The following is a 67,794-nucleotide window of genomic DNA, read 5'->3' on the forward strand; positions in this document are numbered from 1 at the left end:
ACACACTCTTGGCTCTATACACAGACCCAGTTCTGTACACACTCTTGGCTCTATACACAGACCCAGTTCTGTACACACTCCTGGCTCTATACACAGACCCAGTTCTGTACACACTCCTGGCTCTATACACAGACCCAGCTCTGTACACACTCCTGGCTCTATACACAGACCCAGCTCTGTACACACTCCTGGCTCTATACACAGACCCAGCTCTGTACACACTGCTGGCTCTATACACAGACCCAGCTCTGTACACACTCCTGGCTCTATACACAGACCCAGTTCTGTACACGCTCCTGGCTCTACACAGAGACCCAGTTCCGTACACGCTCCTGGCTCTATACACAGACCCAGTTCCGTACACGCTCCTGGCTCTATACACAAACCCAGTTCCGTACACGCTCCTGGCTCTATACACACACCCAGTTCTGTACACACTCCTGGCTCTATACAAAGACCCAGTTCTGTACACACTCCTGGCTCTATACACAGACCCAGTTCCGTACACACTCCTGGCTCTATACACAGACCCAGTTCCGTACACACTCCTGGCTCTATACACAGACCCAGTTCTGTACACACTCCTGGCTCTATACACAGACCCAGTTCTGTACACACTCCTGGCTCTATACACAGACCCAGTTCTGTACACACTCCTGGCTCTATACACAGACCCAGTTCTGTACACACTCCTGGCTCTATACACAGACCCAGTTCTGTACACACTACTGGCTCTATACACAGACCCAGTTCTGTACACACTACTGGCTCTATACACAGACCCAGTTCTGTACACACTCCTGGCTCTATACACAGACCCAGTTCTGTACACACTCCTGGCTCTATACACAGACCCAGTTCTGTACACACTCCTGGCTCTATACACAGACCCAGTTCCGTACACACTCCTGGCTCTATACACAGACCCAGTTCCGTACACGCTCCTGGCTCTATACACAGACCCAGTTCCGTACACACTCCTGGCTCTATACACAGACCCAGTTCTGTACACACTCCTGGCTCCAAACACAGAGCCAGCTCAATACACGCTCCTGGCTCTGTACGCAGACCCAACTCCATACACACTCCTGGCTCTGTACGCAGACCCAGCTCTGTACATACTCCTGGCTCTGTACACAGACCCAGCTCCATACAGAGTCCTGGCTCTGTACACACTCCTGGCTCTATAGACAGACCAGCTCTGTACACACTCCAGGTTCTGTACACAGACCCAGCTCTGTACACACTCCTGGCTCTGTACACAGACCCAGCTCCATAAACACTCCTGGCTCTGTACACAGACCCAGCTCCATACACACTCCTGGCTCTGTACACAGACCCAGCTCCATACACACTCCTGGCTCTGTACGCAGACCTAACTCCATACACACTCCTGGCTCTGTACGCAGACCTAACTCCATACACACTCCTGGCTCTGTACGCAGACCTAACTCCATACACACTCCTGGCTCTGTACGCAGACCCAGCTCCATACAAACTCCTGGCTCTGTACGCAGACCCAACTCCAGACACACTCCTGGCTCTGTACGCAGACCCAACTCCAGACACACTCCTGGCTCTGTACGCAGACCCAACTCCAGACACACTCCTGGCTCTGTACGCAGACCCAACTCCAGACACACTGCTGGTTCTATACACAGACTCAGTTCCGTACACACTCCTGGCTCTATACACAGACTCAGTTCCGTACACACTCCTGGCTCTATACACAGACCCAGTTCCGTACACGCGCCTGGCTCTATACACAGACCCAGTTCCGTACACGCTCCTGGCTCTATACACAGACCCAGTTCCGTACACGCTCCTGGCTCTATACACAGTCCCAGTTCCGTACACGCTCCTGGCTCTATACACAGACCCAGTTCCGTACACGCTCCTGGCTCTATACACAGACCCAGTTCCGTACACACTCCTGGCTCTATACACAGCCCCAGTTCTGTACACACTCCTGGCTCTATACACAGCCCCAGTTCTGTACACACTCCTGGCTCTATACACAGCCCCAGTTCTGTACACACTCCTGGCTCTATACACAGCCCCAGTTCTGTACACACTCCTGGCTCTATACACAGCCCCAGTTCTGTACACACTCCTGGCTCTATACACAGACCCAGTTCTGTACACACTCCTGGCTCTATACACAGACCCAGTTCTGTACACACTCCTGGCTCTATACACAGACCCAGTTCTGTACACACTCCTGGCTCTATACACAGACCCAGTTCTGTACACACTCCTGGCTCTATACACAGACCCAGTTCTGTACACACTCCTGGCTCTATACACAGACCCAGTTCTGTACACACTCCTGGCTCTATACACAGACCCAGTTCTGTACACACTCCTGGCTCTATACACAGACCCAGTTCTGTACACACTCCTGGCTCTGTACGCAGACCCAGCTCCATACACACTCCTGGCTCTGTACGCAGACCCAACACAATACACACTCCTGGCTCTGTACGCAGACCCAACTCCATACACACTCCTGGCTCTGTACGCAGACCCAACTCCATACACACTCCTGGCTCTGTACGCAGACCCAACTCCATACACACTCCTGGCTCTGTACGCAGACCCAACTCCATACACACTCCTGGCTCTGTACGCAGACCCAACTCCATACACACTCCTGGCTCTGTACGCAGACCCAACTCCATACACACTCCTGGCTCTGTACGCAGACCCAACTCCATACACACTCCTGGCTCTGTACGCAGACCCAACTCCATACACACTCCTGGCTCTGTACGCAGACCCAACTCCATACACACTCCTGGCTCTGTACGCAGACCCAACTCCATACACACTCCTGGCTCTGTACGCAGACCCAACTCCATACACACTCCTGGCTCTGTACGCAGACCCAACTCCATACACACTCCTGGCTCTGTACGCAGACCCAACTCCATACACACTCCTGGCTCTGTACGCAGACCTAACTCCATACACACTCCTGGCTCTGTACACAGACCCAACTCCATACACACTGCTGTCTCTATACACAGACTCAGTTCTGTACACGCTCCTGGCTCTATACACAGACCCAGTTCTGTACACGCTCCTGGCTCTATACACAGACCCAGTTCTGTACACGCTCCTGGCTCTATACACAGACCCAGTTCTGTACACGCTCCTGGTCTATACACAGACCCAGTTCTGTACACGCTCCTGGCTCTATACACAGACCCAGTTCTGTGCACGCTCCTGGCTCTATACACAGACCCAGTTCTGTACACGCTCCTGGCTCTATACACAGACCCAGTTCCGTACACGCTCCTGGCTCTATACACAGACCCAGTTCCGTACACACTCCTGGCTCTATACACAGACCCAGTTCTGTACACACTCCTGGCTCTATACACAGACCCAGTTCTGTACACACTCCTGGCTCTATACACAGACCCAGTTCTGTACACACTCCTGGCTCTATACACAGACCCAGTTCTGTACACACTCCTGGCTCTATACACAGACCCAGTTCTGTACACACTCCTGGCTCTATACACAGACCCAGTTCTGTACACACTCCTGGCTCTATACACAGACCCAGTTCTGTACACACTCCTGGCTCTATACACAGACCCAGTTCTGTACACACTCCTGGCTCTATACACAGACCCAGTTCTGTACACACTCCTGGCTCTATACACAGACCCAGTTCTGTACACACTCCTGGCTCCGTACGCAGACCCAACTCCATACACACTCCTGGCTCTGTACGCAGACCCAGCTCCATACACACTCCTGGCTCTGTACGCAGACCCAACTCCATACACACTCCTGGCTCTGTACGCAGACCCAACTCCATACACACTCCTGGCTCTGTACGCAGACCTAACTCCATACACACTCCTGGCTCTGTACACAGACCCAACTCCATACACACTCCTGGCTCTATACACAGACTCAGTTCTGTACACGCTCCTGGCTCTATACACAGACCCAGTTCTGTACACGCTCCTGGCTCTATACACAGACCCAGTTCTGTACACGCTCCTGGCTCTATACAGAGACCCAGTTCTGTACACGCTCCTGGCTCTATACAGAGACCCAGTTCTGTACACGCTCCTGGCTCTATACAGAGACCCAGTTCTGTACACGCTCCTGGCTCTATACAGAGACCCAGTTCTGTACACGCTCCTGGCTCTATACAGAGACCCAGTTCCGTACACGCTCCTGGCTCTATACACAGACCCAGTTCCATACACGCTCCTGGCTCTATACACAGACCCAGTTCCGTACACAATCCTGGCTCTGTACGCAGACCCAGTTCTGTACACACTCCTGGCTCTGTACGCAGACCCAGTTCTGTACACACTCCTGGCTCTATACGCAGACCCAGTTCTGTACACACTCCTGGCTCTATACACAGACCCAGTTCTGTACACACTCCTGGCTCTATACACAGACCCAGTTCCGTACACACTCCTGGCTCTATACACAGACCCAGTTCCGTACACACTCCTGGCTCTATACACAGACCCAGTTCCGTACACACTCCTGGCTCTATACACAGACCCAGTTCTGTACACACTCCTGGCTCTATACACAGACCCAGTTCCGTACACACTCCTGGCTCTATACACAGACCCAGTTCCGTACACACTCCTGGCTCTATACACAGACCCAGTTCCGTACACACTCCTGGCTCTATACACAGACCCAGTTCTGTACACACTCCCGGCTCTGTACACAGACCCAGTTCTGTACACACACCCAGTTCTGTACACACTCCCGGCTCTATACACAGACCCAGTTCTGTACACACACCCAGTTCTGTACACACTCCCGGCTCTATACACAGACCCAGTTCTGTACACACTCCTGGCTCTATACGCAGACCCAGTTCTGTACACACTCCCGGCTCTATACACAGACCCAGTTCTGTACACACTCCCGGCTCTATACACAGACCCAGTTCTGTACACACTCCCGGCTCTGTACACAGACCCAGTTCTGTACACACTCCCGGCTCTGTACACAGACCCAGTTCTGTAGACACTCCTGGCTCTATACACAGACCCAGTTCTGTATACGCTCCTGGCTCTATACACAGACCCAGTTCTGTACACACTCCCGGCTCTGTACACCTACAAAGTTCTTTTAGTACCCTGGGGTCGGGAACCATCTCCTGTCAGTTGTCACTCTGTAGTGTCACTCACTCTGCATCGCTGTTATTTTGCTTACATTGATTTTGTTGAGTTCTCTCCCTCATTCAATATTAGTTTCACTGGGATCTCTGGCATGCTGACCTCTTCCTCTTGTGTAAATACAGACTCATCGTAATTATTCAACACCTCCGCTATTTCCTTATTTTTATTGATAGTATCACCGTTCTCAGTTTTCTGGTTGCTATTGGCCATCCTTATTTTCCTAATGGAATTGTCAAGATTTTTGTGTTATTCTGATGTCCTTTGCAAGTTTCTTTTATACTCCCTCCTTGTAGCTTTTATTATCTGTTTTGTCATCCTTTTACTGCTCTTTTTATCTTTCCTTTTCGCCAGCATCTGTGCTATTTTTTGCATTTTTGGACGATATTCCTTGTGGTTTTATATTGTGTCTGACGCCTTTTGTGTCTCTTTGACAAGTAGAGCTCTCGCCCTTTGGGAGTATAAACTGGTTCTGTATGACAATCTCCCACTGACATTCTGTCATTTTACCCATTAACAGATTGGCCCCGTGGACAATCTCTGTCCCTTATGTCTCAACACATTGAAGTCAACCTTACATAAATCTGGACACTGTACTCTACATGCCTGGCTTTATACACCCAACCAGCTCTACACACACCCAATTCTATACACGGGCCAGGCTCTATACACACTCTCAAGTCCATTTGGTACCTCTGGCCATTGTCACAGAAAGGGCTCTCCCCCTAATGACTGAATACCCCTCACGACCTCTTCTTCCTCACCCCTCAACCAGCACTTAAATCACTTTGATGTGGCCATTTTACAGCTCTGGACCAGTGTTCTTACCTGAATATACAACACGCAATATACAAGTACAACATTCTTACCTGAATATACAACACGCAACATACAATATTCTTACCTGAATATACAACACGCAACATACAACGTATAACATTCTTACCTGAATATACAACACGCAATATACAACGTACAACATTCTTACTTGAATATACAACACGCAATATACAACGCACAACATTCTTACTTGAATATACAACACGCAATATACAACGTACAACATTCTTACCTGAATATACAACACGCAATATACAACGTACAACATTCTTACTTGAATATACAACACGCAATATACAACGTACAACATTCTTACCTGAATATACAACACGCAATATACAACATACAACATTCTTACCTGAATATACTACACGCAATATACAACATACAACATTCTTACCTGAATATACAACACGCAATATACAACGTACAACATTCTTACCTGAATATACTACACGCAAAATACAACGCACAACATTCTTACTTGAATATACAACACGCAATATGCAACGTACAACATTCTTACCTGAATATACAACACACAATATACAACGTACAACATTCTTATCTGAATATACAACACGCAAAATACAACGTACAACATTCTTACCTGAATATATAACACGCAATATACAATGTACAACATTCTTACTTGAATATACAACACGCAATATACAACGTACAACATTCTTATCTGAATATACAACACGCAATATACAACGTACAATATTCTTATCTGAATATACATTGCACTTCCAAGATCCAACTTCGGATCCCGAGCAGCTTTGTCCAAAACTTCCTAAAATCTTACCCTCATCCCAAAGAGGGTCACCTTTCACCATTCGACCCTCTCCAGCTGTGGGGCTGCCAGCTCCTGAAATGTGGAGATTTCAGTTGCTCACGTTGTTTCTGGGGATCAATGATTCCACCCTGGAATTGCTTCTGACATTGGAAAATAATTGCTACTAGAAGCTCCGCACTGAAGTTCTGGTCCAATTATTCACCACTGGATTCAACCAAACCCTCCCTCATCATGGGGTCAATCACACTGAAGGCTGAATCTCACAGCTGAGGTAACTCAGCATTGAGCAAGACTTGCTTTTAATTTTACTGAGGATTTCCAACATTTTCTGTTGTTATTTGGATCTGTGATATTATTTCAGGTTTCCAGCAGGCACAGTATTGTGTTTTCTTTTAGTTCTGTTAATTGTCCTTTTTTTGATGAAGAATTTGAGTTCACTTTATCGTCCATAAAAAAATTCAGTTTGGGTACATTGCTTGTCCACAAAAAAAACAAACCCCTCCAAACCACTCACCATCCTGACTTGGAAATATATCGCCTTTCCTTCACTGTCACTGCGTCAAAATCCTGGATCTCCCTCCCTAACAGCACTGTGGGTGTACCTACACCACATGGACTGCAGCAGTTCAAGGCAGCAGCTCACCACCACCTTCTCAAGGGCAATTAGGGATGGGCAATAACTGCTGGCCTAGCCAGCGACGCCCACATCCCGTGAATGAATAAAAAATATTTAAATGAATAACAAGCATAAAAAACAGAAAATCACCTTTTCCCAGAGGTCTAACTCTAATTCAAATATGTACTAAAAACTATTCCAATGCATTAATCAGTCGATGAGTCCCACCATGAGTATATATCCTCATCCATACATCAACCTCCTGTTACAAGATTTTATAAAGACAGAAAAGGTTCAGCAAGCGAGGTGTCCAGCCTCTGAGATTGTAACCTTTCTCCTGGACACATCCAGCAGTAACACCGAGACACGGGGGTGATTCTCGTGGTTCACTACACCCTTTACTTTCATCCAAATTCTTCGAGAGCAGATTTTCATCCAGAAAAATCTGCTCATTAAATATCCTTACACTGTTTAAAAATAAGGGGGGTCTCCCAATTTGAGAGGGAGGTGAGGAGATTCTCTCTCTCTCTCTGGGACGGTTGTGAGTCTGTGGAATTCTCTTCCCCAGGGAGCGGTGGGGGCTGCAGGTCATTGAATGATTTTAAGGCTGAGTTGGATAGATCCTTGATTGACAAGAGAGTTACAGACAGGGGAGCAGAGCTAAGGCCACAGTCAGATCAGCGATTATCTTACCAAATGGTAGAGCAAGCTCTAAAGGGCCGAATGGCCTCCTCCTGCTCCTAAGTTGCATGTTCCTGGGGATCTCTTTAACGAAAGCTTACCATAGTTTGTTAATGATTTTTACCCTAGAGAAAATCTAAGATTTGCAGCCTCTAATCAGCCCTTTGCCCGTTTGTGAAATAGGCAGATCATGGGCTGGAGAGACACAATGGTCAGCTGGCCGGACCCTTCTCCAGCCTCCAGCTGCTCACTACACTGCCCCTTCCACCTGATGGGTTTTCACTCCCTTCCCTTCAGCGGAACTCGGAGAACCTCCAGCTCCTCCACTGTCCCGGCATGCTCCACCGCCCAGCTCGGAGGACCTCCAGCTTCTCCACGGTCCCGGCATGCTTCACCGCCCAGATCGGAGGACCTCCAGCTTCTCCACGGTCCCGGCATGCTTCATCGTTCCATTATGGCTGCGCTCATAGAGAGCGAGTCAAGTCGGCAGAGACCGCAGTTCGGGAATCGGTACCTGACCGATCCTGGCCGGGTTTTTCAGCATAATGCCTGGTGAGAATATGCGCGACAGGCAGGCAGATCCCCTCCCAAGAGAGAGAGAGAGGCCCTGCCCTGAGACCTTATAAACTCTGTCTTATAGTCAATTCTCCCATAAAAACACCCCAGCACATTTTACGCTGCAGCTGTCGTTCATAAACCTTTCCATATCTAAGCACTAGAATGTTCTGAGCTTTTTATTTCTCCACCTGCTTTATTGCTTTTCCCTAACGGGTGGGTGAATATTCATCATCCTGCTCACGTGAATAACGCTCCACTTTTCCAACTTAAACACGAAAAGTTAACTAACGTTTCATTTTCATGACATTCACAGACTTTTTTAGACTGATGACTGAATTAATCGTCCACTAACGTTACAAGGATGATTAGACTTCTATCGATATGCACTCGGAGGGTGTTATGTGGTAACCATGTAATGTTGACCAGAGTTACATGAGGGTCATGTAAAAGTGGCAGGCCCCCATCCCTGAAGGAATTAGTTGGGTTTTTACAGCAATCCAAAAGTTTTAGTCTAACGTTTCTTCCATCAGGCAGGTGTACTGAGGCTTTCCTTTACTCCTTTCACACAGGGATAATGTGGAATGGTCTCAAGAACAAGAGGCTGCAGCCAGAAAAAAAGTTGAAGAAAATTGTACCCAGCTTGTATCTTCAGAGAAACAAGGTGAGCGAATCAACAGCTTTCCTTTCTATCCACAAGTTAGCACCAGCTCAAGGCAAGACCTGCCGTAAGTTTTAATCCATGAAAGAGACATACTTTATGTCCCAAGTATGATTTGTATTTTAACACTCCATTTTTAACCATTGCAAATGAACACACACTTTCTTGGATGTTTGCACAAACTATCGGTATCTTATTCATCATGTCATAGTCCTTCAACAGTGCAATACTCAGGATCCAAACCACAAGGGAATACCTGGTGCAGACTGCAGGATTGATTTATTGATTAAGTACAAATTATCACTTACAATGAAGCCTCATTAAGAAACCAAACCAGTGAATTGATCCCAGAATCAGATTATACATCCAACTAACAAACAGGCAGTGCCTAAAGTACAAAGAAATGAATATTAATGCAGAGTGGATGATTTTACACAACTCCCATAGGAAATTTTAAACCCATCTCTCAAGTGATTGAAGTTGTGCAGTTAGTGCACAGAATCCTCACATTCCACTCCGGAGAGTACTAGAAATAACCTGTGATCTCACAGGCCTCTGCCCATGTCTTTCCTGCTGCGCATGTCTCTCTCTCTCTCTCTCTCTCTTCATTCACCTTTCTCTATTTTATCAGCGGTCAGTGTTCCTCCTAAGCTATTGTGTTTTCATTAAGACCTAGCAGCTTGTCTCCCAATCAACCTTGTTCTTTCTCAGGATCTGAAAGCTGTGGAAGTCTCCTCATTTCCCTAAGTCTTTCAGTGTCAGCCTAAACAACTTTATTATTTGAAATTGGTACCTCTTTTTCAAGTGATGTTACAAATGCAGCACTTGTAACCTCAAATTGTCTATGTTAGCAGCATGGTGCAGTGTGCTGCTGTAACACAATTGGCTGTAGTAAAAATTATTTTAGTATTCTTTTGAAATGTGTCTTGCTTTTCAAACAGTGGAATACGAGCTCAAGGCCAACAGCTATTGGAATGACTTCTACAAAATCCACGAGAATAGATTTTTCAAAGATCGTCACTGGCTTTTCACAGAGTTTCCTGAATTGGTTCCCAATTGTAAGTCCTTTCTATTGGATAAATCCAAGCCTACTGCAGCAACATCTGACCAAACCAACGCTGACCCCCACACCTGCCTTGACCAGACTTTTGAAAATGGCTCCCACCTGCCCCAGATGTGTGCAGAAGAGGCAGCTGTTTGTATGCAAGAGCAGAATAATTTGAAAGTTGATACTGACAGTGTGCAGGATGGTCGGAGAACAGATAGACTTGCGGACTTGTCTTCGGTGGGTACTTCCCAGATGCGCACAAAGCCAAGTGAGACAGAACTATTGGATACAGACTACTCAGGAGCGTCGGCACCATTCCGTATACTTGAGGTAATGTGAGATGTTTCACAATGTTTTACAGGTAGACACATAGGATTAACGGCACAGAAACAGGCCATTCAGCCTAACCAGTCCATACTGAGTTTTATGCTCCACTCAAGCTTCCTCCCATGTTTTCTCATCTAAATCTACCTGTTCCCTTATCCCTTATATGGTTGTCTAGCTTCCCCTTAAATGCATCTATGATATTTATTTCAACCACTTCCTGTGGTCATGAGTTTCACATTCTCAGCACACTTTGGGTAAAGCTATTTCTTCCAAGTTCCCTATTGGATTTCTTGGTGGTGGTTTTTGATAAAAATGACAACTAAATTACTCCAATTACTTACTGGATGACTGCAGCAGCATTTAATACTCCACAAAGCAACCAAGAGGGCCCAGATGGCATCACTGCTCTGTGAGTTCAGACACTTAGAGCTATGTGAATTAAAAATTCACTTTGCATTTTAAGAGTCCTTTTGTTTACCAGGGAAATGACTAGTAGGGAAACCTGTTCTAGCTACAACACCGGCATCTATCAGGTAATATGAAAAATTGCCCAGGGGTGTCCAGTACACAAAAAGCAGGACAAATCCAACACGGCCAATTACCGCCTACTCTCGACCATCAATAAAGTGATGGAAGGGGTCATCAACAGTGCTATCAAATGGCACTTGCTTAGCAATAACCTGCTCACTGATGCTCAGTTTGAGTGCTGCCAGGGTCACTCAGCTTCTGACCTCATTACAGCCTTGGTTCAAACATGGACAAAAGAGCTGAACTCCAGAGGTGAGGTGAGAATGACTGTCCTTGACATCAAGGCAGCATTTGACCGAGTGTGACATCAAGGAGCCCGAGCAAAATTGGAGTCAATGGGAATCAGGGAGAAAACTCTCCGCTAGTTGGAGTCATGCCTAGCACAAAGTAAGATGGAAGTTGGAGGTCAGTCATCTCAGCTGCAGGACATCACTGCAGGAGTTCCTCAGGGTAGTGTCCTCGGCCCAACAATCTTCAGCTGCTTCATCAATGACCTTCCTTCCATGTTAAGGTCAGAAGTGGGGATGTTCGCTGACGATTGCACAATGTTCAGCACCATTCATGATCCCTTAGATACTGAAGCAGTCCATGTCCAAATGCAGCAAGACTTGGAAAATATCTAGGCTTGGGCTGACAAGTGGCAAGTAACATTCGCGCCACACAAGTGCTTGGCAATGACCATCTCCAACAAGAGAGAATCTAACCAGAGTCCCTTGACATTCAATGGCATTACCATTGCTGAATCCCACACTATCAACATCCTGGGGGTTACCATTAACTAGAAACTAATCTGGACTAGCCATATAAATACTGTGGCTACAAGAGCAGGTCAGAGGCTAGGAATCCTGTGGCAAGTAACTCACCTCCTGAAAACCTGTCCACCATCTACAAGGCACAAGTCAGGAGTATGATGGAATACTCCCCACTTACCTGGATGAGTGCAGTTCCAACAACATTCAAGAAGCTTGACACCATCCAGGAGAAAGCAGCCCGCTTGATTGGCACCCTTTCCGCAAACATTCACTCCCTCCACCACCAACAGACAGTGACAGCAGTGTGTACCATCTACAAGATGCACTGCAGAAACTCACCAAGGCTTCTTAGGCAGCATCTTCCAAACCCACGGCAGCTACAGTCTAGAAGGGCAAGGGCAGCAGATAGATGGAAACACCACCACCTGGAAGTTCCCCTTCAAACCACTCACCATCCTGACTTGGAAATATATCGCCGTTCCTTCACGGATGCGGGGTCAAAATCCCAGAACTCCCTAACAGCACTGTGGATGTCTCTACACCACAGGGACTGCAGTGATTCAAGAAGGCAGTTCACCATCACTTTCTCAAGGGCAATTAGGGGTGGGTAATAAATGCTGGCCCAGCCAATGAAGCCCACATCCTGTAAATGAATTTTTTTTTAAAAAACTCTTTCTGAGAGAGACAAGCTCCCTTTCCTTCCCAAACTCAATTGAGGATCAGAACTCGGCTAGTTGCAACAACAAAGTCAGATTCTTTGCTGTGTCAGTTAGCTAGTATTTAGTGCCAAGCTCATTGGTTGGATATATTTAGTGGCTGGGTATTTCTTTCAAATATTTATACCAGTTTTTAGGCTGAAGGAACTGGACACTTTCATTGCCTCATGTAGCTGACCCATCACTATTGACATCATGACATGAAAAGCATTTTTTTAATGTAAATGTGCTGCTGACGTTACTCAAACTATAGTTTTCATTTCTGAAATTAAGATTTGAACTAAGTGTGGTGAGGAGGAATCGCAGCTCAACAAAGTAGCAAAATGCACCTGGAACTCTGGAAAAGACTGTTCCCTACAAAAGTCTTACAGCACATCAGTTTGTGCAAGAATTATATTGAAGAAGATATTTTAAACTCCTAAGTAAACTTACTGAGGGAGTGCTGCACTGTTGGGGATGCCATCTTTCAGAAGAGATGTTAAGCCAAGGCCCCATCTGTGCCCACATCAGGTGGATGTGAAAGGTCACATGACACAATTTGAAGATGAGTACAAGAGTTATCCCTGGAGTCCTGACCAATAGTTATCCCTCAATCAAATCAACATCACTAAAGTAGATTATCTGGTCATTATCATGTGGCTGTTTGTGGGAGCTTGCTATGTGCAAGTGTGTTTCCTACATTGTAACAGTAACTACGCTTCAGAAGTACTTAATTGGCTGCAAAGCGCTTTGGGACATCCTGAGGTTGTGAAAGACACTATGTAAATGCAAGTCTTTCTTTCTTGAAGTATTCAAGAGGTGAAAGAGCTTAACAAGGTAAACAAGGTTTAACATAGTCACTGATTTCACAACATACGCGCACAATTTAAACGTTAGAGTGAAAAGTAACTAACTTTTATGCAGAGTGTAGTGAGCAGGCTGATTGTATGAGGCGACTGAAGAGAGCTGGATAAGTTGGAGAAAGATTTTATCGGTGTCAGATATCGCACAGTACATTTCCCAAAGAGGACTGCGAGATGAGCTGTGATGCTGTTCTCCAGCCCTGCTGACTCTTTGTTCCAGTGCAGTTAACAAGTCAGAGCTAGAGTGACAGTTTGGATGCTACACTTACTGATCTCTGACCTTGTCTTGGGTAAGGGGGAATTAGTCCAGGTTCTTGCCCTTCAATATCAATAACCTCTGCTATGGGGTGTGTGGGGATAAAATGAGGACAGGATATTATCCAGCTAGGGTCCCAAGCAAGGTGAAACAGCTCATCAGACACTCTCTGCCCTTTGTGTGTGAGACTGATGGAGTTGCTTCGTGCCTATAACTTCACACCGCAACATACAGCCTTCAAGAGGAGTGATTAAAACATCACAGGATTGGAGCTGGTGCCATGATGAGCAACATTGGACGTCAACTTCACAGCTTGTGATTTGATTAGGGATCAAAAGATTTCATTCCTGTCCATCAAATGAGTCCCAAAGTCTGAAAATTATCATTCAGCACCATAACCTCTCAAACCATCATGCTCCCCTCCTTCACAAAGTATCCGACCTTTTTTGACTCTCCTCCAATTTCTGCTGAACTGTCCCTCTTTTGTATGAGTCAGTAACTTATCCTGTCTGTGAATCAATAACTTGCCATCAGTGTGAAGATTAGTAACAACACCAGCAATGCTCTGTCTTTCTGCAGCTGAGTTGTTTGCTACACCAGTTTCTGGTCCCAGTTGTTGTGGGTTTTTGTTTATGTGAGTTTTTCCCTACCCTTTCGCGCAATGTCATTTTTGTGCTGCATTGTTGGGAAAAGTCAATGCTTTGGTTTATTTTGGTCCCAAGCACTGAATAAACAAGTCACGCACGAGAGGGAATGTGTCCTTGTATCTCTGTGTGGGCTCTGGCTTTAAGTAAACTCTCCTGCTTTGAACGTATACCCAGTAAAATCACTTTTTTTATTAAAGAAAAGCTAAAAACCTTGTCTTCAGTTTGAAGTCGAGGGTTAAAATGGGGGAAACATCACAAACTTTTACCTTTTGAACATTCTTGTTTCAAATGATGTTCCCTTGTGTCTGTGTGAAATGGGAAATTTTCTTATTATTGAGACTCTCAGGTGAAGTATGCCAGACACCAGCACCAATGAAAAGAATACTAGGGAAGGCCAGCTCAATGGAGAAGTGGAGGTTAGGTGACACCGTGCTCAGGATTTCAAAGCCTGCAGGAAGGAAATGCTGTAGGAGGCCTAGTCGGTTGACCAGAGTTCAATGGGAAAAATTACCTTTATAGTTAGCCCTTCCCTGCCAAACATTACCAAACACTTAATTACTTTTTGAACTACAGTTACTCATGGACAACCATTTTAGACATAGCAAGACCCTAGACACAACAATGAGATGAGTGCTCAGTATAATCTGTCTAGTTTGTGTTGGTTGAAGGAGAAATGTCAGACAGTACACCAGGATAACTCCCTGAACCTCTTCAATAGGGCAATGCAATTTTTCACTGTTCACCTTGGCCAGCTTGGTTACGATAGGTATTAATAAGTGCCTGGCTCTATTTAAAGAAATGTGGAGCAGTTAGATTGCCCCCTGCATTGATCTTTAACTTTCTGGATGTCCCTGTTCCTGATGGAATCTTGCTCTTTGACCTTCATGCTTATCCACATCAAATAGACTTTTGACATCTTCTCCTTTCCATCTCTTCCTTTGACCCTAATGCTGTATGTAAGTGTCAGTGAGAGTACAAATAGGCTGCTTTGGGTTTGCACAAGTTATTCCCTCAAGTGCCAATCGCACTGTGTGTGTGTGTGTGTGTGTGTGTGTGTGTGTGTGTGTGTCTGTGTGTGTGTCTGTGTGTGTGTCTGTGTGTGTGTCTGTGTGTGTGTCTGTGTGTGTGTGTCTGTGTGTGTGTGTGTCTGTGTGTGTGTGTGTCTGTGTGTGTGTGTGTCTGTGTGTGTGTGTGTCTGTGTGTGTGTGTCTGTGTGTGTGTGTGTGTTTTTCCATTTTGGAAAAGTTGTGTTCAAAGAGGTGCTAAGAATAATGGAATCTAAGGTGAAAGGAAAAAAAAGATTTTTTAAAAAGCATGTTTAGTTGGGTTGTGGTGGCAGTGTGAGGGAGATGTCCTGAGACCAGATCTGTGTTGGGAGGAGGTGTGAAAGTTGTGAATTTGAAGCAGCCATCAAGGTTTCAAGCCAGAGAAGTCTGTGTTTTCAGAAAGCAGTCTGAACCTTTCTTTTCGATTTTCACAACAAAGTGAAAGAAAGTGAGTTGTTGTGTGGTATACCTTTTATTAAAGTGATAGCAGTTTTTGCCTTGGGTAATTTTACTGGATTTTTATGGTTGAAAATCTAAGAGGGAGCTGTTGCCAAGTAGTTTACTTGTCTGTCCTGACCAAGTGGGACTTTTTTGGGGGATGTTTTGTCAGACTGTTTAATTGTGTAACTTTAATCTTGTGTGCTTAAGCTTTTTTCTTCTTGTTTATAAATCTTTTAACTTTAAAATCCTAAAAATGTTACTGGAATTCTATGCTTCTGGGATCAGTAGTTCTTAACCTTTTTTTATATTTTGAAAACAAGGGAATGATCAGAAAGATAAGTTTCCCTCTGGGATTTGGCTTGGTCAGCAAATTACATCTGCTGTGGTCATAACAAATTTGATAGCTTTTTGGGTACTAAGGGAATTAAGGGATATGGGGATAATGTGGAAAGGCGAAGTTGAGTTCGCAATCATCCATGATCTTACTGATTCGACAGACCAAATGCCTACTCCAGTTCCTATTTCTTGTCGTCTTATGCTACTCGAGGTACTTTAGGACATATTTCTACACTAAAGGTGATATATAAATGCAAGTAGGTGAGATGATTCCAGTTATTTGGAACAGTCTTAACAAATAGGCTGTACAGTATCGAATTATTCCTTTCATAGCGTGTACCAAACGTTTCTTTCTCTCTTCACTAGGTCGGTTGTGGAGTCGGAAATACCGTGTTCCCTATTCTACAGACTAACAAGTAAGAACCATTATTCCCTTGTTATTCCCTCATCACATCATTCACTGAGGTGCGCTCCATATAATGCCTCCCTATTGGGCCCATTCCTGATGACAAATTCAGTGTCAAATTGGCACAATGAATGCACAGTTGCCTGAGCAACGAGCCTGAGAGTTCAAGCCCTCCTGCCAACTTGAGCATGTAATCCAGGCTGGCACCTCAGTGTAGCACAGAGGGAGTGCTGCACTGCCAGTGGGGGTGTCTTTCAGATGAGACATTAAGCAGAGATTCTGCCTGCTCGAGCGAATGTCAAAGATTCCACAGCACAATTTAAAGAATAGGGGCTTCCTCTCAGCCATCAGTGCTTACTCAAAAACAAATCACCAAAAGCTGATCATAGGTCATTTATAAACTTGCTATTTTTGAGACCTTACTGTGTATAAGTTGACTGCTACATTTGTTTAAATGACAGTAATAACAGCACTTCAGTAGTAATCCATTGGTTATATTGTCCAGTAGTGGTGATGAGGCATTACATAAATGAGCATTTCTTTCTTCCTGTCTTTATGATTATCAGCTGTGATGGAGGGTTCTGCTAAACTGCTCCCTCCAGTGTTCACCTGCCAAATAACAACTGTGAGGCATTGGCTGACGAAGCTGTTTTAAGTGTTGTAAAAAGCTAAACACTGCAGGTGTTGGAAACCCTAAAAGAAAAAGAGAAAATGCTGGAAACGCTTTTGAGTATATCTAGCATTTTCTATTTCTTTTAATATTCATTAAGCCAACAATCTAACATCGTGTATATGTCAGAACTAGTTTATACTTTTCCTTTTTGTGCCACACTAAATCAAACTTTCTGCACATCAGTTAATACTTGTCACTAACATGTGCATCAGGAGTTGTATGTTTAAGCCATACCTTTTGTAAACAATTGGTGCTAAGCATGGATGCTGCAAACTGTAGCTTACAGAAAACGCCTATATAACCTGACCTTCACCTGCTTCGATTGCAGGTTTTCTGTTATGCTTGGGTCGTTGACTCTGCTGTGCAACCATTGCCTGGGTGATACCAGCTACAACTCCTGTGTGCCTTTTGTCCTCCATGTCTGCCTGTAATTAGGTGAGGATGGAGAAGGAAAGACATAACATCTGCCCACTCCTAAAGTTCAGGGATATTTGCTGCCTTTAACACAAAACGGGTTAAAATTTGACATCATAAAAAATCTACCCTTGGGGGAACTAGTTGGCACAGTGAACTTGCCCCCTGTGCTCCATCTCAGTGGCTGTAAGAGTTCAAGTGAAATAAGTCTAGGGTAATCTTAAACTGGTTCTGTGTGGTTACAGACCTCCCCTCCCCTATTTAGTTTGGCACAAATCAACACTATTCTCACAGCCTTCCTGCAGCTCCAAGTCTGCTGATGCTGAATTTGGACATCTCTCACACTAGGCTCCTTCTGAGGTGATTAACATGATCTTTGCAAAATTTTACTGAAACAAAACAAAAACCCACAGCCAAACCTGATCCTGCCATTGCTCAACACCAGCAGAGGCGTGTTCACCAGCAGGAGGCACTAGAAAATGATCAGGACACTTTCACTTGCCTTCACTTATCTGAAGAACGAGGGTTAGGGCTAACTTCAGATTCCTGTTCACTAACTGTGCACACAGCTAGTTTCGGATGTCAGTTTAATCTGTTAGCCAGTTAGTGCTGCAGACTCTTTGTTGTCTGCCATTTCATAGAAATCATGTACGTAATGTAGGAACTAGGGTAGGAAGAGTTAACGGGTTCCTGACATTGTAGAAATTGCAGAGGCACTGGCGATAATCTTTCAATGTTCCCCGGATTCGGGGGAGGTATTGGAAGACTGGAGAATTGCCATTGTTCAAAAAAGGTTGTAAAGATCTGCCCTGCAATTACAGAGCAGTCGGTTTAACTTCAATGATGGGGAAACTTCTAGAAACAATTATTCGGGATAGAATCAATAGTCACATGGAAAAATGTGGATTGATTCGGAAGAGTCAGCATGGATTTGTTAAAGGAAAATCGTGTCTAACTAACTTGCTGGAGTTTTTTGAAGAGGTAACCAAGATGGTTGATGGTAGAAAGGCTGCTGATGTGGTGTAAATGGGCTTCCAAAAGGCGTTTGATACAGTGCCACACGACAGACTTGTGAGGAAAGTTATAGATTATAAAAGGGACAGTAGCAACGTGGATACAAAATTAGCTGAGGGATAAGAAACAGAATAATTGTATTTTTCAGGCTGGAAGAAGGTTTGTAGTGGAGTTCCCCAGGGTCCGTATTGGGAGCCCAGCCTTTCCTGATATATATAAATGATCTAGATCTTGGTGTGCAGGGGACAATTTCAAAGTTTGCGGATGACACGAAACTTGGGAGAATTGTAAACTGTGAGGAGGACAGTGTAGAACTTCACAAGGACATTAACGCTCTGGTGGAGTGGGCAGATAGGTGGCAGACGAAGTTCAATGCGGAGAAGTGTGAGGCGATGCATTTTGCTACAAAGAACATGGAGAGATAGTGTAAAATAAAGGATACTATTCTAAAGGAAGTACAGGAGCAGAGACACCTGGATGTATATGTACTTAAGTCATTAAAGGTGGCAGGACAGGTGGAGAGCTGTTACTAAAGCATACATTATTCTAGGCTTCATTAATAGGGGCATAAAAGCAGGGAGGTTTTGATGAGCTTATATAAGGCACTGGTTAGACCTCAGCTAGAGTATTGTGTACAGTTCTGGGCACCACACTATAGGATTGATGTGAATGCATTAGAGAGAGTGCAGGAGAGATTTACAAGAATGGTTCAATGCTTCAGTTATGAGGAAAGATTGGAGAAGTTGGGACTGTTTTCCTTGGAGAGGAGAAGGCTAAGAGGATACTTGATAGAAGTTTTCAAAATGATGAGAGTTTTGGACAGAGTAGATAGGGAGAAATTGTTCCTGCTCATAAACAGATTGAGAACCAGAGGGCACAGTTTTTAAAATGTTTTACAAAAGAATCAAATGCGAGGTGAGAAAAAAACTTTTCACACAGCGAGTAGTTAGGGCTTGGAATACACTGCCTGGAAGTGTGGTGGAGGCAGGTTTGATTGAGGCATTCTAGAGAGCATTGGATGATTATTTAAATAGGAACAATGTGCAGGGTTACGGGGAACAGGCAGGGCACTAAGTTAAAATGCTCAGAGAGCCAGTGCTCAGACAATGGGCCGAATGGCCTCCTTCTGCACCGTAACAATTTGGTGATTCTGACATCTAGTTTACAAGAGTGAATGCAATGGGTATGGAGAAAAAAATGGTCCTAGGTTTTCAGTTCTGTTCCTTTAACAAGAGCTGACCATAGCATCTGTCATGTTTTGTCTCTGGGCAGTTTGAGAAATTTGTTGAGATTACTGATGGAAGGATTGGTGCTGTCACTAACACTCCTCTTGTATCCTTGCAGTGACCCAGGGCTGTTTGTGTACTGCTGCGATTTTTCCTCTGCTGCAGTGGAACTCATTAAGGTGAGAAAGTTACAATTGTGCTCTTGCTTTTGTCAGTGAATGTGCGCCTCTCCCTGTAGCCCAATCTATCCTACTCATCAGTTCTAAGTCAGCAGCACTCCTCATAGTGTAAGCCCCAAGCATCTACCACTTAGTGTATTGGAATCGGCCGTGTGGTTGATAATGCAGGAAGATACCAACAAACTAACCCAGTGAGCAAAAAAGCGTGAAATGGAATTCAGTTTGGAGAATTGTGAGGTAATGCGTTTGTACAGTGCAAACAAGGCAGTAGTATGCATAATAAATGATGCGATAATGAGAAGTGTAAAGGAATAAAGGGACCTTGGAGTGTATGTCCACAGATCCCTGAAGGTAACAGGACAAGTAGGTAAGGTGGTTAAGAAGGCATATGGGAAATTCTCCTTTATTAGCTGAAGCACTACAGCAGGAAGGTTATGCTCGAACTGTATAAAACACTAGTTAGGCCACAGCTGGAGTATTGTGTAGAGTTTTGGTCACCACATTAGGAAGAATGTGATTGCACTACAGTGGGTACACAAGAGATTTACAAGGATGTTGCCAGGAATGGAGAATTTTAGCAATGAGGAAAGACTGGATAGTTTAGGGTTGTTTTATTTAGAACAGAGAGGGCTAAGGGAAGATTTAATTGAGGGGTATAAAATTGTGAGGTTACCATTAAATGAATAGGAAGGATAGCAGGAAAGTCAGTAACCAGGGGTCATGAATTTATGGTAATTGGCAGAAGGATCAGAGGGGAGTTCAAGAGAATATTTTCATGTGGTGAGGATCTTGAACTCACTGCATGAAAGGGTGGTTGAGGCACAAACCCTTGTCGCATTTAAAAAAAAATACCTAGAAATGCCTGACAAGGTTACGGACCAGGAACTGGAAAGTGGCGCTGCGGTGGACAATCTTTTTCAGCCAACATAGACGCAATAGGCCGAATGACCTCCTGTGTGGTAAATCTTCTGTGTTTCTATGGAAATGTATTTGCATATCTCTATTCTTCACAGCAATCTCAGAGTAGCAGTGTTAAGTTATACTCCTTGGACTTTTGACTCACTTTTGATGCTGTTCCAGGCTTATGGTGGCCATATGCTAAAAGAGAAGATATGTCATAAAACTTCATAAAAAAGCCTGACTGAGCAGGTGACTGAGCAGCTACTAGAGCTATTCTGCAGGGCTTGCACTGCAATTGGAGTCTGTTATCAGCAATCCAAGCAGACCCCAATCTTTAAGACAGAGTGCTGGTCTGAGGAGAGGGTTAAGCAATTTATACAATTCTTGTTTTTTTTTTCTCTTTATATTTTTCATGGGCGTCTCTGGCACGACCGGCATTTGTTGCCCACCCTTAATTGTCCTTGAACTGAGTGGCTTGCTAGGCCATTTCAGAGGGCAGTTAAGAGTCAGCCACATTGCTGTGGGTCTGGAATCACATGTAGGCCAGACCAGGGAAGGATGGCAGATTTCCTTCCCTAAAAGGTCATTCGTAAACCAGCTGGATTTTTACAACAATCAATGATAGTTGTCATGGTCACCATTATATCCTAGCTTGATGTTCCAGATTTTATTAATTGAATAACAGAACATTTATTAACAGGTGGCTGAGAGGAGATTCTTCCTTTTTCATTCTTTCTTTTCAGATAACAATCTAATTCCACGTTGAATGCTTAGATTGAACCTGCCTCCAACACACTGTCAGGCAGCACATTCCGGACTCCAGTCACTCGCTGTATGAAAAAGTTTTTTCTTATGTCACTTTTGCTTCTTTTGCCAATTACATTAAATCTGTGCCCTCTTGATCTCTATTTTTTCACAACTGGGAACAGTTTCTCCCTATCTACTCATTCCAGACCCTTTTCTCCATGGAGAACAATCCTAACTTCTACAATCTATCCTCATAATTGAAGTTCCTCATCCCTGGAACTGTTCTCATGAACCTTTTCGGCTTTCCTTCCAGTGCCTTCATATCCTTCTTAAATGTGGTGCCCAGAATTGGACATAACACGCCAGCTGAGGCCGAACTAATGTCTTACACAAGTTCAATATCACCTGTTTGCTCAGGTACTCTGTGCCCCTATTAATAAAGCCCAGGATGTTGTATACTTTATTAACCGCTCTCTCAACCTGTTCTGTCACTTTCAATGACTTATGCACAAATACACCCAGGTCCCTCTGCTCCTGTCTCTCCATGCTCACTTCACATTTCTCCACATTGAACTTCATCTGCCAGTTGTCTGCCCATTTCACCAACTTATCTATGTCCTTTTGAAGTTCTACACTATCCTTCTCAGAGACCACAATGCTTCCAAGTTTCGTATCATCTGCAAATTTTGAAATGTGCTGGAACAACTCAGCAGCTCTGGCAGCATCTGTGAAGTGAGAAACAGAGTTTATGTTTTGAGTCCGATATGACTCTTCGAAACCAGGTTTGGTCCTCAGACTTGGTGACAGCTGGGGTATTGCTCAATTGGCAATTATTCACAACTGACTGTGAGCAGACAAATTGGTCATATAGAACATCATTGCTGACCTCACTTGCGCTTCCCCACAAGTGTCGCTGTCATGTGATTATTAGAAAGAACCCTGGCTGATCTTTAGTCTCTTTCGGTGCCAGAGCTGCAGATCCAGTCTGTAACATTCCAGAGTGTTGCATGTGCCCACAAAGCCGTCTCCAGGGAAGAAGCAACATTTACAGTCCCCTATGTGCATTAACTAATGGTGTGTCTCTAATGTTGGCAAGGCTGTTGGACTCTATTATCACTGAGTTCCTGGTCATTCTAGTACCAGGACTGGAGCTCAACACCAGAGTGTGCCCAAATTCCCTGCCCTAGCTCTCTGATTCTTACAGTCCATCTGGCTGGGGGAGTTGTTATTGGTCCACAGTGGGTTAGATTTGGGGGAGGTTCACACTAAGCACAAATCAAACCTATACAGGGGCTTTGCATTCTGGCTCTAACTATCATTAGTGTTTCACCTTTCCAGTCTTGGCTCATAGTGATACCATATACAGGCTTATTTTAAACAGTCTTTTGGTAGACTGAACGAAACATCAGCTTCAAATCAATGCACTTTGTGAATGAGGTATTGGAGGGGGGAAGGCACCTCTTTAAAAGGGATGACTCTAAAGAATTAATCTGCTGGCATTTCACAAACTGCCTGACGAGATAATTTGAAAGTTTGGAACTTATACAGTGCAGAAGGAGCAATCATGTCTGTGCCAGCTCTTTGAGAGCTATCCAATTGGTTCCACTCCCCTGCTATTTCCTCATAACCAATGTTCCCTTTAAGCTGCGCAGATGTGTGACCACACAACCTAAAAGTTCCAACACAAGTCAGGTTCCTTAAGTTCCAGCACAGGAGCATTTAAAGGGCCCACGTGCTACAAAAAAAGTACATTGCCCACCACCCTGCAAACCTTTAATTTTCAATTATTTACCCAATTCTTTTTTGTGAGTGACTATTGAATTTTTCACCATGCTTTCAGATATTCCAGATCATCATAACTCCTTGCATAAAGTAATTTCTCCTCATCCCCCTTTAACCACGTAATTAAATCCGTGTCCTCTGGTTGCCAATCTTCATGCCAATGAAAACAGCATGCACAGCACAAGAACCCACAGTGTGTGTACCACTGTCTCATATCACTGCTGTAGTAATTTATACAATACATCTGTTCTCTAATACATAGAAGAATGAACCCTATCCCAATCTCTAATTGTTCAAGTATTTCACTCTCTGCTGAAATAAATCTTTAGATCTATTTGACTGTGTTTCTCAATTACTGTGTCTATTAACAAACCTCAGATTAGCAGCTGAACCATTGGTCTGAGCTCTCGTGTCCTGCAGACTACAAGTTCTGTCAAAATTTTGTCCTTCTGTTTCTAGCTGAACTCTGGTTATGATCAGTCTCGCTGCCTTGCTTTTGTCCACGATTTGTGTGATACACAGGCCAACTATCCAATGCCAAACGAAAGCCTGGACATCATCATCCTCATATTTGTCCTCTCAGCGATACATCCAGATAAGTAAGTACCTCGGTCATGTACAGTACTCATGCCCTAGACTATGTCAAACATATGGTACTAGACAACGTACATAGTGTGAGGTTGAGTACAGTAGCATAATGGTTATGTTACTGTACTAGTAATCCAGAGATCTGGAGAAATGATCCAGACATGTAAATTAAAGTCCTTTCGTAGCATCTGGTGGAATGACTTAAAAAGCTAGTATCAGTAATGGGAACTATGAAATTACCAGATTGGCATAAACATCTGTTTGGTTCAGTAGTATGCTTTAGGGAAGAAAAATCTGTCCTTAGTTGGAAGGACTTGATGGCCCACTCCTAGGGTCTTAAAGGAGTGGCTGTAGAGATAGTAGATGCATTGGTGGTAATCTTCCAAAATTCCCTAGATTCTGAAAAGGTGCCAGCGGATTGGAAAGCTGCACGCTATTCAAGAAAGACTACAACTTAGGAGAAGGCCAATCAGATCCTCAAACCATTTAATAAGATCATGCCTGATCTGATTGTAACCTCAACTCCACATTCCCATCTACCTCTGATAACCTTTCACCCCGTTGCTTATCAAGAATCTCTCTAGCTCTGCCTTAAAAATGTTCAAAAGCTCGATGTTTCCACTGTCCTTTGAGGAAGAGAGTTCCAAAGTGTCTCAACCCTCAGAGAAAAAAATTCTCCTCATCTGTCATAAATGGGCCACCCCTTTCTTTAAGCAGTGACCCCCCCAGTTCTAGAGGAAATATCCTTTCCACATCCACCCTGTCAAGACCCCTCAGGAACATATGTTTCAATCAAGTCACTTCTTACTCTACTAAACTCAAGTGGATACAAGTCTAGCATGTCCAACTTTTACTCATAAGACAACCCACCCAATCCCGGTTTGAGTCTAGTAAACCTTCTCTGAACTACTTCCAACGCATTCACATTCTTCCTTAAATAAGGACACCAATACTGTACAAGTACTCCAGATATGGTCTCACCAATCATCCTGTATAATTGAAGCATAACCTCTCTACTTTTCTGTTCAATTCCCTTCGCAATAAACATTCTATTAGCCTTCCTAATTACTTGGTGTACCTACATGTTATCCTTTTGGGACTAGGACACTCAGATCCCGCTGCATCTCAGAGCTCTGCAATCTCTCACTGTTTAGATAAAATGCTTCTTTTATTCTTCCTGCCAAAATGGACAATTTCATATTTTCCCACATTATACTCCATTGCCAGATCTTTGCCTATTCACTTAACCTATCTATATCCTTTTTTAGCCTCCTTATGTCCCCTTCACAACTTATTTTCCTACCTATCTGTGTGTCATCAGCAAATTTAGCAGCCATCCCTTCAGTCCCTTCATTCAAGTCATTAAATAAATTGTAAAAAGTTGAGGCCCCAGCACTGATCCCTGTGGCACACCACTCGTTCCAGCTTGTCAACCAGAAAACCATTTATGCCTACTCTCCGTTCAGTGGGAGAGAGGGAGACAGAAAGCAGAAAACTATGAGCCAGTTAGACTAACATCTGTCATTGAGAAAATGTGAGAATTCATTATTAAGGAGGTAGTATCAGGGCAGTTAGAAAGTCATAATACAATCAAACAGGGTCAACAAGGTATTGTGAAAGGGAAATAGTGTTTGACAAATTTATTATAGTTCTTTGTGAATATAACAAGCAGGCTGCATAAAGGGGAACGAGTAATATATTTGGAATTCCAAAAGGAATTCAATAAGGTGCCACATAAAAAGGTTACTGCCTAGGATGAAGGGATCAAGTGTATTATAGCCAAGTTTGCTGATGATACAAAGATAGGTAGGAGAGCAAGTTGTGAGGAGCATACAAAAAATCTGCAAAGAATAGGTTATGTGAATGGGCAAAAGATTGGCAAATGGAGTATTAGATGGGAAAGTGTGAGGTTATCTACTTTAGCAGGAAAAATAGAAAACAGAATATTATTTAAATGGAGAGAGACCGCAGAATGCTGCAGTACAGAGGGCTTTGGGTGTCCTTGTACATGAATCCCAAAAAGTGAGTATGCAAATACAGTAAGTAATTTGGTAGGCAAATGCAAACATGGAACAAAAATACCTGGAAAAACTCAGCAGGTCTGCCAGCATCTGCGGAGAAGAACACAGTTAACGTTTCAAGTCTGTATGCAAGCTTGGTCTTCGTAGTAAGGGGGATGGAGTATAAAAGTCTTGATACAACTGTGCAGGACATTGGTGAGACCGCACATGGACTACTGTGTATAGTTTTATATTTAAAGCAGTTCAGAGAAAATTCACAAGGCTGATTCCTGGGATGAAGGGGATGTCTTATGAGGAAAGGTTGAGCAGGTTGGGCCTATACTCATTGGACTTTAGGAGAATGAGAGATGATCTTATTGAAAGATAAGATTCTGAGGGGGCTTGACAGATGTTGACAGGAATTTTCCTCTCATGGGGAATCTGGAACTCGGGGCACAGTTTAAAAATAAGGGCCTCCCAATGGTTCACCATTTAAGACAGAGATGAGGTATTTCTTCTCTGAGGGCTGTTAATGTTTGGAATTCTCTTCCCCAGAGAACAGTAAAGCCTGGCTTGTGAAGCTCCAATAGCTGTTTGGCAATAAGGACCGCGACCAAGACAAACTCTTTCAGATAGAGTTTTATTTCTGGTGCATAAAGCTCTCTACAGAGACAACTTGTCTCACCCGTTATCCTTTTATTCATCGAATTGGGTGCTTAGGTTGCTAACTCACAAGGAGTTCAACTGCTACTTATCAGTTAGCTGTTTTCTTGCCCAGCAGATTCCCCTCTTCTTAAGAAAGTAACCCTTAAGTTTATATAATCACAAAAAAAAGGATCTTCTCTTCCATAACACAAACGTCAATATACACTTTTCATTCAATAAATCCACCTTATTCCCCCTCCTTTAAAAAAAAACACATGCATAGAAATGTCCACACAAAAGAATATTCCCTTTTGCCTTCTCAAAGGAAAAGACATCACTCTTTGAGGATCTCCAGTAATTTCTTGGAGCTCGCTCCCCTTTTTATGAAGCAGTTGGACAGTTGGTAGCTGATATCAATCCATTTGATTTTGGCAATCTCCTTATTCTCGAGCATCTGTTTTAAGCTTGCAATGTCATCCCGCAATCTCTTTTCGTTAAAGCACTTCGTAGAGTGAACATTTTCCCAAAGTGACATATTGTCTATGAGACATTCGATAGGCACTGTTCCCAAATACCCTTTGCCATTTAAAATTTCTGCCAGCATCTTTAATATAAAAAATGCCATATCAACCGCCTCAACAAGGGTGAGAGTCTCCACTACCAACATACTTTTTACAACTCTTTGTATCTTTAGATTCCCAGACCAAAGGTCAACATTTACCCCCCACCCCCCACTGACCACCCCCCGCCATGAGAAATATTATAAATCCTCCCACAATTGAAAATCCTTCGCATACATTTGCAGAAGATGCATCACTGAACACAATGTTTCGTTTTCCTAAGACCACCCAAAGATGGGAATTTCTATTTTTAATTTTGCCAGTGTTTTGTTTGCTCGAATGATTTCTTCAACCTTGGGATCGTTCATTTTAGTGCTCCATTCCAAAACTGACGTCCAGTCTTGTTTGTTTGCCTAGCAAATTGAGTTGCCCAATTAGACTTCTGAGGTCCCCTCTTTCCGTTTCAGAATTACTGTATTTTTCTAGGAGGCCCTACCACAACGCAATGGGTATTGCAATGGGATTGACATTCTCGAAGTAGGATTGTTGATGTAAGATGATGTGTGATCCGCTCTGCCTGATTTCTAATCCAATGTATTTAAACGCACCAGGAGGCTGACTTCTAATTTTGAACTTCTTTCTGAGCCCATTAATGACAATCGTTTCAAATTTGCTACCACCTCCCCACAAAAATATCGTCTACGTGCATCATAAGGATGCCTGCAAGTTTCCCTCCATGGTGCCAACAAAACATTGCCAGATCCATTGCCAAGTGAAGACAACTCAACTTAAACAAAACTGAGAAATACCAAATTCTGGATGTGTCATTTAAACCGTATATGCATTTATTTCACTTCCAGAGTGTCCTTTCTGCATTTGGCACCTCTTTTGGTGGACAGGAGAAAAACTTCCCTTTGAAGTTGCCGTCCCTGCAAAAAGGCAGCTTTAGTATCAATGGACTTACATTCCCGAGCATTTGTAGCTAACAGAGCCAAGAAGATCTTCAGAATAACTTATCCTGCCATAGGTGAATCTACTTTTATATCCTAGCGACCCAATTTTACTTCAAACCCTCATGCCACTAGCCTAGCTTTAGCTTTATAAGTCCCAACAGGAAGCACCTTTTCTGTGCATATCCATCTATGAGTTAGAGCTGGTTATCCCCTATCTGGCACCTCTGTGTATACCCCAAATTTCTTTACAACTTAGTAGTTCTTACTGTTTGGAATCCTTTATTAATTTATCGTCTAATTTGCTTGAAGCTACTAAGACTTCTCAATCATATGAGCTCCTGATCCTTGTAGCATAATCAGTCTGTGCCATATTCCTTGACCTTGTTAAGCTACACCCTCTATCCTGCCCTGTATCACGCTCCGGACTGTTACTGTTAGATCTCCTGCTCCCATTTATAGATGTTCTTTCACAGTTTGCAATCACTTCTGGGAGGCATGTTCTCTCCCAGACCCACTGTCATTTTTGTGCCTTCAACTTTAACAAAACTGAGAAATACCAAATTCTGGATGTATCATTTAAACTGTATATGCATTTATTTCACTTCCAGAGTGTCCTTTCTGCACTTGGCACCTCTTTTGGTGGACAGGAGAAAAACTTCCCTTTGAAGTTGCTATCCCTGCAAAACGGCAGCTTTAGTATCAATGGACTTACATTCCCTAAGCAATCCATAAGCATAATCTCCTGTCCTTGACCTCGTACATTTAACCAGTTTTTATATTTTCCAGTGGCCTTCCCTGCTCTACCTACAATCGTAGCATCCCGCCATTGTCTGGCCCCTTCTGGCCAGTATGTAACTTTAGTGTCAGCTTTTGGCAGTTGTCCTCTGGGACTAATCGCCTCATCTTGTTCGTCCAAATTGCTGTGTCCATCTTCAGATACCCCGTCAACTTCAGTTACCTGGCCCTCACAATCATGCAACATATGTACAAGGTTCCTCATCACTTCCTACAACCCTTTCCAGATTCGCAAATTTCTAATCCATGCCAACTAGCCTTGATAAGTGTACCCAAACTACTTTACAGCATGGGAACCAGACTGTTTTACCATCTTTATTTACCATCTTTACCTATAACCTTTCCCGGACCTTTCCACTTGTTAAGTCCTTCTCTTTTATAGTATACCATGTCTCCCTGGTTGAAATTAGTTTCCGAAGATCATACATAGTGCCTTAGAACTCGCCGAATTCTTTCTGAAACTTTGGCTTTAAGGAAAGCTCTTCCACCAGCGTGCAGTGCATTTAAATGCTCAGAAAAGGTAAAGCTAATTGTAGTTCCCTCCCAAGCTGGGAGATGATTACTCAGGACTGAAGGAATTTTTGGGTTTCTACCAAAAACCAACTGATATGGACTATAGCCCCCAACCATCTGCAGCAAATTTTTGGCATGAACAGCCAGTGCTGGAGCTGATGTTAATTTACAGCTTGGTCTATCCGCCAATATTTTACGAAGCATCTCATCTATCGCCGCGTGATTGCTTTCACACAATCCGCTACTAAAAGGGCTTCCTGCTGCTGTATTCATAGCTACAATATTCATGTTTACATACATATCCCGAAAATCGTAGTTAGCAAATTCCCACCCATTAACAGTGAGGAATTTTGCTGCTTGTCCCAATCCAGTCCCTGTCCACTTTTCCACAGCCTGGTCCACACTTATTCTTTTTTCTTTTTAATGTACAAGATTGTCGACTGGCCAAACCTTGTTGCTAAATCCACAAAATGTAAAATAAAAATGTTCTTTACTTTATCCCACACTTTTAAATCCATCACCACAACTTCATTGAAATCCCTTGTTAAGGGTAGACTCACTATGGGCCGCATTGGTGTCCTTCTGTATTTCTTGCATATATCACATCTATCGCTTATCCCCTCTTATCAGTTTAGTGTATTCTCTATCCCTTAGCAAAATTTTAAATATTTGGGAAGAAGGGTGGGCAAACTGCTGATGCAATTTTGTTACAATTATCTTTTTGTCCTGTAAATTCTTATTCTGATGCCAATAGCACTTCTTTAACTTACTTAGTAGAAAAGTTAGGTTTTGTTAAAGGAATACAGTAGTGTCCATATTGCGTAAATTGTCCACAGGTTTTCCAAATACAATGGCCTGTCATTTTCAATGTCCATCTTCATTTGCGCTTTCATCGATGGCCTGCTCAACAGTAATGATATTTCATTAGATACTACATCCATGCTGATGAAATGATTGACTCCAGCTATCTTACAGGGAATCACTACACTTTTTAAAGATTTTAGGGTTTTGTCATCTTCAAATCTAAAGCAGGTGGAACTCTCAAATTCTTTAACCTTATTCCAGTCCTTGTCATTTAAGGAATCCAGGCAGCATGTTAACCAGTCTAGTCCACAGACTGTAGATGTGCATCAGCTATCCAGCACCACACAGCTGAAGGACTCTGCGACCAAGATATTCATCACTGGGCTGAAACTTCTTATAATTAATACAATATCCTCTCTTTGGTCAATAGCTCCATCTTCTTCTGAATCTTCTGTCTCATGTTTAATTTCGAACACCTTATATCAGTTCATTGCATAATGGTATTTTGAATTGCATCTAAAACACTGATTGACCACACCCTGGGCATTCCTGGGGTTCACTCTTTTGTTGTAATTCCCCAATTCTTTCTCCTGCCATAATTGTCAAAGGTGTTTCTATCCTCTTTATTTCTAATTACAAATCTCCTTTTGTACCGACGCCCGCATCCTTCTGAACGACCTCGCCATCCTGTTAACGTTGCATCCTCCGTTTTTGTCTTACCACCGAATGACCCATTTGCACCATGAACGCTGCAGGAAAGGAATGTTTTCAGAGGAGTTCTTTTTTAGAGCTTCTGACATCTGTTCTAGCAGTGTGCATCTTTGCAAATTTTCGATATTCTGGCACAGTCTAGTAACTTAAATGCCAGCACTAACTGGGGAATTTCTAGATGGAACTTTTGCAATCTTGCATATGGTCTACTGAATTCCATTATGTGATCTTCTATGGAACTATCTTCCAACTTTCTAAATTTGTCAAAATCTGACCACACATCCTTTTGATAGATCTTATCCATAAAACCTAATAATGTTTCCAAACCTTCATCTGTGTCCAAATGCTCAGGCTCCAACTCCAAAAAATACTTTGCATCTTATTTTACTTTTGTATGGTAATGAAAGTGCCAAGGCCATATTCCCTGTTTATTCTTTGGCAAGGATGTAACCCATGTCCACATAGTTACTCCATTCTTCTATTGCTCATAGGGGTCACTCTCTGAAAACATCAATGGGTAATCATAACAAAAACAAAAATACAATCATACTCTGAAACTCTACATTTTTATTCAGCCATTTTTGAGTGACTCCAAACCACTCTGCTCTTAAATTAACTCCAAATTCAGTCTTTTGTCCAAAGTAAGCTTAAATCTCCAATCTTTTTACTTACAAGCAGCAATCACCCCCTGCGACTGCTGTTAAGCTCCAATAGCTGTTTGGCAATAAAGACAAAGACAGGCTCCTTCAGATAGTTTTATATTTTTTTTTATTTTATTTTCGATTTATTTTTAAATTTACACAATTGCGAGTAAAACTGCCCATGACGGAAGTAATTAGAAAATGAGTTTTAAATTATTCTGTACATAAACAAAACAAATTGCATTAATGTAATTTTACAGCACTATTTATTTTTTCCCAAGAAGGGAATCTGTTATCCTGGCTGCTGCCAAAGGCCAATAACAAAAGAATGAGTTTTAAATTTGCATGATTAAATATTAACAGGGAATCAAATACCAAGTCAAAAACTAAACCAGTAAATCACTCCATCTTCTTTTTCCTTTCGTTTGCAGATAACTCCTTTAAGGTATGGCTCTAGGTAGCATACATCCTACTTGTATTTTGTCTACTTTTCTTTTGGAAGGATTTAATGCTTCCTGCTCAGATCCAAAGTTTGTTTTATTTGGAACATTCTCTCATTGTAAAGGTTTTCAGGCAACCTTCGCACAGCCTCTTTCACATCATCAGCTTCGTTGAGTGTGTCATCCTGCATAAGTCTGTATTTGTTGAACCCTGCAGCATTATAGTGCCACTTTTATAGGTTTTGAAGCAAACTGCTTGTTGCTTTGACTGGAGCTCTCGCCACCATCTTCCTGCTCAAGAGCCATAAAACTCTCTACAGAGACAACTTGTCTCACCTGTTATCCCTTTTACTCTTTTGAGCAACCAATTAAACTAAATTAAAGAAAACAAGGGACTTTTTTTTAAAGAAAATGAGGGACTGTTATCCCTTTTATACATCCAAATGGGTGCTTAGGTTGTTAACTGGTAATTAGTGATTGAACTCCTTGTGAGTTAACTGTTTCCTTCTCCAACATGAGTTTTATAGATTTTTGGTAGTCAAGGGTTATGGGGGGCAGGCAGGAAAGTGGATTTAAGGCCATAATCAGATCAGCTATGATCTTACTGAATGGTGGAGCAGGCTTGTTGGGCCGAATCGCCTACTCCTGCTCCAATTTCTTATGATTTTATGGCCTGTGTAAGTCCAGACTCACATCAATGTGGTTGATTTTTGACTACCGTCTGAAATAACCTAGTATGCCACTCAGTTGTTATCTGCTACCAGAAAGTCTAAAATGAAAGAAATCAGATAGACTGCCCGTGACCAACTTAAGCACCAAAACTGACAAACAAAGGCACACCCCACCCAATTGATCCTGCAAAGTCCTCCTTGCTAACACGTGGCAACTTATGCCAAAATTGAGAGAACTGTCTCTCAAACTAGTCAAGCAACATACTCACAGAATCATACCTTTCAGCCAGTTTTCAGACTCCTCCATCACTATCCTGCACAAGAAAACCTCCTACTGATTACCATCTACAGCCCTCCCTCGGCCAAAGAATCAGTACTCCTTCATGTTGCACATAATTTGAAAGAAACACCTATGGTGGAAAGGGTCCAGAATGTACTCTGGGTTGGGGGACTTCAATGTCCATCACCAAGAGTGGCTCAGTAACACCGCTACTGACAGAGTTGGCCAAGTCCCAAAGGACATAGCTGCTAGACTGGGTTTGTGGTAGTTGTGAGGGAATCAACAAGAGGGGGAAATCTATTTTACCTTGTCTTTGCCAATCTACCTGTCACAGATGCATCTGTCCATAACAGTGTTGGCATGAGTGACCATTGCCCAGTCCTTGCGGAGGTGAAATTTCGTCTTCACGCTGAGGATACCTTCCAACGTGTAGTGTGGCAGTATCATTATGGTAAACGGGATAGATTTAGAATAGATCAGGTAGCTTAAACTGGACATCTATAAAGAGCAGTGGGCCATCAGTAACAACAGAACTGTATTCAACTGAAATCTGTAACCTCATGGCCAGGCACATCCCTCACTCTACAATTACCATCAAGTTGGGCAACCCTGGTTCAATGAAGAGTGCAGGAGGCATGCCAGGAGCAGCACAAGGCATACCTAAAATGAGGTGTCAGCCTAGTGAAGCTACAACACAGGACTACATGTATGGGCAACAGCATGCAATAGACAAAGCTAAACAATCCCACGGCTAACAACTCTGCGGTTTAATTGTGAATGGTGCTGGACAATTCACCAACTAACCGAAGGAGGGGTTCCATGTACATCCCCATCCTCAATATTGGGGGAACCTTGCATGTACTCCCCATCCTCAATGATGGGGAGTCTAGGATGTGACTAGAAAGGCCAAGGCAGAAGCATTGCCAAACATCTTCAGCCAGAAGATGATCCATCTCGGCCTCCTCCTGAAATCACGATCATCACAGGTGCCAGTCTTCGACCAATTTGGCTCATGCAATATCAAGTAACAGCAGAAAGCACTGGATACAGCAAAATCCTATGATAACACTGGCAACTACCTGACAATGTGTAAAATTGCCCAGGTATGTCCTGTCCACAAAAAGCAGGACAAATCCAATCCTATTACCACCCTATCCTCTCGATCATCAGCAATGTGTTTGAAAGTGGCGTCGACAGTGCTATTGAGCAGCACCTGTTTATCGATAACCAGTTCACTGTTGCTCAATTTGGAATCTGCCCACGCCACTCGACTACAGACCTCATTAGAGTCTTGGCCTAAATATGGATAAAAGAGCAGAATTCTAGAGGTAAGAGTGACTGCCCTTGACATCAAGGAAGCATTTGACCGAGTGCGGTATCAAGGAACGTTAGCAAAGCAAAAGTCAGTGGGAATTGTGGGAAAACTCTCCACTGGTTGGAATCATACATGGCACAAAGGAAGATGGTGTGGTATTGGAGGCCAGTCATCTCAGCCCCAGGACATTGCTGCAGGAGTTCCTCAGGGTAATGTCCTCGGCTCAACCATCTTCAGCTGCTTCATCAATAACCTTCCCTCCATCATAATGTGAGAAGTGGGGATGTTCACAGATATTGCACATTGTTCTGCACCATTTGTAACTCCTCATATATTGAAGCAGTCCATGTCCAAATGTAGCGAGACCTGGATAGCATTCGGACTTGGGCTGATAAGCAGCACGTAACTTTTGTAGCACAATGTGCCCTTGTCCCCTACAAGAGAGAATCTATCCGCTATCCTGTGACATTTAGCAGCTTTACCATCGCTGAATCTCCCATCATTAATATTTGGGAGTTGATATTGACCAGAACTGGCCACATAAATACGGTGGCTATGAGGGCAGGTCAGAGGTTGGAAATTCTGCAGTGTGAGACTCTCCAAAACCTTTCCACCATTAACAAGACACAAGTCAAGAGAATGATGCAATACTCTCCGCTTGTCTGAGTGCATCTCCAACAACTCTCAAGAAACTTAACAGTATGCAGAACAAAGCAGCATGCTTTGTCAGCACCACATCCACCACCTTAAACATTCACTCATTCCACCACTGATGCACAGTAGCAGCAGTGTATACCATCTACAAGATGCACCACAGCAACTCGCCAAGCCTCCTTCGGCAGCACCTTCCAAACCTGTGGCCACTACCACCTAGAAGGACAAGGGCAGCAGATGCATGGGACCACTACTACTTGCAGCTTCCCCTCCAAGCCACTCACCATCCTAACTTGGAAATATATAGTTGTTCCTTCATTGTCCCCAAGTCAAAATCCTGGAACTTCCTATCTTAACAGTATTGTCAGTGTGCCTACACCACGCGGACTGCAGCATTTCAAGAAGTTGGCTCACCCCCACCTTCTTGAAGGATGGGCAGTAAATGCTGGCTTTGCTAGTGACACCCCATCCCATGAACAAATAAAAACGTTTGTACTATCCAGTGCTGGTGTCCTGGAGCATGTCACAGGCTCACTAGGGTGTGTGGGACAAATACTAACCTGTTTCAAATACTTCTCCTGTTCATTTTGCCTTTCTCTCTTCCCCCTCTTTGTTGTTCCTGTTAATCTGTCTCTCCCATTCTCCTTTTTGCCCCCATGCCCGCTCTCTGCTCTGTCCCCTCTCTCCACCCCTGTCCCCACTCTCTCTTCTCATCTCTCTCTGCAGAATGCAGGCTGTAGTTAAGAGGTTGAGTCAACTTCTGAAACCAGGAGGGATGATTCTCTTCAGGGACTATGGGCGTTATGACATGGCACAACTTCGATTTAAGAAAGGTAAGGGCTTGGAGCTGATCCCCCTTATTAACTGATAGTGTAACATAACCTGCTGAGGCCTCCCAAGCTATTATTGAAATTGTAAAATTACAGTTTTAATCTAATTCTTTCACTGTACGTTACCCAAGTATGTGATGACATGAGTTTGGAACTAACTCAGAGTTTGTGATATATTGGAGAATTGCGGTGACTGCGACTTTTAGCACAAATGAATAATGCAAGGATTCAGAAACATATTGTTTGATTCTGGATTCACTCTGTTCCTGTTCGAGACCCCAGTGCCTCTGCATTAGTAATGGAAGCACAGGACATGGATGTCCCCATGTGACAGTGTTCAATCACCCACCGGCAACTTAGGCACAGCAGTATCTTCACAGCTGGCTCCTCAAGGGCAGAAGTGTGAAACCTATTTCTCAAGGAAGAAGCTGAAAGTGGATAGTTTTCATCATTGGAAGGTAAATTACTGCCACATCCCAGAATAACTGTGGGTCTGTCTGCTATTATTTAGCCCACAGAATGGTTTCTCAAGAACTTGCTCCAGAAGAAAAGCTATAACCTCCAACAAAAATCTGCTGTTCTAATTTACTCCAGAGATGGTGCTGTAACCTCTAAAGAGAGGCCTGTTATTACTTACTCCGGAGGTGGTTCTGTAATGTCTCTCAGCCTTTTTAAACAATCACGGGCGGACTGATCATAGGAAGTAAGAGTAGGCTATTTGGCCTCTTGAGTCTGCTTTGCAATTTAATAAGAGTATGGCTGATGTGATTATGGCTTAAATCCACTTTCCTTCTGACCCCCATCTAACCCTTGACTTCTTTGTAAATCAACAATCTGTCTAACTTGGCCTTGAATATATTCAATAATACAGCCTCCACTCTCTCTGGGGAAGAGAATTCCATTGACAACCATCTGAGGGAAGAAATTCCTCCTCATTTCTGTCTTAAATGGGAGACTCTTTATTTTTAAACTGTGCCCCCTAGTTCTAGATTTCCCCTGGAGGGGAAACAACCTCTCTGCATCTGCCCTATCAAGCCCCCTTAGACTTTTAGGTTTCAATGAGATCACCTCTCATTCTTATAAACTGCAATGAGCGTAGGCCCAACCAGCTCAACCTTTCCTCATAAGACAATCCGATCATCCCAGGAGTCGATCTGGTGAACCTTCTCTTGAAGTGCTTTCAATGCAAGTATATCTCTCCTTAGGTAAGGAGACCAAAACTGTACACAGTACTGTAGGTGAGTTCTCAACGATGTCCTGTACAGTTGTAGCAAGAATTCCCTACTTGTATGCTCTATCCTCCTTGCAATGAAGACAGAAGTTCCACTTGCCTTCCTAATTACTTGCTGTATCTACATGCTATCTTTTTGAGATACCTGTACCAGGACACCCAGATCCTTCTGTTCTGTAGTCACCCTCCATTTAAATAATATTCTGACTTCTATTCTCCTGCTAAAGCGGTTAATTTCACATTTTCCCACATTATACCCCATCTGCCAAGTTTTTATCCACTCAATTAACTTATCTATATATCTTTGCAGACTCTTTGAATCCTCCTCACAACTTGCTTTCCTACCTATCTTTGTATCATCAGCAAATTTGGTTACAATGCACTCGGTCTCTTCACTCCAGTTATGAATATAGATTGTAAATAGTTGAGGTACCAACAAAGATCCCTGTGCCACTCCACTAGTTATAGTTTGCCAACATGAAAATTACTCTTTATCCTGAGTCTTTGTTCCCTGTTAGTTAGCCAATCCTCTGTCCATGCTAGTATATCAACCCAACACCATGAGCTCTTATCTTGTGTAGTAACCTTTTACGTGGCACCTTATCGAATGCCTTTGGAAATTCAGATACATCTACTGGTTCCCCTTTAACCACCCTGCTTGTTCCATCTTCAATTAACTCTAATGAAATCCGTTGTTTGGTCGCACAAAGCTTCAGTGTTACTGGAAAAAGAGATATTTTATCAAAGCTTTTCATCCAGCACTTATCTGCATAATTCACAAGAAAATATCAATGTCAGGGGAAACCGCATATTTATATTGTATGAGAAGAGAGAGCTGATTGGTTGGCAAGTGGACTCTGATTGGTAGAGGTGTTGCCATGGTGAATGCACCAGTTGATGGTGACTGACAGTTAACTGCCCAGCATTGATTGAAATTTAAACCCGTCAGCTTGACTCTGATTGGTCAAGACATTGCCCTGGGGAGTGAACCAGCGAATGGCTGTCACCTATCTTGTTTAACTGAAACAAGAACAATGTGTGTACATCTTCTTTCTGCTGCAAATAACAGGGCCCTGTGAATTAATATATGTAGTTTCCAGTACATGCAATTACGCCACACTGCGAACAGTACTGACAATCTTAAATTGGTTGTCAGTGTAATTCGTAGCACACTAAGGATTATTTATCAAATGTTGCCTAATCATGGCAACACATCTAGTGTCTGACACTGTGTTTTGAGTTTTGCAAGCACGGGTTAGTTGGGTACGGTCTGTACCTTGCCCGTTGCAAACAGTGGAAGGGACTTGTTGTTTGATGCGATCCGCCATTTCTTGAGATGTACGGCCTACATATCTAGCATCCCTGTCAATGAAATTCATACACCACATTACTCATTTGTGTGAGAGGCAGAAAATCTTTTTGGCTTGACGGCAGCATCCTGTTAGTGGCGAATACCATTTGTGCTGCTACTTTAGTGTAGCAGCGTTAAATAGCTAGCTTTACCTGTTGCTCAAATTTTTAGGATACCTTGCCCTACCAGGGTAATCTAAGGTATACTGGGCACTTTTCAGGACCAAAATTGATGGCCTTGGGCCCATTCATGAGTTTGCTTGACCTACTGTGTGAAAAGATCTGATCAGGGTAGCCATTATCCCGCAGGATGTCTTTTATGCACCTTATTTCAGCATCAAGCTTGCATGGTGAGCAAATGGCTTGGGCCCTATTTACGAGGTTGCCAATAAGGCCAATCTTAAAACACATGGAATTGTAAGAGTCCCAACGCATCTGCATTGACCAGTGAAGGGAGGCTTGCGGTAGACCGTGGTAGAGAACCCCCTGGCAGATTTCTCAACTAGTACATCAAGGAAAGGGAGTTCATTTGACTGCTCCATTTCAAAGGTGAGTTTGAGATCAGGATGGAGCCCATTAAGACATGCAAGGAAATTATTACATTCAGCTGTCCACATGCCAATCACTCAGCGCACTCTTCTCAGACAGTATAAATATGTTGTTTCCCTTGACATTGGTATTTTCTTGCAAATTGTCCTCATGAATGCAAGATGAAAAGCCTTGACAAAAAGAGTCTCTCTTTTCAGCAATACTGTAATGAATTTGTCAAACACAATTTCCCTTTCACAAAACCATGTTCAGTCTGCCTGATTGTATTATGATTTTTCTAAGTTTCCTGCCACTACTACTTTAGCAATGAGTTCCTCACAATTTCACAATGACAGATGTCAGGCTAACTGGCCTATAGTTTCCTGCTTTCTGTCTTCCTCCTTTCTTGAATAGAGGTGTTACATTTATGGTTTTTCAATCCGCTGGGATTTTTCTAGAATCTAAGGAATTTTGGTAGATTACAATCACTACATCTACTATCTCTGCAGCCACTTCTTTTAAGACATTAGGATGCAGGCCATCAGATTCAAGGGACTTGTCAGCCTCTAGTTCCATTAGTTTCCCAGTACTTTTTCTCTGGTAATTGTGATTATTTTTTGTTCCTCCCTCCATTTTGCATCTTGATTTTCTATAATTCTTGGGATACTCTTTGTTTTTAGCTGTAAGATAGATGCAAAATACATGTTCCAACTCTCTGACATTTGCTTGTTCTCATTATTAATTTCCCAGTCACACCCTCTAAGGGACCAACGCTTACTTTTGCTACTCTTCCTTTTTATATACTTGTAGAAGCTCTTACACTGCTTTTATATTTCTTGCTAGTTTACTCTCATGCTCTATTTTCTCCCTCTTTTTTTAGTCATCATTTGCTGGTTTCTAATATTTTCCAATCTTCCATCCTATCACTAATCTTCACAGCCATTGAATGCCTTTTCTTTCAATTTGATATCATTCTTAACTTCCTTAATCAACTACAGATGGTGCATCTTTCTCATAGACTCTTTTTTTTCTGAACGGAATATATTTTTGTTGAGAGTTTTGAAGTATCTCCTTAAATGTCAACCGCTGCTTCTCTACCATCTTACATTTTTAACCAGTTTTCCCAGTCCACTTTAGCCAAATCTGTCTTCATACCTTTTTAATTGCCTTTTTTTAAGTTTAAGACATTAGTCTCAGACCCAGATTTCTCACCCTCAAGCTGAATGTGAAATTCTATCAAGTTATGATCACTCTTGCCTAGAGGATCTTTTACTGTGAGGTCATTAATTAATCCTGTCTCATTACACATTACAAGTCTAAAATGCCCTGCTCCCTGGTTGGTTCCAGAATGTATTGTTCTAAGAAACTGTCCCAAATGCACTCTATGAACTCATCCTCCAGGCTACCTTTGCCAATTCTATTTGTCAATCTATATGAAGTTTAAGATTGCCCTTGATTATTACCTTTCTACAAGCCCCTGTTATTTATTGATTCATACTCTGTCCTTCAATGTAGCTACTGTTAGGAGGCCCATAAACTACTCCCAGAAATAGCATTCCCTCTGCCTCAGCATGAGAAATGCAATTGGTGATTCGCTGCTGTTCCTATTCAGGGTATGCTACATCTCCAATTTATGATCAATTAAAGCTTTGATATCAGACTCCTCTGATGACCTGCTGGGTGATGGCACCACCTAGTGTAGCACCAAGCTATACAAACTAGAAAATCTCAGAATCAGTCAGAGCAGGGTGAGGAACCAGAATACTCCTGGCACCTGTGGCATTGTGGCCCAAAATGAGCCATGCCTTTGCGACAGAGAAAACAAATAAAATTTAAAATCTGATCTCAATTTTCACCAACACACAGATTTTACATAACTCAACACCTCAACAGTTAAACACTGCAACAATGCCAAATGAAAACATGATTATTTTCAGTGTTACCACTTAAGAGTGGTGCTACAATAATCCAAAAAACCCGATGCAATATTTAGAAGATGAAAAGGAAATTAATTAGCCTGAAGATCCAAGTTATATTGTCAAAAGTAAAAGAATTGACAAGGCTAAGGACTGGCACCTGTTGCTGGACCTGTGCCAACTCATGGACACTGGTTCTACGGCAGGACAAATGCGTCATGTGTGCTGACTGAGTTATGTCAGAGCACTGAAAATAAGTTCTCCGACAAATCCAGTTTTAAATCGGTGACTCTGCACTGCTCTAAATCTGGCCTCCTGATTTCCATCGCCCTTCCATTGATGGCCCTGCCTTCAGCTACCAGGCCCTGAATTCTTGAATTCCCCCTTTAAACCTATTCACCTCCCTCCTCCTCTAAATCCTACCTCATTGACGAAGCTTTTAATGTCCCCCCAACCCAATCTCTCTCCATGTAGCTTGGCTCTCTGGCCACAGGCATGGTGCTAGAGGACTGTTAATATTGTACCACTATTTGGAAAGGGAGGAAGAAATAGACCAATGACAGGCCAGTCAGCCTAACCTTGGCTGCAGACAAACTATTGGGGGGAAAAAAAAGTCTGTGGGACAGTATAAGTCATTTAGAAACAGTTGATTAATCAAAGACTGGTTCTGTTAAGGAAAGGTCATGTCTGACCAACTTGATAGGATTTTTTAAGGATGCAACAAGAAGAGTTGATGTGAAAATTTATGAGGATTTTGCCAGGAATGGAGAACTTTAGCTGTGATGAAAGATTGGATAGGCTGGGATTGGCTTTTTTTGGAATAGAAGAGGCAAAGGGGAGAATTAATTGAGGAGTATAAAATTATGAGGGGTCTAGACGGAGCCTGATAGGAAGGACCTATTTCTATTAGCAAGAGGTCAATAATCAGGGGTTGTAGATTGTAAAGTAATTGGTAGAAAAATTCGAGGGGAGTTGAGTAATTTTTCACCCAGTGGATGATGGAGATCTGGAACTCACTATTTGAAAGGGTGGTAGAGGCAGAAACCCTCTTTGCATTTAAAAAATACTTAGATATGAACTTGAAGTGTTGTAACCTCCAGGGTTATAGACTAAGAATTGGAAAGTGGGGTTAGGCTGGTTAGTCTATTTTGGCTGGCGCAGACACAAGTGCTGTAAATTTTCTAAATTAATTTGTGTGGTTACGCACCTATGAAGTTCATTTTAATGTCTGACTGTTGAAGATGTTATCACTATGCCAGTTGTTTCCACAAATTGGCTGCAAGTGGAATTAATCATTCCAAGTTCTGCTATGTTCTACTTCTGAGAAGCAATGAGTTAACAGGGCAAAATTACCTACCAGACTAGCTGAATTTATCAGTACAGAGAAATATTGTGGGAGAGTGGAAGTGGAGTTGCAGGTCTGCAATCAAGGGAAAAAAATCACTGGGACGTGGGACTCCATGTTTTGTATTACCTGGACAGTGAGTGCTTAATATAGTGAAAAAAATATCCCATTCTCCCAACCACCACTGCCGCTCTGCTCAATTCAATGAGTACACTGTTCTCACAATAACATGGAAGTTGGTGCTGTGACAAGTAAAATGTCAAACAAAGAATAGGTCGGGTCACTGGGTGTTGGAAAGAGTGATAGAAAACATTCTATTTATTGCATGGTTTAATGACCTTCAGTAACAGGCTCTATTAGACAGAAACGAACCACACTTCCCAGCCCACTTCAGAATTATTTGCTGCGATGCAGAAATGGAACATTTGCTGCTGGAGAGTCACTAAGTTTTCCTGCTATGTTTCAGACTGAGCCACTAACTTTATCCATTCCTATTGAATACATGTTGTTTCTGAGGTAGACCACTAAAGTGTTTGAGACACTTCATATAGAATTGCTAAAGGTCGCAAGGTTTTTCTTAATGAACACTTAATGAAAAATCCTTAAAATCCTTTTCCAAATTTTGTCGAAACTATAGGCAAACGGAGAAATAGATGATGCAGGTAGTTAGACACAGCTCTTTCAAAGCTGGGCCTGTATTTGAAACTAGCCAAAACTGAAGAGATGGAAGTCGTGTTTGTCGTCTGTCTATGAGTCCGCTCTGCAATATATCTAAACCTAGTTCCCAGTGGGAGGGAACTCATTGCCCACAAACTGGCAGTCTCGTTGACAGAGGCCACAGCATGTGTCACTGCCATATGGTGCAGTGAAGTTGTTTTGAGATTGGATGAGAAACATTGAGCAGTGTAAGGGTGCTCTGGAGTTAGCTGGGTTGTACCTGATTCGGAAATGCTTCATACTGGCACTGGTTGACAAAATTGGCAAAGTGTTTTCCATTTTCCAGTGAGATCCTGTACCCAGACCACCACAAAAATCGCCAAAAATACAAAAATAAAAACAGAAAATGCTGGAAAAACTTAGCAGGTCTGGCAGTACCTGTGGAGAGAGAAACAGAGTTAACTTATGGTGTCCAATATGACTCTTCTTTGGAACCAAAAATACTAAATGGGCAGCAGTGCTTTGCATTCCATCCAGTGGCCTGTATGTTTCATCATAATGAAACCCCTTTGCTGAGTGCTTTCAGTAGCTGCAAGTTGAACTCCAGTAAAATGCGGCAATTCATTTAAAATAAAATCAGCTATGCATTTTAAGTCTCTGTATTCTCTCTCTGAATACCATACCCATTCCTGATTGACACAGTCTACCACAGCATCCTCCTCCAACATCACTCTAATGTTGTCCAGCTAGGTGGAGCTGCTCTCACCTGGTTCTATTCTCATTTGTCTCATCATAGCCAGAGAATCATTTGCAACAGCTTCTCTTCCTGTTCCTGCATCCTTACCTCTGGAGTCCCCAAAGATCTATGTTTGCACCCCCTCCCCCAGTTCTCACCCACATACTGCCCCTCAGCGACATCATCCAAAGGCAGAGCGTTAGTTTTCACTTGTATGCTGATGACACCCAGCTCTACCTCATCACCACCTCTCTCGAATCCTCCACTGTTACTAAATTATCAGACCACTTATTCAACTTTCAGTACTGGGTGAACAGAAATTTCCCCTAGTTAAATATTGGGAAGACTGAAGCCATTGTTTTCACCCCCCACTTCAAAGTCCGTTCCTTAACTACCAACTCCAGCCGTCTCCTGGGCAATAGTCTGAGATTAAGCCAGTATGTTCGTAACCTTAAGATAAAGGCAAAATACTGCGGATGCTGGAAATCTGAAACAAAAGTAAAAAAATGCTGGAAAAACTCAGCAGGTCTGATAGCATCTGTGGTGAGAAAGACAGAGTTAATGTTTCGAGTCTGTATGACTCTTCAAGAATAAAATGAAACTGGGGACAAGGACAGCTTTGAGATAGGTTGAGTCTGTGCTGCTAGAGGGAGAGGTCGAGTGTGTTCATGTGGTGGCACATGGAGTGTGGATCTCAGGATGCAACGAGAATAGCAGTCCGAGAAGCGTTGTGTGTCCTGGAGATAACCTGTAATCCTGTGTGGTTTCGAAACATGAGGGATGGAACTTCAGTTGGAATCCACATGGGGTAAGTCGGAGACAGAGACGGTCACTGAGGAAGGAAATATGGCTGTGAAAGCATCAAATGCCAGGAGGGAAACGGAAAGCAATGAAGGTGAACAGGGCAAAAGAGACAAGCAGAAATCCTGTCAGAGAGAAGAGCAGTACTTCCTCAAGGTAGGCATTCCTGGAAGAGAAGTGGTAGTGAATTAAACACTAAGATAAAGGAAAAATACTGCGGATGCTGTAAATCTGAAACAAAATAAAATTAAACTGGGGGCAAGGACAGCTTTGAGATAGGGTGAGTACGAATAAAAATAAACTGGGGGCAAGGACAGCTTTGAGATAGGGTTAGTAAGAATAAAGTGAAACTGGGAACAAGGACAGCTTTGAAATAGGGTGAAGTCATACAGACTTGAAACTTTAACTCTGTATTTCTCTCCAAAGATGCTATCAGACCTGCTGAGTTCTCCAACACTTTATGTTTTTGTTCATAACCTTGCTGTCACACCCGATCCAAGATGAGCTTCCGACCTCATGTTTGTGACATTCCTGAGATTGCCCATTTCCACCTCCATAACACTGGCAATGGAAAACACTTTGCTAATTTTGTCTTTAGTGCCAGTATAAAGCATTTCTGAATCATGTGCAACCCAGCCATCTCCAGAGCACCTTTACACTGCTCAAATAATGCACCTGTCTCAGCTCATCTGTTGCTAAGGCCCTCATCCAGGGTTTCCTCTAGACTCAACTATTCCAACACACACCTGGCTGGTCTCCAAACATTCTGCCCTCTGTAAACTTGAGGTCATCCAAAACTCTGCTGCCCGTGTCTTAACTTGCTGTAAGTCCCATTCTCCTGTCACCCTTGTTCTCGCTCAACTTCATTGGCTCCCAGCCAAGCAATGTCTTATTTTAAAATCCTTGTTTTCAAACCTCTTCATGTTTCCACACTTCTCTACTTCTGTAATTTCCTCCAGCCCTACAACTTTGAGGTATCTGCATTGCTCTAATTCTGGTCACTTGTGCATCCCCAATTTTAATTGCTCCACCATTAGTGACCCTGTCTTCAGCTGCCTAGACCCCAATCTCCGAATTACCCTCCCTGCATCTCTCTACCACGCTTTCCTCTTTTAAGACATTCCTTAAAAATTATCTCTTTGACCAAACTTTGGTCATTTGACCTAATATCTCCTTATGTGGCTAGGTGTGCTGTCTTGTCTTATAATGCTCCTGTGAAGTGCTTTGGAATGTTTTATTACCTTAAAGGAGCTAAATGAATATAAGTTGTTGTTGTTGTAGGTCGCTGTCTATCTAAAAATTTCTACGTTCGAGGAGATGGGACTAGAGTTTATTTCTTCACACCAGGTAATCATACACAGCAGCTTAATCTTCACTACTTTTTTTTAAGAATGTGGGAGTTGAGGGGATTCTTGCATTAGAATAGATAGTGATTTGATCCACAGTCCCTGTTATGAAATGATTCCCATTTTAAAATTTTATGTGCTAAGATCCTGTTTTATTTACCTGATCTCTTCCTAATATGGTCAGTGCTGTCACTTTGGAATGAGAACTCCAACAACTAGCCTATTGGTTTAGCACAACCATGATACATATATTGGCCCAGATCTTCCATTCCCAATTGTGGTGAATGCGGAGATATTCACCACAATTAAGGGGCCACGATGGAATCTGAGGTTCTGGGTACTGGGAAGCCAATTTATGCTGGAACCCAAACGTCCTGATCACCAGAAATGGTTTTGTGAGAGCCCCGGCTGATGATCCTGCTGAGACCAGGCAGCATGTAAATTTGGGCTTTTGGATTTACCTAATTTATTTTACCCTGATTTATTTAGCCCTCTTCTTAGTAGGAGTAGAGCCTACTAGGATCGCTCTTTTAAATCAAGCAGAGTGGCTTCACGTTGCCGTCAACCCTGATGCTGCTAAACTCACCACCCCCCTACTGTCCTGCCACCTGCACCCCTGACTCAGACCCCTGCCCCAATATCTCCAGCTCCATAGTTCCACAGATGTCAGAGCAGAGCAGATGATGCTTTTGGGAGAGGTGTGCACAGTGATAGGAGAGATGAAGGGGTGAATGCCAGGAAGGGGGTGAGCATTATGGGATATGTGGGGGGTGGGTGCAGTGGTGTGTGATGACATGGGTTTGGGAGGGAGGTGAGCAGCATAGGGATGCGGATGGGACTGGGGGTGAGCAGTGATGCAGGTTCGGGTGGGGTGTATGGGGTCATCTGAACAGGGAATGAGGAATTGGGGGTGAACGGCAGTGCAGATGCAGATGTGGGGGTGGGGTGGTGCTAGAATGAAAAATTGATTAAAAATTAGCTTTAAAACACTTGGAAACACTGAACTGAAGTGGTTTGCCTTCAGTTAATGATGACAATGGGGCAGGTTTTGCTTCAACAATGTGATGCCACTAGGCCTCACATTTCTCCTTGACCATTGATATTGCAGCTGGAAGACCAAAGTCCTGCTGCAGCTGACGAGAAAGGCAAGAACAATATTTAAAATGCAGTTAGCAGCAGAAGTCATTGCTTTGCTGTTGACAGGAATATCCTGGCCCTTGTTACACTTTTGCCTCTGAGTCAGAAGGTCATGTGTTCAAGCTCCACTCCAGAGCCTTGAGCACATAATTTAGGCTGAGACTTCAGAGCACCATTGGGGTGTGTGTTGCATTATCGGAGATGCCATCTTTCAGAAGATACATTAAACTGAGGCCCCATTGTGCCTGTTTGGATATAAAAGGAACCATGGCATTATTTAAATGTTCTCCAGATGTCCTGGCTAATATCAATCTGTCAATCAACATCACTAAGCAGACTGTTTGTTCATTTATCTCTGTGGGATCTTGCTGTGTGCAAATTGGCTGCTTCCCTACAATAGTGACTATGCTTCAAAAAGTACTTCACTGGCTGTGGGACACCCTGTATTCATGAAAGGTGTGACTTAAATGCACATCTCTTTCTTTACTATTGCTACTCCCAGCCAAGAAGAGATGTAATGGAGGTTCTTAAAATAATGAAGGGCTATATCAAGGTGAATAGGGAGGCAGTGACTAACAGTCATTAATCTAAAATTGTCTTCAAGAGAATGAGGAAAGAAGTTAAATGCATTTCTTTTCACAAAGGGAATACTTTCCATTGGGAGTGGATGAGGCAGAGATCATTTCTTTTAAGGGAAAAGAAGGTAAATATTTAGATACAATCTGCAAGGAGAGAGCAGGTCAGTGGGATTAGTATTGGTTTATTCCAGTACAGACACAATGATCAAGATAGCCCCTGCTATAAAGCTCTAAAATATCATTTATAAAATTGCCCATAGTGGGCCAGAGGCCGATACTTGATAAGAACATTGCACAGCCTGCAAGGCCTAAGCCCACTTAACCTGTAATACTGTCTTCTCTCTCCAGGTGAACTGGATGAGCTCTTCACATCTGCCAGCCTGGACAAAGTCCAGAACCTAGTGGATCGGCGTCTGCAGGTTAACCGTGGGAAGCAGCTGACTATGTATCGGGTCTGGATCCAGTGCAAGTATCGCAAACCTCTCCAGCAAGGAGAATGAAGATTCCCAACCCCATGTATCAGTTGCCTTTGAGCTGCATTGAATTGATTTGACTGTCTGAGATCCTGATTCAATCTGCTGTCACTTGTTTAGCCCTGATGACTTGACTTAAACCCTCTTGCTCCAAAATCAGAACCGTTATAAAATTCTGGATGACTGCACATTGACTCCTGTCTGTTTATATACAGCACTCTGTATGTTACAGTCACCATATTCATACTTGCTGCTTGTTCTTGGAGGTGAAATCACTGGTCAGTGTGATAATCTGTTGAACCTTTCTGTAGACTGTACAAACCTGAATGCCCATTCCCTTCAGCTCCCCTGTCAGTCATCACAACTCGCTGTTCACACCATTTTCTTCCATTCTCCAAAATTTCTGTAGTCTGTGTTAACATAGCAGGAATAGGTCATTCAGCCCTTTGAGCCTGATCCACTATTCAGTCAGATCATGGCTGATCTGTACCTCAACTCGAGTTACTCACCTTCACTCATATTCTTTGATACCCTTACCTAACAGAAGTCGCTCGGTCTGAGTCTGGAAAGCTCCAATTATCTCAGCATCCATTTTGGGGGTGGGGAGAGTTTTCCAGATTTCTGCTACCTTTTGTCTGAAAAAAAAATTCTTGATTTCGCTCCGAAATAGCTGAGCTCTAATTTTAACACGATGTCCACTTGTTCTTGATCTCGCCCACCAGAAAATATAGTTTCAAATCCTTTGAACCTTTTATATAACTTGATCAGATTGTTCCGCAGTCATTTTCTGGCACTGTATGAACCATTCTGTGCATGCTGGTTTGGTTTCCTTTCCTCATTGGACCCCTGGGTGTCCATGTAAACTATGGTGATCTCAAAATTAGATGAAGATATTCACAACATGAGTTTGCTATTACTTTATTTACTTTGAAAAGGATTTGAGCTGGCTGATCTCTGTAGAGATCCCCATCTCAGCAGCAAGGCTTCCGGGTGCATCAAGGGCCATCTCCTGTAATGAGGGCCCATTAGAGAGAGGGCAACCTCCTTGCATGCTTCCTGCACATCGATTTCGGGGAAGGCCCAGGAACAGATCAATTGTTCACCATTCACAGACGCAGCAAAAAGCATCTTAAACAAAGGAGTCTCACTCTCTGCCATGGATGCCTCAAATTGCTAGGGTGGCGGAGGAAGGGTTAATTCTTATTGGAAAAGTTCGATACACAATGCAGCAAATTTAGACTCTGACCATCGGTAGGCACCACACAAAGGTTGAGTGCATGCCAAGAGAGTCTCTCAATGCTGCTGTGTTTCAAGTAGCCATGTCTGGGTCTGTACATATTATCGTAGTCTAACGAAGCACATCAAGCTGTTCATACTGTTTGACCCACTGTAGATATGGGAACAAAAATTTCGATTTTTAACAGTATTGTCATTGTTTTTACTGGATGGTCTTATGGCAAGAACAGTATATTTAATAAATTGTATTTTTTTCTTCTTTGTCGATATCCAGTGATTTGAGTGGACTTTCCTGTTTGGGTATGTGTGACTCCTGTGACATGTGACACTGTTTTTGTGTGTGTTTTATGACTGTTACTGTGTATACATTAAATATGAATATCCCCTTGATGGCATTACCATCATCAAATTTCCCGCATCGACAGCCTGGGGAACTGAAACAGCCACATAAATAATGTGACTACAAGAGCAGATCAGAGGTTGGGAATTCTGCAGCAAGTAACTCACCTCCTGACTCCCCAAAGTCATTCCAAACCCTACAAGGCACGAGTAAGGAATGTGATAGAACACTTCTCACTTACCAAATGAGTGCAGCTCCAACAAGACATCCAGGACGAAGCTGTCCACTTGATTGGCACATATCCACTGGCTTCACCATCCATTGCCTCCATAACCAGCATACTGTAGCTGAAGTGTATACTATCGACAAGAGGCACTGCAGTAGCTTACCACAGTTTCTTTTCACCTAATAGCATTGTGAGAACAGGTTCACCACTTAGGCTGCAGTGGTTCAAGAAGAAGGTCTGCCCACCACCACCTCAAGGGCAACCAGGGAGAGGTAATAAATTCTGGACTTACCAGTGACGCCCACCACCTGAGAATGAATATTTGAAAAATATTGTAATGTTGCCATCTGTATGTTATATAACATTGTGTATGTTATATATTAGCGTAATTCTCCTCTCCCTGTGCATACTATGTTATAAAGCCCTGTACTTGGGTGTTTTATATAACCACTTCGCTAGGAGTAGACCTGAGGGTAATCCAGTAACAGGAGTGAAAGTGGTTTCAGCTGGGGATGATATCTGACCAGCCTCCTCAACTTTGGACCGTGGTAAAACCAATGGTGGTTTTACTGGGCTTCCAATGAACATCTGATAGTCCCACACAAAAGGCTACAAAACAGTGGGAAGTCAGAATAACTGACTGAAAGGAATAAAATTACTTGTTAGAGAACTCATGTCAGGCTGAGGGGAAGTGTTAGGTGTTGCGCCTGAGGTCTGGGAACTTTGGAGAGAGTTGGAAAAGGAGATGATCTTAAAGAGTTTGTAAAATAATTAAAGGAATGAGCAACGTGATCACAAAATTAAATCCTGTGTACGGCAAGGAGTCACAGGCTCAAACTATATGTCTCCAAGTCAGGAAGGTGCCTGACTTTGAGGAGATCTTGGAGGTGATATAATCTCACTGTTTTTGTACTTGATGGTGGAGGTTGCAAGACTAATGGAAGTGAGCTTGGTGGGTTGCTCCAGAACATAATTTAGATCAGTTCTTCCCAAATATTTACTGCTCTGACCCCAATTTCAATGCATCAGACTTCATGTGACTTGGGTGGGGGGGGGCGGCAGGATCACTTGGGTACTTTCAGCTGCTGAGCGGGGGCAGGGGGTGGATAGGTGGGAGAAATTCACCATGGTGGGAGTTTAAAATGCAAGGTTTTTGAAAAAAATTTACTTTTTCACAGGCATTTTTGCCACATTAATCAGGCCACAAAGATCTGTCAGACCACGCCCAAGAAATAAACATGATTTAAAGGGGCCTCGCAGCTGTTATCAATCATTCTGAGCTCCACAGCATCCATTGCTGTCTCAGAGCTTGCCACCCCAAAATCTCATACTGCAACCCCACTAGGGGTCTCGACCCGCAGTTTTGGAAGCCCTAATTTAGATCGTGTGCATGCACGCCCAACAAGTGGCCTTGTTCTGGCTGGTGTTGAGCTTGACTGTCGATGTACCAAGTGGCTATGGTACTGAACTAGCAACTCAGCATCAGCCCAGTTCAAATCTCATTTTGATGTCATGAGCTTGCACTCCCATATATCAGAATCAAGTATTTTTGAAATGTAGTCACTGCTGTAGTGTAGGAAACGCAGCAGCCAATTTGTAAACAGCAAGCTCCCACAAACAGCAATGTGATAATGACCACATAATCTTATATTTTTTATCATGATGGTTGAGAGGCAATAAGTGTTAAAACACTGGGGAGAACTCCCCTGCTCCCTTTCAAACAGTTCTATGCAACCTTTTACATCCAGGTCAGAGGCCACACCGGCCCTTGGTTTAACATTTCATCCAAGAGATGCTACTTGTGACTACCACACCTCTGTACAGTACAGACATGCCAGCCTGGATTTTGTGCTCCAGCCTCTGCACTGGGGCTCAACCCACTCAATCTTCAGTCTCAATCAGAGTGCAACCAACTGAGCCACATCTGACAACCTTGGTACTGAGGTAGATTTCTGCTGCCTTCTTGCTGAGACACTTTGAATTTTTAACCTTTGATTGTTAATAACTGAAATAATTTTCAACTCATGTGAGGGGTTTCGGTTACTAGAGCGAGCTGACAATCACAGGAGCACAAGCTTCTTGACTGCCTACTCAAGACTCAATTATATATCTGGAAGGCTGCACACCACTGAAGAGGCAAGCATTCTAGTTATTCACAAGGGCAAGGCATCATTCCATCCTCAGCAAACAGTGTCTTCATTTCTTGAATCACTTTCACTTCCCGCACTGCTAAAAATTGCCAGCAATGGGAGTGGAGACAAGAATCCTGGAATCGGATCTCACCTACCATGTTTTTCGCCAGTCCTGTGTTCCAATATGGACAAAAGGCATGAAAATTCAGCCCGTTATCTACTGCTCTCCACAGATGCTGACAGGCGAGTTGAGTATTTCCAGCATTGGCTGTGTTTATTACTGGCAAAGTACTTACCTGCTGGGTCCAACTGCTCCCACCTCCCTTTAACTGCCAAGTCTCCCGAACTCAGGAGGCGTTAAATTCAAATGACTGCCAAAATCTGAGGAATGGGAGTAGGCTTCTGTAGCATATTGTAATGATGGACCCACCTCTCCCGAGTGGATTAGTCAAATGGGCCCCAAACCCACCACCATTAAACAGAAGCAGGCATGTTTGCAGCAGGTTGGGGTCAGAGTGAATTTAACTGCCCCTCGACCCTCTTCTGCCTATTGTGGTGGGGGTGGGGGTTGAATTCCCTCAAGCTGTTTGTTTTCATTTTAATGCAGATTGCCAGAAAGGGTTCAAGAAAAAAAAAATGGGCCTTTGTCTATCCAAAGGGAGTTGTGTACTGGCAGACGAGGGACCAGGAATAAGGTAATCTATTTGCAAAACCTACATCCACTATAATCTAGGGTTACGTTTAATTGAACCCAAATGTTAAACAAATCTAGATTTCTTTTTGGCAGTATGTGGAATACATATGGATTGTATTAAGTATACTTGTAATAGTCTTCATCTAATGCCATGTTCTGGAGGTACTCTTCTCAGAGTCTACAATTCCTGCCAGTTGGTGAGTTCATAGTTGACTAGTTGACTGTATGATCACATTTGACTGCAGGAACTTTTCAGTTAATTTTACCCATATTCTGGACTCTATACTCAAGATCACAGAATCGTAGAATTATCTCAGTGCAGAAGGAGGCCATTTGGCCCATCGTATTTGCACTGGCTCTCCAAATGAGCAACTCACCTGGTACCATTCTCCTGCTTTCTTCATGTAACCCTGCACATTCTTCCTTTTCAAATAACAGTCTAATTCCCTTTAGAATGCTTCAATTAAACCTGCCTCCACCACACACTTCAGCAATACATTCCAGACCCTAACCACTCGCTGCATGAAAAAGTTTCTCTTCATTTCACTGCTGCTTCTTTTAATAATTACTTTAAATCTGTTCCCTCTCATTCTCGATCCTTTCACAAGTGGGAACATTTTCTCCCCATTTACTCTGTCCAGACCCCTCATGATTTTGAATACCTCTATCAAATCTCTCAGCCTTCATTTCTCTATGGAAAACAGTCTTAACTTCTCCAAATTATCTCCATAACTGAAGTTCCTCATCCCAAGAACCATTCTTGTGAATCTTTCTGCACTCTCTCCAATGCCTTCACAACCTTCCTAAAGTGTGGTGCCTAGAACTGGATACAATACCCCAGCTGAGGCCAAAGAAGTGACTTATACAAGTTCAATATAACCTCCTTGCTCTTGTACTTTATGCCCCTATTAATAAAGCTTAGGTCACTGTAGGCTTCATTAACTGCCCTCTCAACCTGTCCTGCCGCCTTCAATAACTTATGCACATATACACCCATGTCCCTCTGTTCCTGCACCCCCTTTAGAGTTGTACCCCTATTTTATACTGTCTTTCTACCAACAGAAATCAGTTCGCACTTCTCTACATTGAACTTCATCTGCCACCTGCCCGCCCATTCGCCAACTTGTCAATGTCCTTTTGAAGTTCTACACTATCCTCCTCACGGCTCACAATGCTTCCAAGTTTTCTATCATCTGCAAACTTTGTAACTGTTCCCTGTGCACCATGGCCCAGTCATATATATCAGGAAAAGCAAAAATCTTCCTCCAGCCCAAAAAAACATCCATTAACTACTATTCTCTGTTTCCTGCCACTCAGCCAATTCTGTATCCATGTTGCACTGTCCTTTTTATTCCAGAGCTATAACTTTGCCCACAAATCTGTTGGGAACACTGTGTCAAATGCCTTTTGGAATGCTATGTACACCACATCAACAACATTGCCCTCAGCAACCCTCTATTACCTCTTCAAAAAACTCTGGCAAGTTAGTCAAACATGATTTTCCCTTGAGAAATCAATGCTGACTTTCCTTAATTAACCTGCGTTTGTCCATATGAATATTAACTTTGCCCTGAATTATTGTTTCTAGAAGTTTCTCCACCGCCAAAGTTAGACTGTCTGGCCTGTAGTTGCTGGGCTTATTATTACACCCTTTTATGAACAAGGGTGTAACGTTTGCAATTCTCCAATCCCCTGGCACCAGCCCTAAGTCTAAGGAAGACTGAAAAATTATGGCAGTGCCTCCGCTATTTCCACTCTCACTTCCTGCAGTATCCTTGGATGCATCTTATCTGGTCCCGATGCCTTATCAATAAGCACAGATAATCTATCCAATACCTCCTCCTTTTCAATTTTCAACCCTTCTAATGTCTGAATTACCCCCTCTTTCACCATGGCTTGGGTAACATAATCTTCCTTGGTAAAGATGATGCAAAGTATTAATTTAATACCTCTGCCTCCATGTGTAAATTCCCTTTCTGATCCCACATCATCCCTATTCCTCCTTTTACCTGTTTATATGCCAATGGAAGACTTTGGGATTCCCTTTTATATTAGCTGCCAGTCACTTTTCATACTCACTCTTTGTTTCTCTTATTTGCTTCTTCACATCCCCTCTGAACCTTCTACATTCAGAGATATGCGAAGGTTTATTAACAGTGCTCTTCAGCTACTGCAAAATGCATGATTCAGATATCGTCAAGGCTCTCCCCATCCCCTTCAGCCAATGGTACATTCATCACAAAGTGTGTTACTGAGTCACTCAGACCAGGGTTCAACCCCAGATCTATTCCAAGTTGGCAAAGCACAGAGTAGGCAACTGCAATTGAACCAAGGTCTTTGCTCTTCAGTGTAAGTGGGGTCCATTATTCAGTGTAATGGAGCAGTGTAATGTTTCTGTTGCATGACACTATTCAAAGAGAAGCAGGGGAGTTCTCCAGATACCCTGGCCAATATTTATCTCTCAGCAGTTGATCAGACCATTTATTTCATTGCAATTTGTGGGAGCTTGCTGTAAACAAATTGGCTGCAACGGTGGCATACACTTACAATAGTGACTTCAAAAGCACCTACTTCACTGTAAATTGCTTTGGGACATCCCGAGGTCATAACAGGTACTATATAAATGCAAGTCATGGTTTCCATCTGTTCAGTTGTGTTGCCCAATGGGATGTCAGCGATCTTTAGTTCATTTTCTACTCTGGCAACTTCCAGTTTCAAAAAAGAACGAATCAATAATAATCACCATCACGATGTGCTGTCTCCCTTACTGCAAATATGAAGCGCTGTTCCAGAATCAGATATATACAAGGATTTGTAAGCATGTATATTTTCTGATTTTCCAGCAGCATAGAAGGAGATGTAGGCCATTCAGCCCCTCGAGGCTGCTCTGCCATTCAATTAGATATGGCTGACATTCTACTTTAATGCCATTTTCCTGCACTATCCACACATCCCTTTACATCCTTAATATCTAGGAATCTATCAATCTCTGTCTTGAACATCCTCAACGACTGAACCTCCACAGCCCGCTGGGGTAGAGAATTCCAAAGATTCACTACCCTCTGAGTGAAGAAATTCCTCTCCATCTCAATCCTAAATGGCCAGGCCCCAATTCTGAGTCTGTGTTCTCTGGTTCTAGACCACCGCCCCCCACCCCCACCACCTCAGCCAGGGAAAACATCCTTCCTGCATCTACCGTCACACCCTGTAAGAATTTTGTAAGTTTCAGTGAGATTACCTCTCATTCTTCTAAACTCTAGAGAATACAGGCCCAGTCTCCCCAATTTCTCCTAATTGGACCATACCACCATCCCATGGATCAGTCTGGTGAACCTTTGTTGCACTCCCTCTATGGCAAGTATATTCTTCCTTAGATAGCAGACTCTTCTTCCCATTGCGTAACTACATGCTCCCAACATTTTCTTTCCTTTCAGTTCATTGTCCGGCCGATTACTCCTTAGATCTTGTGCAGGCATTAAGGAGTTAGCTCCAAGCAGCAGACAGAATCTGGAAGCAATATGGACAGCAGGTCAGCTACCTGTCAGCAGTGAGTGGAAGGTGGTTGTACATGATGTAGTGAGCTGAAATTGGTTAGAGTTATAAGGACTTCCCATCCAATGTCTCCTTATTTTGAACAACTGAATTCCCGAATTCATTCACAGAATGTGGGTGTCACTGGCATTTATTGCCCATCCCTAAGTACCCCTGAAAAGGAAGTGGAGCCACCTATTTGTCAATTGAATTGCTTGCTAGGCCATTGAGGAGGGAGGTAAGAGTTACTCACACTGCGGTGGATTTGGAGCCATAGATAAACCAGGTCGAGTAAGGATGGCAGATTTTCTTCCTTCAACGACATTAGTGAACCAGATGGGTTTTTACAGCAATCCGGTAGTTTGATGTTCAAAATCCCTCACGACTGGTCAGCAAAGGTCAGGAGCAACCAGGGTCTCAAAGCTTTAGAGTAGGAAAGATAAACCACTACAATCCCCCGACTTATGCAGCTTGCGGTTATTAAGACAATCTGTTTACATCAGGCACTTGTCAGCTATGGCTCAGTGGGTAGCACTCTCACCTTTGAATCAGAAGGTCGTGGTCCAAGTCGCTCTCCTGAGCCTTGAGCACAAAGTCCAGGCTAACACTCCAGTGCAGTACTGAGGGTGTGCTGCATTGTTGGAGGTGCTGCCTTTTGAATGAAATGTTAACCCAAGGACCCGCTACTCTCTCAGGTGGATGTAAATGATTATGTGGCATTATTGAAAAAAACAGAGGGGTTCTACCAGAACTGATCTCCAGGGGGATTGTACCCAGGAAGTATCCCAGATGATGCGCTGGAGGAACCCCCAGAAGTCCTCACGCAAGGAATTGACCGGGAAATTCAAACCTCCAATGGGTAATTACCCTGCACTGGGAACCACCCGATATTCCAAATTAAATTGCAGAATTTAGGTGGTTCCGACTCTCTAGCAGAATAGTTACCCAGGAAAAGTTAGAAGAATTAAAACCACTTCTAACTCCTGATAACTATAGCACTGACCCCCGCCCACCGACCTCCCACTGGACACCCACCCAACTATCCCCCATCCCCGACTACCCTCCCGAGCCCCCCACCACACCGACTATCCTCCAGACATCCCCGACTACCCCACTTCTGTGACTACACCCCGATTAACCCCCCAACCCCTAGAGTAACCTCAGACTACCCTCTCATCCACCTGACTGACAACCCGACTGCCCCCCCCACCCCCCACCGAACCCATCCTACCTACTACTCCCCCGATTACCACAATCCCATGACTGAACCCCGACTACTCCTCACCTCCTGACTGACCGCCTGACTCCCCTCTGACCCATTCCACCCCCATCAACCCATCCCATCCCATCCCCCAGATTACCCTACACCCATGACTACACCCCAACTACCCCTCTGCCTCCTGACTGACCACCTGACCCATCCTACCCCTATTGACCCATCCCGTCCCTAACAACCCATCCTACCCCCCTCCTGACCCATCCTACCCTCCCTCCCCTGATCACCCTACCCCTTCACCCACTTACCTTAAACACTTACCTTCTCCCTGGCTTCCCAAAGTGGCCAGGATCTTTAAATTTTACCTGGTTTACAGCAACCAGTGCATTAAAAAGGATGCAGGGCTTCACCTCCCCCATTGCTACTGCCCTGCACTGAAGAGTCCCAGGAGCTGGTATGTTGCACATTTCTCAGCAAGCCCAGGTCAGAAGATCAGGCGAGAAATGTGCAACTCCCAAATAAGGTAAGTGAAAAGGAGCGGAGTGGAAATCTGACTGCGATTTCCATTCCTTGGAAGTTCTGGCCCAATGTCTTAGCCTATGTTTTATCCCTCAACCAACATCACAAACAGATTATCTGTTCACTTATCTCATTGCTGTTTGTGGGAGCTTGCTGTGCACAGATTGGCTGCTGCAGTTCATTTTGCATTTCTGACATTACACCAGTGACTCTGCTTTGAAAGAATACTCAATTGGTTGCAAAGTGATTTGGGATATCCTAAAGTTGTAAATGTATTATTGCAAGTCTCTCTTTTTATTGACGCTAGCCAGTTGCCATTTCCATTCAATGTCAATGACAAAGGCACCACACATAAAAGTTCTGGCTATTTTGGGCAGTTTCAACTGTTCAGTCAGCAATTTGCACCTTGTTAACGTGTAATTGCCTTGGCTTCTTAAGTATCGCTCTGTTGTGGGTTATGGCAGATAATCCCAGGGTACTAAAGGATGTGACCATGGTAATAATGGATGCGTTAGTTGTCATCTTGCAAAATGCTGTAGAATCTGGAACAGACCCGTCAGATTGGAGGGTGGCAAATATAACCCCACCATTTAAAAAAGGAGGGAGGGAAAAAACAGGGAATTACAGACCGGTTAGCCTAACATCAGTAGTAGGGAAAGTGCTAGAGTCTATTATAAAGGATGTGATAACAGGAAAATATCAACAGGATTAGACAAAGTCAACATGGATTTATGAAAGGGAAATCATGTTTGACAAACCTACTGGAGTTTTTTGAGGATGTAACTAGCAGAATAGATGTGGGTGAACCAGTGGATGTGGTGTATTTGGATTTTCAGAAAGCTTTTGATAAAGTCCCACATAAGAGGTTAGTGTGCAAAATTAAAGCACAAGGGATTGGAGGTAATATATTGGTGTGGATTGAGAATTGGTTAGCAGACAGGAAAGAAAAAGTAGGAATAAATGGATCTTTTTCAGAATGGCAGGCAGTGACTAGTGGGGTACCACAAGGATCAATACTTGGACCCCAGCTAATCACAATATATATCAATGATGTGGACAAGGGAACCAAATGTAATATTTCCAAGTTTGCTAATGACTCAAAACTAGGTGGGAATGTGAGTGGTGAAGAGGATGTTAAAAGGCTTCAAGGTGATTTAGACAAGTTGAATGAGTGGGCAAATACATGGCAAATGCAGATCACGTGGATAAGTATGAAGTTATCCACTTTGGTAGTAAAAACAGAATGACAGTATTATTTAAATGGTGATAGATTGGGAAATGTTGATGTACAAAGGAACCTGGGTGTCCTTATACACCAATCACTAAAAGCAAGCATGAGGTGCAGCAAGCAGTTAAAAAGACAAATGGTATGTTGACCTTCATTGCGAGAGGACTTGAGTAAAGGAACAATGATGTCTTACTTACAAGGCCTTGATGAGACCATACCTGGTGTACTGAGTGCAGCTTTGGTCTCCTTACCTGAGAAAGGATATACTTGCCGTAGAGGGAGTGCAGCGAATGTTCACCAGACTGATTCCTGGGATGGCAGAATTGTCGTACAAGGAGAAATTGGATCAACTAGGCCTGTATTCACTGTCATTTAGAAGAACAAGAGGGGACCTCATTGAAATGTATAAAATTCTGACAGGGCTGGACAGACTGGATTCAGGGATGATATTTCCTCTGGCTGGGGGTGGTGGTCGGGTCCAGAACAAGGGGTCACAATCTCAGGATATGGGGTAGGCCATTTAGAATTGAGATGAGGAGAAACTTCTTCACTCAGATGGTGGTGAACCTGTGGAATTCTCTACCACAGAGAGTTGTGGAGGCCAAGTCAATTAATATATTTAAGAAGGAAATAGATTTCTAGACTCTAAAGGCATGAAGGGGTATGGGGAGAGAACGGGAGTGCAGCATTGAGATAAAGGATCAGCCATGGTCATATTGAATGGCAGATCAGGCTCAAAGGGCCAAATGACCTACTGCTGCTTTTATTTTCTATGTTTCTATGTAAACTACATTAACACAACACACCCAATATAGCAATGAAGACTATACTGCTATAAATTTAAAATGAAGTACATCTTGCTCACTAATGTGCTCACTGTAACAGCAACTTGAATGCCATACAAGAAATGTTCAGACCTACCACAGCATTGTCACTTTTGACATGTTCTTATTTTCTCTGACTTTTTCTTCTACTCTCTTTCTGATTTCTTCTTCATCTCTTGACACTCTTCGGTATGTCTCCTATTCCCTCTCTCCCTCTGTCTATCCCTCATTCCTCCTTTGCGTCTCGTGCCTCTGTTGTTCTCGTGGAAAATTGGCTGTCATTCCAATGGTTGCTGATGAGCTCCTTTGTTATTCTCCATCTGTTACATTACGATGGGATATATGGATAGGAGCACCACAGTTATAGCTGCAATCTCTAAATGTTCAGTATATATCGTCTCCATAAGTTAGACAGATTGGTTTTGCTGAAGCCCACACACCAGATATGAATGAAAACTTACAACTGTCGAATGGACCACACAATTGTAGAATGGTCACAGCACATAAGAAGGCCATTCAGCCTGTCATGCCCATGCCAGCTCTCTGCAAGCGCAACTCACCTAGTCCCACTCTTCCGCCCTTTCCTCGATGTCCTAAAATTCTTTTCTCTTCAGATAATTATCCAATTCCATTTTGAAAGCCATGATTGAATCTGCCTCCACTACACTCTCAGGCAGTGCATCCCAAATCTTAACTACTCGCTGTGTAAAAATGTTTTTCTTCATGTAACCTTTGGTCTTTCTGCTATTGCCCTTAAATTGGTGTCCCTGGTTCCTTGAGAACAATTTCTCTATGTGTACTCTAGCTAGAGCCGACATGATTTTGAACACTGCTATCAAATCCCCCCTCAACTTTCTCTTCTCTAAGAACAACAAACAAAGCTTCTTCAATCATTGTTACAAATATCAAGTTCACAGTTCATGTTACCATTTTAGAGCTAATATTTAGTCCTGGGAAGATTATTTTTGTGAATGTAAAGTAACTAAAATGCTGGGCTTTAGAAATGGCCAGAACACCTAAAAGAAAATGGCAGTTCAGAAGGTTACCCATGTTTATTTTATTGAGTCAGAATAGAAGAGATGGGACCATAAAACTGCAGTTGGGCTTGCTTAGCTGGAGAACTGGAAACGTGATGTCTACACTGTTTGCAAAGTAGTGCGGTCCAGAGAGATGTTTTACTTTGGGAGTTAAAGCTAGATTAGTTTAAAAGCAATCAGCGAATTCTGAAAGGCCACACCATTATAGAGATTGGCGGAGCTTAAGAAGGTTCTCTGGTTTCAATTTATCTGTGTGTTTATTGGGGGAGGGGGTTGGTTGCTGTTTGGATCTCATGTGGTTTACAGCTCACAGGGAAGTCCTTGGACCTGTCAGCATGCTCCAGGTATTCAAGGATCTGAGAATTCCTGAGGAGCCGAGAAAGTGACAGAAGCTCATTGGTTCCATGCCAGACAATTAGGGCTCAGGGAAGCCATGGGAGCCATTTATAGCTTGGGGCAGCTGGGAGACTGGAGTTAGGAGAAACCCAGAGGCAGTGCCAGCTTAGTGAAGCTAGTGGTTTGAGAAAGAGTTGGAATTGTGCTGGTAATTAGAGGAGGGAGTGCAGCTTTGTGTATCCCGTGGAACACAGTCCCAGGAGGGGAGATTGAACCATCGAGAGGTGAACAGTTGTTGAGGGAACCCAAGTTGGAGCAGCTTTCAAGGGAATTCAGAGGCTAGATCTTCAAAAGTAGAGTTGAATTACCTCATGAGGGAGCCAGAGTTTTAATGAGATTTTGTGACTCTTAACAGTCACTGATGTCTGGGTGGGTTGCTGAGAAGTCCATAAGGATCTGTCTTGGTCACATCTGCCGTTTAATGTGCATTGTGATGTGTTCAACCTCAATTTGCCTGTTAATTCATATTTACCACATGTTAATTCTAAGTGTTAAAGTATAAGATAAATATCTGAGACAGCTTTACTTTGCTGACTTTGCATAGTAAAGTTTATTTTGTTAGTTTAAAACCATGCAATCTTGGGGCTTTATTCTCTCAACTAGTACCTGGAATTTCAAACTCTGTCAACTTTAAACAAAAAGTTACTGGTCTCTAATCGGATTGTAACACTATCCAGGCAACTGAAGTCTATCATCTCTGGAACCATTCTCGTAAACCTTTTTTACATCTTCTCTTATACCTCACATCCTTCCTAAGGTGTGCTACTAGAATAGAGACAATACTCCAGTTGAAGTGGAACCAGTGTTTTATAAATGTTCACCATAATATCCTTGTTTTGTACTCTATTCCTCTATTTATAAAGTCAGGATCCCTTAAGCTTTATTAACCTCTTTCTCGACCTGCCGTGATGATTTGTGCACAAAAACCTCCAGGTTTCTCTTTTCTGGCACCCATGTTAGAATTGTACCCTTTATTTTATATTGTCTCTCCTTGCTCTTCCTACCAAAATGAATCACTTCATATTTCTCTGTATTAAATTTCATCTTCAATGTGTCTGCCCATTCCATTAGCCTGTCTATGTCCTCTTGAAGTCTATCACTATCATCCTCACAGTTCATAATAGCTCCACATTTAGTGTCATCTGCAAATTTTGAAATTTTGACCTGCACACCTAAGTCCAGGTCATTACTATAGATCAAGAAAACAGCAATCCTAATACTGAGCAATGGGGAACCCAACTATAAATCTTCCAGACCTTTGTCTGACAAACAATCATTCACCTCTGTTCTGTTTCCTGTCACTTGGCCAATTTTGTACCCATGTTGCCACTGTCCATTTTATTTCATGGACTTCAACTTTGCCAATGAGCCTGCTATGTTGCACTTTATCAAATGTCTTTTGGGTGTCCATGTACACATCAGCTGCAACATCCTCATCATCCCTCTCTGTTACCACTTCAAAAAATGTAATAAAATTAGTTAAACACAATTTTCCATTAATAAATGCAGGTTGGCTTTTCCTAATTAATCCATATCTGTCCAAAAGACTGTTAATTTAGTCCTAAATTATCATCTCTAAATGTTTCCCCTTCACTGAGGTTAAACTGACTGGCCTGTAGTTGCTAGATTTATCCTCAACCTTTTTTGAACAAGGATGTTCCCCAGTCCTCTGGTACCATCCCTGTATCAAATGAGGATTGCAAGCCAGCCTTTCTAATTTCTCTTCTTCATCAATTTTTAGACCATCCAATGTTTCAACTACCCTCTCTTCCACTGCTACGTTGGCAGCATCCTCTTCCTTGTTAAAGACAAATGCAAAATATGCAGTTAGTACCTCAGCCATGCCCCCTGCCTCCATGCAAAAATCCACTTTTTGGGCCCTAATCAGTCCCACTCTTCCTTTCACTATTAAAAGCCTAAAGAAAACTTTTCGATTCCCTTTTATATTAGATGCTAGCCGCTTCCCAGACTCTTTCTTTGCTTCTCTTATTTCGTTTTCCATTTTGCATTGAACCTCTATATTCAGGCTGCTTCTCAATTGTATTTTCAACCTGACAGCTGTCATACACACCCTTTCTCTGCTTCATTTTATTCCCTGTCTCTTACATCATCCAGGGAACTTGAGCTTCATTTGACCTAGCTTTCTCCCCTTTTGGGAATGTATTTCGGCTGTATGTGAACCATCCTCCCTTTAAAAGTAACCTATTGTTCCGTTGCAGTTTTACCTGCCAATCTTTGTTTCCAATCTAGCTGGGATAGATCCCCACCAAAATTGTCCCCTCTCCCAAGTAATTATTTTTACTCTTACCTTACTATTTCTTTCTCTAAGTAATGCTATATGTCCCTCCCAATTCCTTGTTCGCCTTGTTTTTCCCTCTCTAACCTTAACCTCCTGGTTCCCATCCCTGCCATGTTAGTTTAAACCTGGCTTGTCCAACCTTTTTGCATGTGGGGTCACATTTCCATTTTTTTCTTACTCAAGGGGCCAATGAGCAGATTTTGGAAAAATACATGAATGTCAAAAAAAATTTGACTATGAAGAAAAGAAACAACTTGCTGAGCAAAAATAAAGCAAAGTCAAAGCAATAAATTGATAATTAAAAAAAGAGTAATTAATAACAAATGACCATTGGAGTGGAAGAGGGTGAGAGTGTGTCTGTCCAGCTCATTCCCAGTCTCAAGGTGTTTACTCACTCACTGTCACCCACTGAGAGAGTGGGTGAGAGTACGTGTTTTGTTTTATTCATTTACGGGATATGGCCTTCACTGGCTGGGCCAGACATTTATTGCCCATCTCGAGTTGCCTTTGAGAAGGTGGTGGTGAGCTGCCTTCTTGAACCACTGTGGTCCACGGTGCTGTTAGGCAGGGAGTTCCAGGATTTTGACCCAATGACAGTGAAGGAACAACCATATAGTTCCAAGTCAGGATGATGAGTGGCTTGGAGGGGATCTTCCAGGTGGAGGTGTTCCCATGTGTCTGCTGCCCTTGTCCTTCCAGATAGTAGTGGTCATGGGTTTGGAAGGTGCTGCCTAAGGAGCCTTGGTCAGTTTCTGCAATGCATCTTGCATTGATGGTACACATCACTGCCACTCTTCGTCGGTGGTGGTGAATGTTTGTGGAACAGCTGCTTTGTCCTGGATGGTGTTAAGCTTCTTGAGTGTTGGAGCTGCACTCATCCAGGCAAGTGGAGAGTATTCTATCAAACTCTTGACTTCTGCTTTGTAGATGATGGACAGGTTTTGGGGAGTCAGGAGGTGAGTTACTCGCCACAGGATTTGTAGCCTCTGACCTGCTCTTGTAGCCACAGTATTTATACAGCTAGTTCAGGTTAGTTTCTGGATAATAGTAACCCCCAGGAGATTGATGGTGGAGGATTCAGTGATGGTAATGCCATTGAATGTCATGGGGTGATGGTTAGATTATCTCTCGTTGGAGATGGTCATTGCCTGACACTTGTGTGGCATGAATGTTATTTGCCACTTGTCAGCCCAAGTCTGGATATTTCCCATGTTTGACAAACTTGCTAGAGTTTTTCGAGGATATAACAAGTTGATAAAGGGGAACTGGTAGATATAGAAGGTAGATCTAGTGTATTGGATTTCCAAAAGGCATTTGATAAGGCGCCACATAAATGATTATTGTACAAGATAGGAGCTCACAGTATTGGGGGTATTGTATTAGCATGGATTGAGGATTGGTTAACACACAGAATACAGAGAGTCAGGATTAATGGGTCTTTTTCAGGTTGGAAAGACGTAACCAGTGGAGCGCCACAAGGATCAGTCCCAGGGCCTCAATTATTTACTATCTATATTAATGACTTGGAGGAGGGGGCAGAATGTAACCTATTCAGATTTGCTGATGATACAAAAATAGGTGGGAGGAGGTGTTGTGATGAGGGAATAAGGAATCTGCAAGGAGATATAGACAGGTTGATTGAGTGGGCAAAAACTTGGCAGTTGGAGTTTAATGTAGGAAAGTGTGAGTCATGCACTTTGGTAGGAAGAATCAAAAGGCAGGCGATTATTTAAATGGAGAGAAACTCCAAAAAAGTGCAGCACAGAGGGATCTGGGTGTTCTTGTGTATGAAGCACAAAATGTTAGCTTGCAGGTGCAGTAAGTAATTAAGAAGGCAAATGGAATTTTGGCCTATATTGCTAGGGGGTTGGAGTTTAAAAATAGGGAAGTCTTGTTACAGGGTGTACAGGGTGTTGGTTAGGCCACACCTGGAGTACTGTGTATAGCTTTGGTCCCTATATTTAAGAAAGGATATACTGGCATTGGAGGCAGTTCAAAAGAGATTCACTAGGCTGATTCCTGGGTTGAAGGGGCTGACTTATCAAGAACGGCTAAACAGGTTAGGCCTTTATTCATTACAGTTCAGAAGAACAACGGGTGATCTTATTGAAACGTACAAGATTCTGAGGGGGCTTGACAGGATAGATGTTGATAAGATGTTTCCACTAATGGGGGAATCTTGAACTAGGGACATAGTTACAGAATAAGGGGACACTCATTTAAAACTGCGATGCGAAGAAGTTTCTTCTCTGAGGGTAGTGAATACCTGGAATTCTTTACCCCAAAGAGTTGTGGAGGCTAGATCACTGAATGTATTTAAAGAGGAGGTAGATAGAGTTTTGAAATATTGGGGAGTTGAGGGCTATGAGGAGCTGGCACGAAAGAGGAATTGAGGCCTGGGGCAAATCAGCCACGATCTTATTGAATGGTGGGGCAGGCTTGAGAGGCTGAAAGGCCTACTCCTGCTCCTATTCCTTATGTTCTTATGCCCAGGTCTTACTACATTTGGACATGGACAGCTTCAGTATTTGAGGAGTCGTGAATGTGCTGCACATTGTGCAAGCATCAATGAACATCCCACTTCTGACCTTATGATGGAAGAAAGGTCATTGATGAAGCAGCTGAAGATGGTTGGGCCGAGGACACTACCCTGAGGAACTCCTGCAGTGATGCCCTGGAACTGAGATGATTGACCTCCAACAACTTTGTGCTAGCTATGACTCCAATCAGCGGAGAGTTTTCTCCCTGATTCCCATTGACTCCAGTTTTGCTAAGGCTCCTTGATACTGCTCTCAGCCGAATGCTGCCTTGATGTCAAGGACAGTCACTCTCACCTCACCTCTGGAGTTCAACATTTTTGTCCATGTTTCAACCAAAACTGTAATGAGGTCAGAAGCTGAGTGACACTGGCTGAATGCAAACTGAGCGTCAGTGAGCAGGTTATTGCTAAGCAAGTGCCACTTGATAGCACCGTTGATGACCCCTTCCATTACTTTACTGATGATGGAGAGTAGACTGATGAGGCAGTAATTGGCCGTGTTGGATTTGTCTTGCTTTTTGTGTACAGGACATACCTGGGTAATTTTCCACATAGCCGGGTAGATGCCAGTGTTGTAGCTGTACTGGAATAGCTTGGCTAGGGGTGCGGCAAGTTCTGGAGCACAAGTCTTCAGTACTATTGCCGGAATATTGTCAGGGCCCACAGCCTTTCCAGTATCCAGTGCCTTCAGCTATTTCTTGATATCATCTGAAGTGAATCAAATTGGCTGAAGATTGGCAACTGTGATGCTGGGGACCTCTGGAGGAGGCTGAGATGGATCATCCACTCGGCACTTCTGGCTGAAGATTGTTGTGAATGCTTCAGCCTTATCTTTTGCACTTTTGATGTGCTGGGATCCCCCATTATTGAGGATGGGGATATTTGTGGAGTCTCCTACTCCAGTGAGTTGTTTAATTGTCCACCACCATTCACAACTGGGTGTGGCAGGACTGCAGAGCTTAGATCTGATTCATTGGTTGTGAGATCACTTAGCTCTGTCTATCACTTGCTGCTTATGCTGCTTGGCACGCAGGCACTCCTGTGCTGTAGCTTCACCAGGTTGACACCTCATTTTTAGGTATGCCTGGTGCTGCTCCTGTCATGCCCTCCTGCACTCTTCATTGAACCAGGGTTGATTCCCTGGCTTGGTGGTAATGGTAGGGTGGGGAATATGCCGGGCCATGAGGTTAAAGATTGTGGTTGGGTACAATTCTGCTGCTGCTGATGGTCCACAGTGCCTCATGGATGCCCAATCTTGAGTTGTTGGATGTGTTTGAAATCTATCCCATTTAGCACGGTGATAGTGCCACACAACACAATGGAGGGTTTACTTAATGTGAAGACAGGACTTCCTCTCCACAGTGACTGTGCATTGGTCATTCCTACCGATACTGTCATGGACAGATGCATCTACAGCAGACAGGTTGGTAAGGATAAGGTCAGGTGAGTTTTTCCATCTTGTTGGCTCCC

At 43.1% G+C, this 67,794-nt stretch overlaps 1 protein-coding gene and 1 pseudogene across 1 annotated transcript; one reads left to right on the forward strand and one right to left on the reverse strand.

The window, feature by feature from the left end:
• The first annotated feature begins 8,518 nt into the window (after window positions 1-8,518).
• Window positions 8,519-49,598, forward strand: LOC121269257 (tRNA N(3)-methylcytidine methyltransferase METTL2-like). The gene is made up of 9 exons (XM_041173817.1): window positions 8,519-8,665; window positions 9,241-9,332; window positions 10,271-10,707; window positions 16,635-16,684; window positions 20,120-20,180; window positions 24,069-24,208; window positions 35,906-36,012; window positions 45,855-45,920; window positions 47,983-49,598. Exons 1-9 carry the CDS (start codon window positions 8,550-8,552, stop codon window positions 48,132-48,134), a joined length of 1,221 nt encoding a protein of 406 aa, XP_041029751.1. The 5' UTR covers window positions 8,519-8,549; the 3' UTR covers window positions 48,135-49,598.
• On the reverse strand, window positions 32,199-32,546 carry LOC121269231 (annotated as a pseudogene).
• Window positions 49,599-67,794: the final 18,196 nt, after the last annotated feature.

Source organism: Carcharodon carcharias, chromosome 23 (genome assembly GCF_017639515.1).
Source record: "Carcharodon carcharias isolate sCarCar2 chromosome 23, sCarCar2.pri, whole genome shotgun sequence".
Classification (NCBI taxonomy): domain Eukaryota; kingdom Metazoa; phylum Chordata; class Chondrichthyes; order Lamniformes; family Lamnidae; genus Carcharodon; species Carcharodon carcharias.

Excerpts from the sequence above, each read along its gene's own strand:
- LOC121269257 (XM_041173817.1), top strand. The coding sequence starts at position 8,550 with ATGCTTCATCGTTCCATTATGGCTGCGCTCATAGAGAGCGAGTCAAGT. Across the intron at positions 8,666-9,240 it reads GTTTTTCAGCATAATGCCTG|GGATAATGTGGAATGGTCTC; the intron begins GTGAGAATATGC and ends CCTTTCACACAG. Across the intron at positions 10,708-16,634 it reads CACCATTCCGTATACTTGAG|GTCGGTTGTGGAGTCGGAAA; the intron begins GTAATGTGAGAT and ends TCTCTTCACTAG.